The sequence below is a fragment of the Cryptomeria japonica genome, chromosome 3, assembly GCF_030272615.1.
Source record: "Cryptomeria japonica chromosome 3, Sugi_1.0, whole genome shotgun sequence".
NCBI classification, from domain to species: domain Eukaryota; kingdom Viridiplantae; phylum Streptophyta; class Pinopsida; order Cupressales; family Cupressaceae; genus Cryptomeria; species Cryptomeria japonica.
In genome coordinates this window covers 733,595,881-733,667,969 of record NC_081407.1, presented here as the reverse complement: position 1 = coordinate 733,667,969, position 72,089 = coordinate 733,595,881, and the positions used below count along the sequence as shown (strand labels likewise).

Below are 72,089 nucleotides of genomic sequence, written 5' to 3'. Positions count from 1 at the left end.
TTTTTGTATAAAGATTTGATAATGTTGAGAACAACTATTTGGTGATGACCTATATGAAGAATTCTAGGTCAAGCTACCTTGGCACATTTTTAACTAGTGGTTAGCATGCCACCACCAATGTCAAAGTGGTAATTAGAAGCTTGTTATTTGGATGCTTGAGTTTGTCACTAAACTAAAGTGTAAAGATCTAATATTGACTTGTTCCATAGATTTAATTGTGAAACAAACCATTGATTTATAAATTCTTCAATTTATGGTGTTAACCTACTCCTTTGTAAAGGAGTAAATATGGTTGATAGGTAAATATTGAAATTCGGATTGAGACAAGATGAAATAGTGGATATGATGGGTGGAGTATTGGCAAAATAAATAGGAATGGAGGCCTATAGTACATCATAAGGGAAGCAAGTACCTTGGGACATGGGATGAATTCAGGAGGTAGGGCATTAGGAGGGAAGGTAAAGTGATATCGATGAACATCTTATCAGTACCATTAGCTATTTGTGGAGGATCTTTTGCATCAACCATACTAGAAAGATCATGTGTAAAATATTCTTGTGAAACATGAATATCATGATCATTGCCTTGATTATCCTCTTTATTTTCACAATACCAACATAAGAATAAATCTTGGTCTCATTAGAATGGGCTACCATGGTAGCATTCAAATGAAGCTTCAACCCTAAAATTAAACATTCAAATTTTATGTAAGAGACTAAATTGAGTAAGTAAAACAAAAAGCAGAAAGAAATTTTGGTTATTTTTATAATAAATTAAATTTTTCATATATAGAAACCATAAAACCACATAAATTTAAGTTTAATTTTTTGTGAAGGGGGTCTAAACACAAATTATTTGACTCTCTTAGAAATTATTCCTCTTTGAAAAAAAGAATTTCACAAAAAGAATTTGAGAAATTGCAGAAGCTTTTTTTTCTTTTTATATTAATACATTTATTTTTCTTACTTGAAATGTGGGTCTGCTTGTCAATGGACCTTTGGCTTGCTGGTGAAGTTGAATGATTCTTAATGAGCCTATTAAGGATCAAGTCTTGCTGAGTGCAATGCTCAAGAATGAAACTGGGATCTACCCAGCCAAATTTAACAGAATAGATACCCCTATAAATGAAAAATCCTCCATTAAAAATATGGGGCTCTGCTTTCTATGAGTACGTGATGTCATTGGGTTTATGATTTACTACCTAGTTCTCTGATGTAAAATATATAGATGAACGTGACTATTTTACAGAACACTGTTATTTTACTCTAGCATTATAGGAATTAAGTTCGGAAGATTCACATGAACTAATACAATGCTTCCAAGGATTCAAACATATTCGCCCTATCAAATCTCTGATCAATCTGTCCTCAGCTTCCCAAGTCTGCACATGTAACTGAGGAATCCCATGGCAGGCTAAATTCGACTGCTATTTCCTCCATCAATTTCAACTTCAAATCAAGCGTTGCCAATTTATTAGACAATTTACCAATAATTTGCTGGCCTACAGAAGAATCAGAATTCCCATCCAGTGCAGCAGAGACAAATTCAACTCCATATCTCTGCGCAAAAAGATCTCGCAAGCCCTGCAACTCAGGCAAATCAGCACACCTGGCAGAAGCAAATATTAAGCTTGATACTGCTTCATTCAAAACGGGAGGAAGATCGTTGTTTCTTCGCACGTAAGAAATATGTTCCATAATGCATACACAAAAGTTTACAATCAGATTATATCCATCCAAGAGATTTTGTTCCTTGTATAGGAGTTTAGCACGTTTCAAGCAACTTTTGTGCCTTCCATTCTTGAGAAGCTCGACGATATCATTTCTAAGCTGTTTAATCTGTATTTTCCTTTTGTTTTGTAATACTTGCAGGCGTTTTATAAGTATTTCTAGGAGAAACTTGCACTTGGAGGCTTTGCTCCACCCAAACAATCTCTCCAACATTATTACCGCACTGCAGTGTGCAGAAGAAGAGATCCTGAATTTACATGGAAAAGGCTTATGGATTGGGTGATTTGTAAAATATTATATAGCTTTGTCCTCCAAACACAGGAAGACGTTGCGGCCTTTGGAGAGGGTAGCAAATAAGCATAACAAAACTACATTAGTTAGTTTAATAATAGAAAGATTAAAGGAGAATAACGTCATTGTTTTCTATTAAGGGTAAAAATTAGGTATTGATGAACTCTAAAATATATTATAGTGGAGCAACAAGAACAACATAATAAAATTAGGTTACTGTTGTTGCAGTCCCTTCCACCCCCTTGGTTCCTACACCTGTTGCTCATGCTTCTCACCTTCACTCTGCTTCTGGCGATTCTTCTCTTGCTGCTGCTCCGCTGCAACAGCTTGTTGCCACCATGCAACAACAGTCTGGTAGTGACTCTGCAGGGTCTTCCCCACTTGTTTCTTCTTTGAAAGTTCCTAATGATAGTGTTGTCTAGACGGTTGTTTGTCGTAGGCGGAAAGGAAAATCTAACCCCCTTTCCCAAGCCCTCCTTTGTCAAGATTTGGGGTTTTCTCCCCCCTCTTGATTTGGGTTGGGTTGTTGATGGTTTGACAAGTTGGTTTGGCTTGTCCGACTTTGTCCTTTTGGGGTTTGCACCCCTACTTGGTCTTTTAATTTTGATAGCCTTTGGCTTTGTAAAGGGTCAACTCCCTTCTTAACACTGCTTTTTTAATCAAAAACATAATAAAATCATATTGGTTCAAGGCATTCAAATTGAGTTCCAAAATAGATGAAACATACAAATCAGGTAAAGAGCAAACAAAAGAGAGAGCCTAGATATGCTAGGCACAATAAAAGACAACACACTCTTTCCTCTTGTGTGGATTGAGATACAAATTTGGGAAGATCATTCTTCTTCCTTTGAACAATAGTCTATGATTCAATATCAACTTAGTCTTTATATGCAAGAAAAGGGGGGAGGGAAGCTCCAAAACTAGCCCAACCATAGGTGTCAAGGAGGGAGAAGAACACTTAGCTAGAGAATTCAAGCATCAAGGAACCTTAGTAATACTGTGTAGTTGATATACCAACATGAAGGAATCTCAAGAGAAATAAAATTAGATAGTCAAGCAACCAAGTCACAAACAAAGGAAGCTCTGCCATTAGGAGTTGAGGGAGCCAAAGGAACTAAGATAGACTCAACAATAATAGTAGTACTGGTCAAAATTGCTAAAATATGCCTAGAATGAATTGAACCCTATGCATCAAAATTAAAACTCTTAGGAAAATACTATAATATGGTGAAAGAGAGAATTTCACCATCATGTAGGAGAGGTTGGTTTATGAATAATGCAAGTGCAATCAAAATTAAAATACCCCATGCTAAAGAAACATTTGCAACAAAAAAGGATACCATCGTAATTGATAGTGTAGGTCCAAGGTTGATCAACAACCTATAAAATAATTTCCCTAGGAAGAGCCTCTATAAGGTCAATATCCACTAAGATTTGGGTGAAGGAGGTGTGAGAAAATTTTGAATTGGAAGAGTCAACCTTTAAAAGTGACCAATAGCATTGTTAATATCCTCAAAATTTTATTTACGCCAAATCACAAAGAGGTAGATTAGGAAATCTAACCTAAATGGGTAAAATATAGATATAGAATCAGTCGTAAGGTTTACTAAAGTAATATAGGGCTTAACCAATATAGAATGGTAACCCCAAGTATAGACTATTTCCTCTAGAATAGTGCCCCTATCCTTTGAGGAATCGAAAGCTGCCACAAAATATCTCTTGGCACAAGGTCAAAACTCTATCATATCCTCTAAAATAGGGAGCTAATGCTTTGAAATTTAACCATTCAATTTAATGACTGAAGGCTAGAGGTAGAAAAAATTGCATTTTGGGCCTTTATTAGAGATAAATGATTCAATGTCAACCATAACCAATATGGGAGTGGATAGGGCATAGGGGAGCAACACAAGCTTGGATACACAAAGGTACTAAAGGAATTTTCAAATGTCAGGTCTATATGGTTGGTCAGATGGTCAACTCACTATACGCAAAGGTATTAAAGGCATTTTCAAATATTTCTTTTTAATAGAAAAAAATTATTTGCAATTCCTATTTTGTTTGCATCACTTTTGGCATGGTCATTGTTTGGTTAAGTAGGAAGCACAATGCTCACCTTTACTACCTCGGGCACATTCCTAACCAACAATTTATACACTTAAGTGGTGCGGCCTCTGACTTGGCACCCTCTTACCACCTATAGCTCTATCCACACCCCCATGCACTAGTCTATTGGTGGTGGGCTAGTGGGGTTCTTTTTTGCCCCATTGTAACATAGGGTTGTGTGGGTGCCCAGGGGCTAGCCCACTAGGACCTAAAAAAATTCATTTTGTGAAATAATTTGAAAATATTGGGAAAATGGTCATAACTTTCACATACGAAATCTATTTTTTTTAAATGAGATATCATTGAAAAGCTAGTTCAATGAAGTTTTGAGTGTTGTGGGTATTTTTTGTAGATTCTATTATTTGGTGCAATTTTTTCACTATCAAAGTCATATCTTCTATTTTGGTTGTTAAGCTCATAACTTTTTGCTATGATCTTTTATTTTCATGATTCTTTCGATGTTTGAAAGGTATTAATAAGCTCTACACAACCATCCATGCACTTTTTTAGTTTTAGCCTCAAGTTCATTTTATATCAATTATTGTCTAACGGGTACCCTAAAGTGTTACCTAGAAATCATGTCACTTGGGAAGGTGTCATTTTGATGTTTATTTTCATTTAAATTTCATATCATTTGTCAATCAATTGTTGCTTCAAATATTCTAGGGTTGTACCAGTTTGAGAGTTTTCTGATTGTTCCTGTAGTGTCCTAAAATTGCGACACTTGCAATTTCGACTGCATTTGGGTCTTCATGAAGGCGGCGCAACGTTGAGCCTGAATGGAGACCTCGAAACCTACTTGCAACATCAAAAACTGCATCTTTTTGCACCTTGGCTTGATCCTCCTTGCACCCTGCTATCCCGGGAGGTGGGACCATGGCACCCAGCGCCCTGGTCCTTCAGGACCATGGTGCCCAGCGCCCTGGTCCCTGGCCCTATTTTGGGCCCGGTCTCTTGTTGGGCATTGGGTCTTCAAGTTTGCAATTTGGAAAATAATGTTCCTGGGTCGGCCTAAGGCTGGAAAAATCAGTCTCCTAACCCTAATTAACAAGTATATAAACTACTTTTCCTCTCCTAGAAAGGGAGGAAGGAAGTAAGCAAGAGCAAGACGCGGAAGCGATATTCAAATATTCAAACATTCAAACATTCAAGCATTCAAGCATTCCTTCAAGCAATTGAGCATTCTAAGTCTCCATTCAAGGCTAGGTGTTGCATTCAAGACAAGGATTCAACCATTGAAGAGGAGATCACATACAACATACAACATCATTACACCTTCGCATGTAAGAATACAAACATTCTTACAACAAGGTATCAGTACTTGATTACATTACAAACACTTACATTTACAGTATTCTCATTTCTTGGTTAATTCCAAAACCGGGGTTTGACCTAAAGGCAAACCCCTAATCCTTAACCCCCCAATCGTCCTCTCTTTTCTGTGTGTAGGTTGCAAGTACACGGCTGTAATTGAAGATCTGGAATCCTTGTGCAAAGACGAACAGATCCCCCTTCGTTTCGCGGATTTTTCGGAGGACCGTGTGCACTTCGGGCGCCATCGTCCCGTCAACTTTCGCTCAAATTTGCAGGATAGCATCGTCTTGACATTTTACTGCTAATTTCAGGTCCGTAGCTTCATCCTGTGTCCCTATCTCTGTCTACAAGCGAATCTTTCTATCTACATTCTTTACAAAAGAGGGTATCCTTGATGTCTCAACCCTTGAAACTCATTTAGAATCCAGTCTTGCATTGTGTGGGATTGGATCTTGTGGGTTTCAACCCCTCTTTTGAATGTAAAGTCTCTCCTAAGTGAAAACCGTCAATCCTAGTGACCTCCTTTCTCTCTCCATGGAGTGGGGGAACGCCTATGGTTCGATTTTCTGCTTTACATTTTGGTGAACCCGACATGAACATCCTAATTCTGATTATTCATGGTTAGATCTGAAAATTTTTTGCTTCTTTAATTACATTTCCATGTTTGATCTTTTGCAAATTTTAGAGGTTAATTGCATAAAAACCCTAAATTTTCCTTTTGAGCTTATGAAATGTTTAATTGTTAATGCTTGTTTCAGATCTACCCTTCTATTGCAAATTGTCAACTCATATTTGTGCTCTAATTCTGAAAATTAAGTGGTTAAGCGTCAAAACCCTAATTTTTAGAACCCTCTTGATTCAACCTTTAACCAATGATTTCACTGATCAAAACACCTCCAAATCAGCTGTAACTTTGGATTCCGCAACAAAATCACAATATCTCTCATCCCTGAAAATTTTGAAAAAAGTTGCGAGGACCATGTGCACCCCGAGCGCCATCGTCCCCGACATTTTTTCTGAAATTTCGGGAGCTAGATCTCACTGTATTTTTCTGCTAAAATCCAGAATCTTGGCTGATTTCATCAATTCTAACACTTTCAAAATTAAAGTCAAAGTTGGTCTAGTGATTGCTTGGATAAAGGATTATAATCATTCAAAAATTGTTGAAATTGAAATTTGTGTTAAAATTGTGTTTCTTACTGTCCTAAATCTGAAAAGTGTGTTGGCATTCATTCAAAGTTTCAGTGCTTTATTCAAATTCTTGCAGTTTGTGACTTTTGAAATTAAGTGTTTAATTGCAGCAACTTTGATTTCCACTTTCAAAATTGAATTTTGCATGAAATTGAGTCAACTTTTAAATTTCAAAGTTTTCATTGCTTTTAGTATTCCCTCTAAAATCTTAAAATTCAAAATTTTAGTTTCCCTCTCCTTTTCAAAATTCAAATTTTGCATTTTTCAACAATCTTGGTAGGGTTCAATTTTGAGATTGCAACTTTAATTTAGCCTATCTACAGATCGTAAAATCACTCAATTTTTTCAGATTAGCTTTAAAATCATCATAACTTTCATCTCTGAAAATTTCGAAAAAAGTTGCGAGGACCGTGTGCACTACGTTCGCCACGGTCCCCGACATTTTTTCTGAAATTTCGGGAGATTGTCCTGATTGCATTTAACAGCTTAAATCTAGGAGATTGGCTGATTTTATTGAAATTTTCTACCTCTAAATTCGAAAATAAATTCAAAATCTTCTCTCTCTCTTTAGTGCATGAGTTTTACAACAATAAGCCCTACTTACACTATTCCCGTTAGACGAAGCCTTAGAATTAAGTCTTTCCAGGGTTTAATTACCGAGGAGATGGAACCTAATTTGAATGGCCTTTTTAACGAGGACATGGGTAATTCCTCTAATCCTCTTAATGATGAAGAAGCTCTCCATGAGGTTTCTGCAGAACAACTTTCAAAATTGGGTAATGAAGTTGATGATTTTCAACAATGGATGTCTCAAGAATACCCCGATAGTGAAGCTCTTTCATTGATTAAGGGTCTAAAACGTATGGTTCAAAGTGATAAGAATGGAATTGATATTTTGCGTAGTATTGCACACATTGTGGATTCGAATGTGATGCCTATGAAGAGTTGTGCCGAAACTTTAGGTTATACACAACCTCCTACTCAAGTCAATCATTCTACCCCTTTGACAACTTCTATTGCTAGTATACCTACTTTTACATCAAACATAATGACTACTTCAATACAAAACATTCCACCTATGATCACCAGTCATGGGGGCAATCCTTCTTCTTCAATCAACCCTCTTCCTTCATTCAATCCGACTTCCTCATTCATTCCTTCAATGAGTGTTCCTATTACATCTCCACAAATGAACATGACGCAAGGGGGGAATTCGTTCAACCATTCCATTCCTCCTTGTAGTGTTCCTTTTTTCGAATCATCTCCTATGACTAACTATCATAGTGTCCTGCCACCTTACTCTCAATCAATACCTTCTTTCAATAACATAATACCTCCATCACAATCTAACAAGTCTAATATGAACTCTTCGACTGAAGCGACCATTAACAATCTTGCACAAACTGTCTCTTCTTTACAACAGCAAATTGCCTCTATGAATCAATCTAAGTTTAGTGTGCCCACATTTGACGTTGCGAGCCCACTTTCTCTTGACATTTTTCGAGCTATTCCCCCTAAGCATGTTGAAATCCCACAGTTGGAGCTTTATAATGGTAAAGGGGATCCTCTAACACATGTTAAGACCTTTCAAACAATATGTACCGATTTTGCTCATGACCAAAGGTTGCTTGCAAAACTGTTTACTAGAACATTAAGAGATAAATCTCTACAATGGTATTGCTCGTTGCCTTCTTATTCTATTACTTCTTTCGAACAACTTGCAAATGCTTTTATTCAACAATTTCAAAACAATATAAGTCCTAAAGTTACTTTGATTGATTTAATGCATTGTAAACAAGGTGTTAAAGAAAAAGTGACTGATTTCATTAGTAGATATAAGCATTTGTATGCTCAAATTTCCTTTCCAGTACCTGACAATGATAGTCAAAGAATCTTTATTTCTAATTTACAAAAAGATATTAGAGAAAAACTTTTGTTTTCTGAGTTTACTTCTTTCCAACAGTTGTGCGCAACTCTTCACAATTATCAACTGACTGTGAGTCAAATGGAACAAGCAAATCCTATGGCTCCGAGTGATAAGGGTGATAGTAGTCAACAACCATTTGGGAAGTTCAAACCGAATAGAGAGGTCATTAAGTTCAATGAAAACATCATCAACAACAATGTGAATGCAGCATCAGGTGTGCCTCCTATTTCTATGTTTTTCAAGAAAGAGAGAAAGTTTACTCCTTTGAATGAATCAATGCATAGTATTATGAATAAGTTATTGGAACAAAATGTGCTTACTCTCCCTCCTATAAAGCAAATAGATCCTGCAAATATTAATTCACCCTATTTTGATAACAAATCTTTTTGTCAATTTCATCGTCAACCTAGGCATGATACCGAAAAATGTTTTGCTTTAAAGGGTAAAATTCAAGATTTGATTGATAATAATACTATCTCTGTTTCTGGTGTGAATGATAAAGGCAACACATCTGTAGCTCCTCCTAACCAAAATCTTAAGATTTTTACTGATCCATTACCTTCTCATACCTCTAATGTGATTGAGACTAATGATTCCTCTTTCTCACCTGATAGTCTTGTGTCTATGACTCCGAATGTGATTAACTTTGTGGAACAGCAGAAAATCCCTAAAGAACCTTCCATCACATTTGATTCCAGTGAAACTATCAGGGCACCTGATGGTCCTTTATATATAGTTGCAAAAGTCAAAAATACACCTTGTCGTGGAGTGCTTATTGATCCTTCTTGTATGGTTAATGTCATTACTGAAGAATTTATTTTTACTTTGCAATTGAATCAAGTGATATATGACAAAACAAATGTGGTTGTGAAATTGTTTGATACATTTTCTTCTCCTGCAATTGGTTATATTACATTACCTATTGAGGTTCATAACATACCCCTTGATGTGGACTTTGCTATTATTCCATCATCCGAACAATTTCATGTGAAGTTAGGCTATCCTTGGCTATCTTCCATGAAAGCTATTGCTTCTCCTATTCACAAGTGTTTGAAATTTCCCCATAATGGTGAAGTTGTTACTATCAATCATAGTCTCTTTAAACCAACTGAAAGAACTTCTAGCATTCCTATTGATTATTTTTGGCCTAAACAATTCCAATCTCTTCCACCGCGGAGTGATCATCTTTTCAAATCTTATCAAAAGTGGAAAAAAGATATGATCCTATCTCTAAGTGAACCTAGAACACCCAAACTTGATATTCCTATCATTCTTGAGAAGGAAGTTCTTCCTTTGAAAGATAAAACTAATGTCTTTCCTCAAGAAGATTCCCAACCCATCCCCATGGATGTGACTACGTCTATGTCTAATAAACTTTCTAAAGGTAGACCTATACCTCCTCGTCATGATGGACTTGGCCTCCTTCCTAAACCAAATATTCCTCCCTTATATGGAGCAGTTCCTCCTCCTTCCTCTTATAGAGAGAAGAGACCTTCCTCTTCTCCTATTATTCAACCTAAGAGACCACAACCTAAATACCCAAGTGATAAGGATGAGAACATTCCTCCTTCTCAATCTTCTCAACCTCCTACTAAGACTAGACGAATTCGTTCTGCACGTGAACGCCGACGAAAGCGTCGTCTTAGAGCTTAGGCAGCTGCTTCTCAAAATTTGCAATCCCCAAAAACACCTTCAGCTAGTATTATTCCATTTTCTCCTCAGCCAAAAATTGAGCCAAAATCTCCTAAACATAAGACGCATGATGGTTTTGATCCTGTGCAAGTTAAAGATCCTATTTTTATAAATCTTGATGATGATATAGATGAAAATGTTATTCATGATGAAAATGTTACTCCTCTTTCTTCTGATAGTGAATATGAATATGTTGATGTTGATAACCATTTATCTAACGAATTTTCTAAAGCACTTATCCTAGCTCCTAGACAAGAACAACGTGGCGTGGAACATGAACATAGCCCTTGTTTGGATCTTGTGATAGCTCCATCTGCTGTGTTGGATGTTCCTCCTCTAGCGTGTTTCCTGCCTTCCTGAGATATTGATCAGCAAGATCGAGGGTGGATGACGTGCTAGACTAGTTTCATTAGCATAGCAGACTCTCTCCTCCTCTCTTGATCTCTTTTGTTACTTCTTCTATGTGTTATTCTCATTCTTCTATTTGTTGTCCTTAGTGTTGTCTACTTGAGGATGATGCAAAGCATTGAGATCTCTTTTGGTCTCTCTCATGTTGACTCAAAAGACACGTGTTCCCTTCTTCTAGGTGACCTTCCTTGATGGGGAATGAAGAACAATTATGCATACATACATATGATATACATGAATTATCATATAGCATATTGACCCCGAGGAAAGTGAAGTCACCTCGTGCTTTGTGTTTTGTGTCTATTATCCTTGGGCTTATCTCACACTTGGGGGCTAAATCCTTGTGATAACATGCTCCTTTCCCTTCTTATTTCGTATATGTATCACTACCTTAAAGCAATCACCCCCGATGAGGCGTGTGCGATCACTTTAACGTAGGGGGGCATACACCCCGTTCATATCTCTTCAAGATACTTGAAAATCTCTTGGCAAACTTAGCTTTGCCTTGAAAATTTTTGGTATTTTTCTTGCATGACTCATAGTGAGGGAACCTTACTACTGACAGTCATGGTTCTCCCTCGTGATCTTCCCTTTTACTTTGTCAATCAAAGTCGTAAGATCCTTAGTCCACTGGGGGCTTGGTGTATCTTGCCTCCTTGACATGGTGAAAGTCTTTCAATGTTGTTTCCTTGTACTTTACCGGAAGTATGGGTGTATGCTTATACTCCCGCTAAAGTGGGGGCTAAATGTAGCGTCCTAAAATTGCGACACTTGCAATTTCGACTGCATTTGGGTCTTCATGATGGCGGCACAACGTTGAGCCTGAATGGAGACCTCGAAACCTGCTTGCGACATCAAAAACTGCATCTTTTTGCACCTTGGCCTGATCCTCCTTGCACCCTGTTGTCCCAGGAGGTGGGACCATGGCGCCCAGCGCCCTGGTCCTTGGCCCTGTTTTGGGCCCGGTCTCTTGTTGGGCATTGGGTCTTCAAGTTTGCAATTTGGAAAATAATGTTCCTGGGTTAGCCTAAGGTTGGAAAAATCAGTCTCCTAACCCTAATTGACAAGTATATAAACTACTTTTCCTCTCCTAGAAAGGGAGGAAGGAAGTAAGCAAGAGCAAGACGCGGAAGCGATATTCAAATATTCAAACATTCAAACATTCAAGCATTCAAGCATTCCTTCAAGCAATTGAGCATTCTAAGTCTCCATTCAAGGCTAGGTGTTGCATTCAAGACAAGGATTCAACCATTGAAGAGGAGATCACATACAACATACAACATCATTACACCTTCGCATGTAAGAATACAAACATTCTTGCAACAAGGTATCAGTACTTGATTACATTACAAACACTTGCATTTACAGTATTCTCATTTCTTGGTTAATTCCAAAACCGGGGTTTGACCTAAAGGCAAACCCCTAATCCTTAACCCCCCAATCGTCCTCTCTTTTCTATGTGTAGGTTGTAGGTACGCGGCTGTAATTGAAGATCTGGAATCCTTGTGCAGAGACGAACAGATCCCCCTTCGTTTCGCGGATTTTTCGGAGGACCGTGTGCACTTCGGGCACCATCGTCCCGTCAACTTTCGCTCAAATTTGCAGGACAGCATCATCTCAACATTTTACTACTAATTTCAGGTCCGTAGCTTCATCCCGTGTCCCTATCTCTATCTACAAGTGAATCTTTCTTACTTTACATACATTCCTAGTTCGATCTTTCTATCTACATTCTTTACAAAAGAGGGTATCCTTGATGTCTCAACCCTTGAAACTCATTTAGAATCCAGTCTTGCATTGTGTGGGATTGGATCTTGTGGGTTTCAACCCCTCTTTTGAATGTAAAGTCTCTCCTAAGTGAAAACCGTCAATCCTAGTGACCTCCTTTCTCTCTCCATGGAGTGGGGGAATGCCTAGGGTTCAATTTTCCGCTTTACAGTTCCTTCACAACAGAACTTAGTTTGTTTACTTACTTGCATAGATGTATCTTATCCTCTATTTTTTAGATTGAGGGTTCTAGAGTTTACTCCACAAAGTACTTCTAGTACTTCTTTGTAGCAAGCTATCTCATTATCTAGATAGGGACGTTGCACTTGTTTATGGTTAAGAATAAATTTATGATTATAATTTATAATATATAAATTATGTTTATAATATAATATTAATTTATTTTTATTTGAATATTAATAACATATTCAATAAAAATTCAAATAGTAATTAGTTATTATTATATTAATTAATAATAATAATAATTACTTCATTTAGGATATATATAACGATCAAGGAGGGGACATGACAGTCTGCCCTTCTCAGAATTGCTTGTCCTCGAGCAATTGACAATTTTCTCAAACTGAGTTATCTCCCAATATGAATCAAATACACGGAGCATACACATGAAAAACACGAAGCATACACATGGATAATTGCAAACACGAAGCATACACGCATTGTCAGATTTTTCTTATTGACTAGAATGAATCAATGATTCATCTTTACCCTACAGGATGGCAGGATCATGGCTCTAATACCACTGTAATGTCCCTACTAGTTAGAGATCATTAACCTGCAAAATATATTGTTAGAATACAACAAACATATATATATAAGTAATCTAAATTGCAATCTAACTTTAAAATACTTACTTAACATAATCACAAATTTTATTTAGTAAAAAGGATACGATTGCCATACGAAAGTATGTCCTTAGGCGGCCGTGAAGCTTGCCTTCTTGGAACCCCTTGGTCCCAAGCCCTCTAGGAAATCGAAGATGACTTTGAATCTTGTCTTGGGTGTAACCTCTTACACCCAAGCCATCCAAGGAAGACCCTTGTCTATTCCTTGCCTTGGGTGATGCCTTCATCATCCAAGTCCTCAGAGGGGACCGACCAGATCCGTCTCTTCTTGGTTGAGTTTAATCAACCAAGCCATACATATGCATATCAGTGTTCAGTATATATACTGCCCTAGGGATTATCATAATCCCTCCCTTAGATTGTGAGTTCCCTCCCTATAGCCTCCAACATGTAATCACATTTATAATACATTTTTGCATTTGATTACTATTTTCCATTCCATAATCCACATTTACAAATTCCTGATTTAACATGTATTCCCTAACATATATTTATAAAGTGTTCATTAATCAATATTCACATTGATCTGTTCAACATATATTTCTACTATTCATTGATATGTATTTATTACTTGTGTTCATACATATTCATTAACACCTAAGAACCATTCGTTAACATATATATTAAAATGTTCGTTACTTATATTCCTCAACATATGTATTAAAATGTTCATTATTAATATTCATTAATATATATATTAAAATATTCATTATTAATATTCATTAATATATATATATATATATTAAAATATTCATTAATATATATATTTAAACATTTATTAATAATGTTCATTAATATATATATTCTAATATTCATTAATATATATATTAATAATATCCATTAATATATATATTCTAATATTCATTATTGATATTCATTAATATGTATATTAGAATATTTATTGACTATATTCCCTTATATATACATTGTGACATCCTTACCTATCTGCACCTGCAGTAGTAAATTATGGTTTGCAGTTCCTTGTTGTTGTTCACGGTGTTCCTTACACCTTGCCCTGCCCCTTTTCCAAATGGATGGGATGTCTTTATATATGGTGGGATAGAATGTTCTAAGAGACACGTCTCTTGTCTCTTGGCAATTGTTGATTATTGCCCCCCCTTCAATGTTGCCTTATCTATCCTTAATTGCTCATTGGGAGAAAGATCAATCATCAAACGATTGTTGCCATAAGACATCAGAAAGAATACCAACAACCTTCCAATACCTCCAACAAGTATGGACTGAAGGGAGATATAACATCCACACCTCATTATCGCTATCAGAGAGAACAATAATTACCATCCTATAAGAGGGAGTTCGAATAAACAATACCGATGAAGGGAACTGAGCATTTCATTGGTTAATTATTTACAATATGATTTTATCAACTCTGATCGAACAATGACTAAATAATAACTGACAAATGATCATCGATTAGTAGCTTGTGGTAAGGGTGCAATGGATGTAAGAGCTATTATTATGATTACCTCATCATTGGCTATGTCTTTGCCTTAATAGATCGGCTAGTATTAAGTCTGTAATATAATCGCATCCTTTCATGTATTGATAAATCGTGGGTGTGTGTGTTAATCATTTTATCACACCATTCCATTATTAAACTTATCGAGCTTGCCCCTTGATGTTTGACTTGTCTAAATAATCGCTATAATATCTTTACTATAATAAGTTGTTGCCATGCCCTTTTAAACTGCTACATGCAAACACATGGATCATTGTTCTTAATCGGTGAGTTTTATCAATGTTTGATCTTAATCATTGGTACTTTATAAACTTAATGTTATACTTATAATATCTATTAGTTGAAAGAGATGAAAAATCAGTAGTTAAAACTATTTAATTTGTATTAGTTTTATCAACTTTTACATTACTGAATATCACTGTCTATTGTGAGGGAACAATCTCTGACAACAGCAGTTTATTTATATTTGATTTAATAATAATCTTTATTAACCATAGATTCATCTTTAATGAGACTATCGTAATTGTTTTCTTCTTCCTATGTCTTTGTATGAGTTCCTTGATGTCTTATATTATATATAAAGGAGTTTTCCTTTAGTTGTTCGGTTCTAGAGTTCTAGTATCTAGATAGGGACGTTTCACTTGTTTATGGTTAAGAATAAATTTATGATTATAATTTATAATATATAAATTATGTTTATAATATAATATTAATTTATTTTTATTTGTATATTAGTAACATATTCAATAAAAATTCAAATAGTAATTAGTTCTTATTATTATATTAATTAATAATAATAATTACTTCATTTAGGATATATATAACGATCAAGGAGGGGACATGACAGCTAGTGGGGTTCTTTTTTGCCCCATTGTAACATAGGGTTGTGTGGGTGCCCAGGGGCTAGCCCACTAGGACCTAAAAAAATTCATTTTGTGAAATAATTTGAAAATATTGGGAAAATGGTCATAACTTTCACATGTGAAATCTATTTTTTTTAAATGAGATATCATTGAAAAGCTAATTCAATGTAGTTTTGAGTGTTGTAGGTATTTTTTGGAGATTATATTATTTGGTGCAATTTTTTCACTATCAAAGTCATATCTTCTTTTTTGGTTGTTAAGCTCATAACTTTTTGCCATGATCTTTTATTTTCATGATTCTTTAGATGTTTGAAAGGTATTAATAAGCTCTACACAACCATCCATGCACTTTTTTTAGTTTTAGCCTCAAGTTCATTTTATATCAATTATTGTCTAACGGGTACCCTAAAGTGTTACCTAGAAATCATGTCACTTGGGAAGGTGTCATTTTGATGTTTAGTTTCATTCAAATTTTATATCATTTGTCAATCAATTGTTGCTTCAAATATTCTAGGGTTGTACCAGTTTGAGAGTTTTCTGATTGTTCCTTCACAACAGAACTTAGTTTGTTTGCTTATTTGCATAGATGTATCTTATCCTCTATTTTTTAGATTGAGGGTTCCAGAGTTTACTCCACAAAGTACTTCTAGTACTTCTTTGTAGCAAGCTATCTCATTATGTGGGAGTTTGCATGGTATCTCTTGGTATCCTTCATATGGCTCAAGGAGATTGAATGGATTTGTGTTGAGTATTTTCATGATGGATTTAGTTCTTGGGTGCATCATTGAGTCCTCCATGCCATCCTTGATTGTATATTTTTTTTGAGCGAGAAATTTTGTCCCAATGGATTTTCTCCTTTTTCTCTTTATGAGAGATTACTTTTGCACTGTACATGGGTACCTAACATGGTCGACCTAGTACCTAAGACCCATCTTGCATCTTGTATCTTACACCTTGAATCATCTGGATAATAATAATATACTCCCTAAGTAGCACTTAAGGAGGGTGTTGATGTGAATAAGGTTTTAGACCTCGTGCAGAGTCGTAAATTGTATCCCTATGCAATTTTGTATTTACCTAGGCCTCACCTTTCTATTTCAATCTTGTGTGCCCTGAATTTGTGCAGACAAACACAAAGGGTAAGTGCAAGGTAATGAGTCACAAATTCGCGGAAGTCCCCCATTTCTAAATCGCATTTTTCCTTTTTTTTCCACAAGCCGCCCTTGCTTGAAAACGGGGGCCCGTTTTGTGGAAGTTGATTCCACAACCCACCACTTGGCTCGGGATTACACTCAGGATAGGCCTGGGATGGCCACACCTGAGACATGGACCTGCAAATTCAAATCTCCATGAATGAAAGCACAAATATGAACTTCTAAAATAGTTTGCATGCCTCTAATCAGAGAATTTTTATACGAAATTAAAACCCATTTCAGATTATACTGTCTAGATTCTAAATATGTAAAATTATTTAAAAATTGATTATTTTAACTATTTTTCATTTAATTTATACTAAATCGGGTCCATAAATTTAAAATCTTAACTAATTTTGTTAATTTAATAACTTTTTTATTTTAAAGAATTTTGGAAAAAAAATTATATGTCATCAATCTACACAAAATTATTTTGTATTTAAAAAAAAAATCAAAAAATGTTAAGTTTACATCAAATTATGTGGGTCGTACACGTCAAATTTTTAAAAAGATAATTACGGCCATTAAAAAATTAATTAAAAAAAATATATTAGAAAAAAAAAATAAAGAAAAATATTCTCATCAATCTTCAGTGTGTTACAAACCATTTTCCAAAACGGTTTGAGAAAATAATTTTAATTGTGTCAAAAAGTGTGGGTCGTACACATGCATGGTATGGTCCTGAAACATGCATTTTTAAAACATGGTTTTTAGAACTCCATTCAAAAAGTTGTTTTTTATTATGTGGGTATTAAAATAAATTACATGTTTGGAAATTACACTTAGAGGCCTATCTTTTATATTCCTGAATTTTTCCAAGATTCAATCTCTAAGTGTTTCAAAATTTAAGCTCAAATGAGACAATCTGAAAATCAGGGAAAACACTTCCACTTTTTGGCCAAAAAGTGGACTCATCTTCTTGCACTGACCCCAAAAACAATATTTTCAACACCTTTGTGGGACCCTGATGGAATTTCAGTCCTAATTGGCAAGACCAAAATGCCCTGGGCACCATGGTCCTCCCAAAAGGGACCCAAATTTAGACAACGCAATGGTCATATCTTAGAGGCAGTAAAAATTTCTCCATGTTGACTTGCTTCGAAATTTCAAGCACATTTGGTATAGTTAGGTATAAAAGCAAGCCTAACCCCCTCATCCTAATTCTATCAATTACAATTTCGCAAGATCAATTCCAAATTCAAAGTGATATAAAGATCAAAGAGGGGAGGAAGAGAGGGATGGGCAGGGAGAGGAAGAGAAAGGATAATTAGACAAAGAGAGATGAAGGGAGAGAAAGTGGGAGGGAATGAAATACAGATGGAATGGATAGATAAATATAAAAAAAGATGGAGAGAGAAAATGAGAGGGAGAGATAAAAAAGATAGAGGGAGATACATATATAGTGAGAGAGAGATATATAAAGAGATAGAGGGAGAGGGAGAGATAAAAAAATATAAAGAGAGAGACTATGATAAGGATATATAAAGAGGGAGAGAGGAGAGGGGGTAGATAAATGAAGAGAAAGAGAGAGGGGGGGTGGGAATGTGTGAAATAGAGGGATGTAAAATATATAAATATTCAAACATATATGTAAAGAGTTAACTAGAGAGAGAAGCATATATATATATATATATATATAGAGAGAGAGAGAGAGAGAGGTATATATATAAAGAGAGAGAGAGAGAGATGGTGGAGAGAGAAAGATATAGGAGAGGGAGGTGGGTGAAAGAGAGAGGATTGATAAATATAAAGAGAGGGAGATATAGAGGAAGAATAAGAGGGAAAGAGGGAGAGGGGGCATGATATAGATATAAAGTGTGACAAAGAGATAAACACAAAAAAATGATGAAAGAGTTAAAAAGAGACTGAATAGAGGGAGATCATGAGGTGAGGGGGAAAGAAGATAGAGAGAAATAGAGGGATTAAAGGAGAGAGGGGAAGGGATATATGAAAAGAGATAGGGAGTATAGAGAGATAGAGGAAGAGAAAGTAGAGGAGAGGGAGAAAAACATAAATATATACTAGTGATATATATAAAGAGGTAGAGAGGGAGGGAGGGACACATTGATACAATGAGGAAAATATACATCCCTTGTCTCTCTCTTTTGTATTTCTACGGCTCCCTTTATCTCTCTATCTCTCCCTTTCTCTATCCCTCTTCCTCTATTTATATATCTCTCCCTTTGTCTCTCTCTATTTATAATCTTCCTCACAATTTATGTGTCTCTCCCTCTCCCCCTCTATCTCTTCCTTTCTCATCTCTTTATATACATGAATATATATTTGTCTCTCTCCCTCCCCTTCTCTACTCTCTCCATCATCCCTTTCTTTTTATTTTTGTATCCACCTCTCTCTCCCTCCCCTCTCACTCTCCTTTTTTTCTAATTCTTTTTATCTCACACACCATTTCTTTGTGTTTCTGAAAGGAAATATAAGAGGAAGAAATGAAATAAATACAAGTAGTTTGTTAATTGAAGAAATGTTACCAAAATGAAGAACAACTTGAGTTGAAATATCACCAAAATAATATAGGAGACACGAGAGCTTTTGAAGGGGAAAAACAAAAACAAAAAACTCGTATTGATTAGGAATGAATGGCAATGGCTTAAGAAGAGAGAGGGGGGGGGCTTATTACAATGACATAAGTGAAGAATGAGAGGAGAAGGATCTCTTAAATAGAGATGAGGAGAGGAGTTGTAAAGTAACTCCCATCTCTATGAATGCCACCATTCATGCTATGTGTGTGCAATGTGGCAAAATCCTCCTAATGAGGAGAAAACTAATATTCCTTAATAAAGGAATTTTAAAAAACGATTCATCCTCACACATGTGTGAGATGAAACAAAAGGAAAATAGCATGTGGGGATTCCAAAGGAATATCTTGGCAAACATAAAACAAATAAATACAAATAACCATTACCAAGTAAATATTAATATTCTAGCACCCCACTTTAAGCTTTACTTGGAGAGTTTTTATCAAGCCCTTCAATGGGTTGTAAACCAAGATTATTACAATGAAGTTGGAATTTTTCTTTACATATTAGCTTAGTGAGAATATCAACAACTTGATCTTGTCCTTTATAATAGAGAAGAGAAACTTTTTTTTCTTCAATTTGTTCCCTAATGAAGTGATGTTGAAGAGCAATATGATTGGTCCTTGCATGGAAAATTGGATTATTTGCCAATGTAATGGCACTTTGATTGTTGCAATACAAAGTCATTGTATCTTTTTGAGGTAGCCCCAAGTCTTCAAGTAATCTTCAAAACCAAAGAGATTCTTTAGATGCATTAGTACAAGCTTTATACTCAACGTATGTGAAACTGAGAGAAGTAGATTGTTGTTTTTTACTATTCCAAGAAATTTCACCTAAACCAACAAAGAAACAATATCCACAAGTAGATTTCCCATCATTGGGATCTCCCCCTAGATCTGACTCAGTTTATCCTTTTAAAAGAAAATAACAATTTGCATCATAAAATAAACCAACACTAATAGTGCCTTTAATATACCTCAAAAAAATTTGCAATTTTTAAATGAGTTTATTGAAGTTTAGACATAAATATAGAAACTAAAGCAACACTATAACAAATATTGGGCCTAATAAGAGAAATAATTTAAACTTCCAACTAGTTGTCTATATAAAGTAGCATCAACAAAAGGAGTTTGCATATAAAGTATAAGTTTAGTGCCTAATTCACAAGGAGTAGAAACAAGATTAGCATCATTCATTTTAAATTTATCTAAAAGATATTGAGCTTATTTACTTTGAAATTTAAAAAAAAGATACCTTTAGGTGTTTGCCAAATTTGCATACCCAAAAAATAATGTAAATCCTAGATCAGTCATTTGAAATTTCTAATTGAGTTGAGACTTAACTTCAAAAATCAAATTATTAGAACTTGAGGTTAGAATTAAATTGTCCACATATAGAATATTAATCACAATATCATCAAGGTTATCCTTAATATATAAGTTAGGATCGTTTTTGCTTCTAATAAATCCTTGAGAAAGAAAGAAATAATTGATTTTGGAATACCATTCTCTAGGAGGTTGTTTCAATCAATGGATAGATTTCTTTAACTTACAAACTAAATGTTCATTGCCTTGTTTAGCAAAACCAAGAGGTTGAAACATATAATTTTTTTCATGCAAATCACCATTTAGAAAAGCACTTTTAACATCCATTTGATGAATAGGCCAAAGCATATGAGAAACTAAAGCAAGAACAAGTTTAATAGTAGGCATTTTAGTGCCAAGAGCAAAAGTTTCATTATAATCAAGGCATTCTATTTGAGAAAAATCTCTAAGTAATCTAACTTTAAACTTACTAACTTCATTATTAGCATTGAACTTAGTTTTATATAACCATTTACAAGAAACAAGATTCTTACCTTAAGGTAAAGGAACTAAATCCCAAGTTTGATTTGCAATCAAAGTATCATATTCCCCTTGCATAGCCTTCTCCCAATGAGGTTGATTTTTAATTTACTCAAAGGATTTAGGATCATTTGTATTCATAATAGTAGACATAAAAACATAATTGCAATAATTGTCATTTAAATAGCCTTAAGTATATCCATTCTAGCTAAATAATCATCACTTTCTTGAAGCAAAGTTTTAAACCATTTAGGCTTTCTTTTACAAGTAATAAAATCATCACTAGAAGAAAAATCATTATAAGTAGAAGTATCATGATCATCATCACTATCACTATCAATTTGAGGAAGAGATGCATTAGAAAGGTTTAGAGAAGGAGGATTTTCCTCCACAACTACTACTTTAATTAGAGATAATTAATTATCATTCACTTTAAAGCAATCATGAATACCACTTTCAGCAATGTACACATCTCTAGCAGCTTTAACTTTGTTAGAAATAAGATTATAAACTCTATATGCTCTAGAAATCTCATCATAACCAACAAAAATATAAGTAGAATATTTAGAATCCATTTTTTTTTCTTTTTTGTTTAGGTTTATGAACATAAGAAATTGAACCAAAAATCCTTAAATTCTTAAGATTGGACTTTATGTCGAACCAAGCCTCTTCAGGAGTTATATCCTTTAAAGATTTGGTAGGATTCCTATTAGTGAGATAAGTATCACAAGCCATAGCTTCATCCCAAAATTTATAATGCATAATTTTAGCATGCAACAAACACCTAGCCATTTCAACAATGGTTTTATGCTTCTTTTCCACTACACCATTTTTTTGAGGTGTATAGGGAATAGTAAACTCATGTTTAATACCAAAAGATTTTAAATAACCAATAAATGCATTATTCACATATTCTTTACCGTTATCGGCTCCAAGAATTTTAAGCTTAAATCCAAATTGTCTTTCAACAAACTTATGGAATTCAGCAAAAATATCAAGAACTTGAACCTTACTTCAAATAAAATAGATCCAAGTTCTTCTTGAAAAGTCATCAACAAAAGTAAGTTCATGCCTTGATCCTTGGATGGAGGTATTTTCCATGGGTCCCAAAAGGTCACTATGAACGAGGTACAAATTATGATTTGTTCTCCATGCTTAACCTTGTGTAAAGGACTTCCTATGCATCTTACCATGCATGCATCCTATGCATACAATTTTAAAAGGAACAATACTAAGCAACCCTTCTACCAAACTTTTTGCATCAAAGAAATATTGTTATCATTGATATTAAAATCAATGGTAGTAAGTAAAGAATATTTTGAAGGAGAAAACTTATAGAATTTGAACAAATTTTCATTGTCCAACTTAGCATTAGCAATAACTTTGTTGTGCTTTGGATCAATAACATAACACATATCCTTATAATATTTCAATCTTGTAATCTTGGCAAAGCTTAACAATAGAAAGTAAATTTGTTTTCAATTCAGGAACATAGAGAACATCATGCAAATTACCATTAGGTACATTTACATCTCCAAGTGTCTCTACTTTTCAACTATGATTATTAGCAAGTTGAAGAGGAACATTAGAATTATCAAGTTGCATAGAATCAAAAATTTCATTATGTGAAGTAACATGTTGAGAAACACTTGAATCAATAACCCATTCAAGAGATTGAGAAACATTATAACTACAAGTAAACACATGATGAGATTGATTGTCATTGTTATTAAAAAAAATTGCACAGGAATAAGTGGAATGATTAGAGTTATTTGATTGATTATTTTGTGATTGGCTTTTTACCATTTTGCTTCTTAAAACAAGTATTAGACCAATGACCATCTTTACCACAGTAAGTTCAATCAAATCTCCTAGATGAATTATTCTTTTGATCACCATTAGTATTATTGTTATAAGATTTAGAATGATTGCTAAACTTATGATGAGAAGAATGATTATTATTATTATTATAATACTTGAAATGATGATTATTTTTAGAAATAAAAGCATGTTCACTACCTTTAAGAGTATCAAATTGAAGTAATTTAGCTTCTTCTTAACATAATAAAGTACAAAAAATATCATAAGTAAGTTGAGTAGATAAAGAAGGAATAGCTAGTTGAACATGAATATTAGTAATAAATTGTTGAAATTGACGAAAAAGACAATTTCTAAGAATAATATGAATTAAACGAGAAGCATCAAGCTTAAGTTCTAAACTAGCTAACTAACTATTAACAGAATCAAACTTTAATAAAAAATCATCCATAGTTTTTAAATCCGTATACCTGAGATCTTCGAGTTGATCCTAAATTTGGATCTTTCTTGGTTCATTCAAACTATCACAAGTAGATTTTAGAATTGTCCACGCTTCATAGGCTTTCATGCAATTGTCAATGAGAACATAAAGTTTGATAACCATTGAAATGCCAATGAGCCCAAACGCTTCCTCATTTTGATCCTTCCATCTATCTTGGTCGACTTGAGGTGCAATTGAAGCTGGCTCTGACTTCAAATCATCACAACATCCAAGAGGTGCTTAAAAAAAAAAAAAAAAAAAATGTGTGTTTTCCATGAAAAATAATTCGAATTATTTAATTTAATCTTAGGGATTAAAGTAGACATAATTGTAAAAAATGATAAGAGAAAAAAAGTTAGGTAGAAAAAAAATATACCCCCTTTGCTTAAACAAAACAAATTTAAAAAAAAATTGAAATACAAACTTCAATAATAATTCACTTTACTTGAGAATATATATTAAATTTGAAAAACTTGTAAATGAAATTTCAAAATAAAAAACTTTAGTAATAAATCTTTGTATATAAAAACTTTTATTAAAAAAACATTATTTTCAAAACCACTTTAAATTTAAAAATCTTTAATTAAAAGACTTTTATCATAATATTCAAAGGTGTAAGAATAACCTATCCTATCAAATGAACGTTAAAGATCATGAAGCCTCTATAATGCAAAATTGCATAAAGTTGTAGTTAGAACGCAACAAGCTTTTCCAATAAGCAAATTGATGGTCAGGAAATGCCAAATCCCTTCATCTATATGGTAACATGAGTCTTAAGAGCATATAATAACAACAAATTTTATATACACAAATACTAAGTTGTATCAAATGATAAATCTCTATCAAATGTATTGGATCTATACTTGAATATCTAGGTCAAGTTTATACTTGAGTTCATTTCTACATCTACTCTCGATATTTGTTATGTCATAGACTAATATTCAATATTATGTAATTTTCTCCTTGGTTCCTTGGTTCCTTGGTTTTCTTCTTTTTGATTTTTTTAATCTAGGGTAACATATTCGGATCACTTCCGAAAAATCATGAACTGAGAAATAGCATCCTCAATGTCTGGTTACAGTTCCAATTAAGCACATAACATCTTTCACACTTCTCCACACTTATTCTTTGCTTCCGAATAATTAATACATTATTTGCACATTCCACACACATCTGCAGCATTCAATTATAAATATTTTACATTAATTTATACATGACATCAACCTTGGACCAATATCATCAAGGTTGGCTCAACACATATCACCTAATTACAAAATATAACCATACACGCTACAACATCACATACAGACCAAAACAATGTCGGCTAAGACATAGCATGGACCTAAATCAACACCTTGAATATGAAACACCTCCAAGAATTAAGCATCAAACATCTGCAACACGCTACAATCACCATATCGGCCAAGAACGTGAAGAACACCACCGAATCAAAGAAAAATCATCAATAACATGCTCACCAATCAATGTGGACCACCAAGACAAATAGCACACAATCTAGAAACATCCACAAGTATCCTAAATTAATGCAGCAACATCCACACCAACTCAAATTACTAGAACCACATCATCATATTGAACTTCAAGAACATTCACTAACTGTCAACCTGGAAAAATCACTTGTGGAGCACCAAATCACAAGCCACTTGAATTGAGGACACACACCAACATCCCAAACATAATTCCAAATCTGTGAATCAAGATATTACAATGTGGAGCATTGCAGATCAAAATATTGAACACTCGCAATACTAAACAACAGCAAAAATGGTCATAATATAGATACTCATAACTCACTCAAAACTTCATGTGGGCCTCTTAAACTTGTACTGAATCAACTAGAGATATCACTCCACAAACCCTTTAATTTGCAAACACTAATCATCAATACACAACATAAACCAACTAATTGAACTTCACTGCACCAAACAAAGAAAACATGTTGATAGCAATGGCAACACATCCAACAAACCCCCACATTTCAAGGCTCGGGTGTCCCTAACCCTCCTTGATTGGGTTTGGATTGTTGATGATTTGTAAGGTTTTGTTGTTGTAATTGTGTCGTTGATAGTCTCTGACTATATTAAAGGGTCGGCGCCCTTGTCAATGTTGCTTTTTAATCAAAAACATTTTGATAGGTGCAGAGGAGACTCCATTGTAAGTATGATTAAGGACTAGGGGAGTTCTATCCAATAAGGTTTGATCTAAGGGGTTTTGATCTAACCCTCTTCAATTAAAATCCTTTAAATGGGACCTCTCAAAGCTTAAATCATTATATTTTCTAAAAAATATAATTTCAGACAAAACTTAGGATGTCTTGGAAGTGGGACACTGTTGTGAGATTACCCTAAACAAAGAGCTCAATCAAAGTCAATCTCTCAAAGCTTGAATCATTATATTTTCTAAAAATGTGATTTCAAACAAAACTTAGGATGTCTTGGAAGTGGGACACAGTATTGTGAGATTACCCTAAACAAAGAGCTCAACCAAAGTCAAGTGAATACAATTCATGTTTTTGGTCATGTGAAAACTCCAATTGTTGTCAATCTTCATTCTGATATTTTTGAACGTCAAGATAAATCTATTATTATGTTAGAGGAATCCCAGATCGCCAACCATAAACTAAACCAATGATTATTGTCAAAGGCATTCAAGACCTACCTAGACCTCCTAATTACTACTTAAACTTTGCAAAACAACTCACTCAAAGAAGTAGACTTAATCAACAATTGTCACAACAACCTCATTATCATGTAGTTGCTCACACAAATAACACTCATAAAAACAAAAAAGATTCAAATATCTTTCCTAGTTCTCAACCATTTCTTCCTCCAGCCCCTTATCTTTCACGACATGTTGGTAAGGAGTATGATCTTGTTGAGCAACTTCACGCTACTCTAGCTAAGATATCCCTTTGCGATTTGATTCAATCTCCACGTGCATACCATGGGATGCTATAAAAAGCCTTGCAAAGGTTAGTTGTCCCAATTTTTGTGAGACTATGAGGTAGCAACCTTGTTTGATTGTGTGCATGTAGAAAAGATGGATATTGTGTTCTTGCAACCTAATTTACCTTCTTTGGAAGTTCAAAATCAATATGATCCCCTCAAGATTATAGTTCACATTAATAAACATGGAGTTAGGCATACCCTAATTGATAATGGTCTAAGTTTTATTGTTTCTAGTATAGACGTGTTACATAAGATCAATGCAGATACCTCTCTTATTAAACCAAATTCTTTCACTATTTGTGGCTTTGATAATATTGGTAGACAAATGTTAGGTACAATCACATTACCTATCACTTTAGGACCTATGACTTACCCATACATATCCATGTCATGCCCGATACCCTAAGACACAAACTTATTTTAGGTAGAATGTGGATTCATGCTATGCATGCAATCCCATCCACTCTTCATCGCATGACAAAATTCATACATGGTCATAAAATATGGACAATGGAAGTTGATAGAGATCCATATAGTGTTTTCCAACCAAAAGTAGGATGTATTTATTCCCTTGACACTACACTCCTATCTATAGCATTGTCTCCTATTGAGAATGATTTCTTAAAAAAATGAGTTCCATTAGACTTTATACTCTCCTTTGTTGGAGAATACAAAATCCTTGAATTCAAATCTAAAGCCTCAAAGGAGCCTTGCATTTCATTTGTCCAAGCTACTTCTAAATCCCATCCAACTACTTCTTCTTCCAACACATATCCTGATGATGATTGGGATTTTTAGACTTCACCCTACATGGTCCAATTGAATCTAAGAGTATACTTTCCCATCATTACATCTCAACACCCAATAAGGATCTGCATTCTTGCAAAAGATTTAATTCTTATTCAACTAATGATCTTGCATTTTATTTGGAAAAAACATTATGGGGTTGGTTTTAAAAATATTTCTAAACATGGTTTAGGGTGTATGAAACAAAGTATTGAGGCTCTTGTGAAACCTACATCACACTTCTCTAAAGAGAGTTTAGAATTCCAACCTCCTTTGTTTGCATCCCCTCCTCCATTGTCTAATTCCTCCATGTATTCTTCTTATGAGTGATCGAACTTTCCTTGACAAGAGAGAGGATTGCTTCTCGCTCTCTACCATCTAATCCTAGTGCAGTTCGAGTAGCACCAAAAAGATGAGTTATGTCTTTCTATGTTGGTGTTAATTGCATTTCATGTATGCATGTCATATATTCTTCGTGTATGATGTGAGTGTATGCCCTTCTCCCCATGTGTTTTGTGTGTGTGTTTGGGTTGTGTAACTATCTCTGAGCATGGTGAGGTGAACCTTTGAGTTTCACATGATAGGGTAACATGGAAACCACCAATGGGGATTGAAGGACTATGGATCAAAGACAACATTGGTCTCTTCTATTATTTATTTTCCTTATGCACTTTAGATAGTTTATTTTAAAGCAAATTGTATATTTAAGGATGTTTGAATCCTAAGCAATGTAATTATAGTAATGATTCTTGAACCTCTCTTGAAGAGGAAAGTAATTGAAATATATGACATTGGACATTTAGAAGTAGTTATGTGACTCGATCTTGGTATGAAGTATAATGGTATCGTACCTTACTTCTATTAAATGTTGCAATTGTAAAATGAGTATAGAGACTTGTATTTTGTGCTTAAAATGAACATAATGAGTCTTGGAGTCATCCTGGGTGATGTTGTGTCTTGGTCCTAGATGCCCTTTCCTAAGGTGTTGTGAAGTTGTTGGGCCAAATCGAACCCTTTTATAGTGTCTTGTAAGACTTGTAAAAGTGTAAAAATTTAACTTAGAGTAGGAGTTGGGAACTTTTGTGAGGTCATTACACACCTCCCTATCCTCTCCTTTTGCATGTCAATTGTGTCTAGTGCCCAAGGAAATTATTTTCCTTGTTCTTCCCCAAGTTGAGTTTTGGTAGTTTTGAGTGTCTGGAGTCTTGTTTATCCCTCTAAGTAGGTCTATGTCAATCATGGTGTCTTGGAGGCCAACACAACTGGCTAAGACACTAGTGCTCAAATTGACTATAGTGCCCAAATTTGCCAATAGAGTTTAGTCAGGACTCCAATTCTAGAACTAGACACCAATGCCACGTTGGGACTCCAACATCTAGACACTAGCATCCAAATTGGGCACTATAGTCCTTCCATTCATTGGACAAGAAGCATTCTTGAGTCTTCGATGGAGAGATTTTGTATTAAAAAGTTGTTCCTCATGGCCTCAAGAGTCTAGGGAATTTTACAACTCATCCTAGGTGAAGTCATTAGAAAGTTATTGCAACTTTTGCACCAATTTGTGTGCCTTCACTCGAAGTTGGTCAATTGTTGCACCTTAAGTTGAGATGGTTTAGCACATCTTGTGAAGCTTTGTGAAGGTTGAGAACCTCCATTGGCCATCCCTAAGATGTTCCAAGCATTTCTCCATGGTTTGTACATGTTCCAAGCATTTTGTTTGTCTGTCATCATGTTGCAACAAGATGCCTTGAATTAGTCATTTGTGCATAGAGTTGCTAGTAAGTTATCGATGTTAAACTTAATTGTTTCAAATGATTTTTTCCTATGTTTCTTAGCTAATGTTGTGAGATGTTGCCAAGATCAAGGGCACAATGAAAAGTATAAAAGAGAGACAAAAGAATGACAAGAACAAATTGTATTCTCATCAATATACAAATGATCAACCGGATTAACCAATACAATGAATATGGGTCTGCTTATATAGGCAAGGTCATATGGATGTACGAGCACACAATCATGACATGTGGCTCAAAGAGAAACAAGGGTAGGTAAGAAATACTAGGGGTAGGTAGGAGAAATAATATAATATTCCACAAGAGGTGGATGACCCACCGAATGTGGAGTGTAACAGCAAAATAAGACCACAAAAGGTGGAATTTCTCCTACAAGCTATATCCCTATGTGCACACTTCCCTAAGTGTCTCAAATCCAAACTACGAAGAGATGCATTATCCTAAGTTAACTTAAGTAAAGTGTAATAATATCCATAATGAATATTTATTTACACCAACACCCCCCCTTAAGTGCAACTTAGGGGAATAAAGACTCAAGTCAACAATGCAAGATGGGTCCCGACTAGTAGGCCATGATAGGTACCCATGTACAAAATGAAAATGCAAGCAAAACTATGCAATGCAATCTCTCACAAACGGAGAAAGGGAGAAAACCCAGTGGGAAAAAACTCCCCCCCAAAAGAGAGATGAATGTACAAAAGACTCTCAAAGAAGGGCAAAATCTCAAAGAGGAAAAAGTCCCCCCCCCCATAAGAGATGAAGGAGAAGTCAGCTGATCCCCCCTAATGAGACATCCTGCACCCCTAAGAGAGCTCGCAACTGCTGGAACTTACTCTCGATGAAAGGTTTGGTGAAAATGTCTGCAACCTGCTCCGTTGTAGGACAATACTACAAATCAATGACCTGCTCCTGAATCAGCTCTTGAATGTAGTGCATATGGATCTCGATGTGTTTGGTTCGCTGGTGCTGGACCGGGTTCATCAAGATTGCAATAGCACTCTGATTGTCACAATGTAGAACTATCGGTCGTGGAGTGGTGAACCCAAACTTTGTGAGAATCTGCTGAAGCCAAATGGTCTTAGTTGCTGCATTAACAGCTCCTCGATACTCAGCCTCGGTCGAAGAGAGAGCAATAGCATGCTGCTTCTTGCTCTGCCAACAAATGGGGCCCGAACTAAGGTGAAAATTGTAACCTGAAGTAGACTTACGATCATCAAGATCGCCAGCCCAATCGGAGTCTATGTAACCAACCAAGCGAAATCTTGTGCCTACTACATAGTGGATCCCATAGTGATGTGTACCCTGGATGTAATGAAGGATGCGTTTGGCGGCTTTCCAATGAAGCTCATGTGGTTCCTGCATAAAGCAGGAAACCATGCCAACGGCAAATGAAATATCAGGGCATGTATGAGTCAAGTAAATGAGACTACCCACAAGTTGACGATACAATGTGGCATCAACTGGTGGAGAAGAACAGTGAGCCTCAAGCTTGACTCTTGAAAGAAAGGGAGTCAGTTCAAGCTTACAATCAGCCATAAGAAAGTGTGCAAGTAGATCAAGAGCATACTTGGGTTGTGATAGTGTAATCCCGGAAGGTGACTATGAAGTCTCTATCCCAAGAAAGTAGTGCAAAAGACCGAAGTCAGTCATAGCAAATATGTCATGCAAAACAGATTTGACCCTGCTAATGATGGATGTGGTGCTCCCTGTAATGATCAAATCATCAACATAGAGCACAAGTATCAAGTGAGAGTCATCCTGTCGCAAAATGTAGACATTCGGATCGGAATGACACCTGGTGAACCCTGTGAAGAGAAGAAAGGAATCCATCTTGGCTTACCAAGCCCTGGGGGCCTGCTTAAGGTCATAGAGAGATTTCCTTAGTCTGCAAACCAAGGAAGTATCATGGATGAAACCCTGTGGCTGCTCCATATATATCTCCTCATCAAGATCACCATGAAGAAAAACACTCTTCACATTCATCTGATGTACAACCCAACCATGAGCTGCAGCAATAGCAAGTGTCAAGCGAATGGAGTTCATCTTGGCTAGGGGTACAAAGGTCTCAGTATAGTCAACACCGGGAACCTAAGAGAAACCTTTCGCAACAAGTCGAGCCTTATACGTATCCACACTACCATCCGCTGCAAACTTGGTTTGATAGATCCACTTACATCAAACCACCTTTCTCCCCTTAGGGAGATGGACTAAATCCCATGTGTTGTTCCTCATCAAGGAACTATACTCTTCCTCCATATCTTGGTCTCACTCAAGAACCCCTGATGCCTCCCAAAATGTTTGTGGATCGAAAGCGGTAGCAATGAATGCATGTGGAAGATCTTGATGTTGTGATCAAGTCCTCTGTGTATCTTAAGGATCCCCAACAAGAGAACCCGCTGACTCAAATGTTTGTCGAGCCCAACGAGGTCTAGGTGGAGGTGGAGAACGAGGCTCCTCAACTGCAAGTGGAACCTGCGGAGGTGTAACCCTGCGAGTCGAAGTTGAAGGAGTCTCATCATCTGAATCACTAGCATCAATATCCACAATGGAGGAAGGTGGAGGAGGTAGAGAGGCTAAGCTAGGAGAGATTTCCTCAAAGTGAAGACTCCTCTCAATGAACACCTCATGTGTCTCAGGATCCATCAATCTATATGCCTTAACACCCTCAGGATATCCAACAAAAATACAAGGCCGACTCTGAGGTTCCAATGCCTTGCATTTCTGCGGAGGTATGCGAGCCCATGCTGGACACCCAAAGACTCTGAAATGTCTCACAATCGGTTTCCTACCAGCCCAAACCTCAAAAGGAGTAATACCTTGCAAAGCTTTGTGAGGAACCCGATTCTGGATGTGTGTGGCACAACTGATAGCCTCTGCCCAAAAGGTAGGATCAAGAGAATGTGCATGTATCATACAACTAGCCATTTCTTTGAGAGTTATATTCTTGTGTTCTGCAACTCCGTTATGTTGTAGAGTGTATGCAACATAATGTTGAAGATCAATCCCCTCAAATGTACAAAAATCCTCAAGTCTTTTGTTCACATATTCCCTTCCATTATCTGTATGAAGAACCTTGACCACTTTCCCGGATTGCTTCTCCACATGAGTCTTGAAGTCCTGAAATCTGTCAAATACTACACTCTTATGAATGAAAAAGTAGACCCAAGTGAAGCAGGAGTAGTCATCAATGAAGGTGAGGACATAGCAGGCCTTGCTAAATGAAGGTGTTGGAAATGGACCTGCTACATCACTGTGAACAAGTTGAAGAACTTCCAAAGCTCTCCAAGCTTTCCCTTTATCAAACTTCTCCTCGAGATGCTTGCCCATGGAACAACCTGAACATACACCCTCTGAAAAATTGATTCGAGGTAGACCTGTGACCATGTCTTTAGTGTTGAGTTGTTGAAGATAGCAATAGTTGAGGTGACCAAACCGCTCATGCCATAGCTTACTTTCTGAATTTGAATGAGTAAGCAAGGCCCTAGAAGGAGAACTTGGCACAAAGTGGGAGAATGAATAAAGCCTTGAGTTGCCATTGACTTGTCCCACTGCTAGCAAGGCATCATCATCAAGTTCCTTTACCACAATTGAATCTGGTGTAAACTCAACCTTTTTCCCATTCCCATAGTGAGTGATTTGGTAGATAAAGAGAAGGTTGGTAGACAAGTCAAGAACATAAAGAACATTCTCAAATGTTTCATCATCCATGTCAACTGAACCTTTCCCTTCAACCTCTACTTGTGTATCATCGCCTATGTAAATGTGAGGTACCTTAGATGGCTCCAATGAAGAAAACTACTCCTTTGTAGAAGCCATGTGATACGAGGCACCCGAGTCAAGTATCCACTTCTGTGAAGAACCTGTTGTAGACACAAAAGCTTGACCTTTTCCCTTAGAGTGTGAGGAAGAGGAAGGAGATGAATCCTTCTTTGTGTAGGCGGATGGCAAGTTGATGTTGTTTTTCTTAAGAAGATTTGTCAACTCATCAACTTGCTTGGTGTGGCATCGATGCTCATCATGACCATACTTCTTGCAATATGCACAAGTTGGTTTATCCTTCTTAGGTGGGGTCCCCTTCTTGAAAGAGGATGAAAAATCACCTTGTGATGGAGAGGATGATTGTCCTTTTTCCTGATGTGGCTTTGACTTAGATTGCTTCTTCTTGTTGTTGGAATTTTTCCCTTGACTCCCTTGATTAGCCACCAAAGCCTTGGACTTTGAAGACTTGAGAAGCCCCATGTTCAACAACTTAGATTGTTACAATATCAACATTTATGTGAAAGCATCAAATGAAGGCATAATGTAGGAACTCCCTACTGTCAAACGATGAGTTTGGAAGCTAGACACAAATACTGCATATTTTGGTGCAAGCTTGTCCAACAAGTTGAATATCAACTAAGCATCTTTTTTGTCAATTCCACAATCCTTAAGCTTTGCTCTTAGCTCATTTGCTTTGGTGACATAATCTTTGATTGTATCAAAACTCTTGGGATCCAAGTTGGTGAGCTCATTGTCAATCTTGTAACCTCTGATTTCATCAACTTGACCATACAATTTCTGATACATATCCCAAGCCTCTTTGATTGTAGTACACTTCTCAATGTGAAAAATGAGGTCATATGATATATACTTACGCAAAGTTCTAAGAGCCATGCAATTCTTAGTGAGTCATTCTAACTTAGCATTAGGATCAGCCTTAGGATCAAGTGGTGTTGTCATTGTTCCATCTATGTAATGCGTGAGACCTTTTTTCATTAATTTGCTCCATACATTAATTTTCCATGATGCATAATTATGTGGAGTTAAAGGTGGAAATTTATGAAGACTCATTACAACAAAAATGTAAAAACACAAGGAAAGAGAGGTACAATTACACAAGACACTCCCCAAATTCACTCATCAATCAAAGAACCCCCTCCCCACCAAAAAAAATGATGATTTGACACTTTATACTTAGTGCATGTACAATGGGCCACTTGCAAAAAATGGCAAAGTGGACTTCTGATTTCAACTTTACAACTACCTCAATAAGGCCAAAAGAGACTCAAACTAATAATGCAAGAGATCTTAACTAAGATCCAAGCAATTTACAAGTACCAATAGGCCAAATAAGACCAATATCTGAAAGTACGATTTCCACTCAAAATCTCTAAAATTTGATCATAGATTATGAAAGTAGACGAAAAAATATGCACTTTCAAAAAAAACGGCACCTGAAAAGGAGGTTGTATGAGCTCAAATGAAGTCTTTGAAGTTGCAAAATTGAGGATTAAGACAGGTACAGCTGAAAGAATCCGAAAATTCCGAAAAAATTGTGCACCAAAATCAGAAAATAACCACACCACTGTGAAGAGAACAAAAAATTAGCCCAAATCAAAAAAACAAATTGCACCCAAAAAGAAGCAAAATTGAGCAAGTTATGAGCCTCCAAAGTTGACTCAAAAATCCAAACTACTCAACGGAGAGGGGTCTAAAAAATTTTCAAAAAATGTTGATTGGGCGTTGACTGAGCGTTGACTGAGCTGCTGATTGGGCGTTGACTGAGCACTGCTGACTGGGCAGAAGGTATAGACCAGCAAAACAAATTATTGTCTTTTTTTTTTTTAAATCATTTTCAAAATTGGAAGAAAAAAAATTCAGAATTTTTTTTTTTTTTTTTTGAGATTTGAAAATTTCATATCGTACCGTCGGAATTGGGCAAAAAATTCCTCCAACACCCAAAATTCGATTTTCGATAAAATAGGTCGAGTTTATACTCGATTTTTTATGGAAACGGCCTCCCGAACGCAATGGTGAGGTCGAAAATACTCTAAGATGCCTCAAAAAAACGTTGTCCCTCAAATCCAAAAATAGAAGCATTCCAAGATGTCTCCAAAAACCAATCAATTGAAACTCCAATGGCTCTGATACCATGTGAGATTTTGTCAAGATCAAGGGCACAATGAAAAGTATAAAAGAGAGACAAAAGAATGAAAAGATCAAACTGTATTCTCATCAATATACAAATGATCAATTGGATTAACCAATACAATGAATATGGGTCTGCTTATATAGGCAAGGCCATATGGATGTACGAGCACACAATCATGACATGTGTCTCAAAGAGAAACAGAAACAAGGGTAGGTAAGAAATACTAGGGATAGGTAGGAAAAATAATATAATATTCCACAAGAAGTGTATGACCCACCGAATGTGAAATGTAACAGCAAAATAAGACCACAAAAAGTGAAATTTCTCTTATAAGTTATATCCCCATGTGCACACTTCCCTAAGTGTCTCAAATCCAAACTACGAAGAGATGCATTATCCTAAGTTAATTTAAATAAAGTGTAATAATATCCATAATGAATATTTATTTACACCAACAAATGTCTTGATTGTTTCAAATTAGTTTTTCCTATGTTTCTTAGCCTGTGGGTTTCATGGCAAGGCATTACAAGTGAGCCCATAAATGTCTCTCACCTCATTGATCAACTAGAGTGAAATATCTCATCAACATCCAAGTGGGTAATTGATATACTTCTTTCATATGTTTGGAATACATTTGAGTGTGTATTTAACTGAAATCAACTTGCATAATTAATATTTTTTATTTCTAATTATTTTTCATAATTATTATGTAATTTACATCTAAAAGTTTTTTCATTTGTTTTGTATTTAAATCTTTTAGAATATAAATGGACATCCTCAAAGATTTAGATATGATACAATAATTTTTAATATTTTTAATTTATAGTTATTCCGAAACAAAAAAACCAAAAACTATTTGTAAATATGCTCTAAAATATTTTTTATTAATTTTGCATTTAAACCTTTAATGCTTTTAGCATACATCAACGAGACCATATTTTTTTATTATTTTGCAGTTAAACCTTATGACGCTTTTAGTGTACATAAACGTTTTCACGTGGAGAAAAATGTGAACAATATGTTAATAGTGCACCAGACATTAGGAAGCTTCAGGAAAAAATGAAAAACAGTATTTGTTGCTCATATAGGCTGAAAGGTCCTACATTAGAGTAGAAGTAAATCTTCTTAATAAACGTAAATGTGATCCTCTAACGTCAGACTTTGGGAAAAATCTTCATTGACATTTAAAGGAAAATTTGAAGACCGGGACTTACCTCCTCCTGCTCTTGCTCTCGTTACTTGGCGATTGTTTGTAATTATGTTTTGTGTTCTGTTCTGGTTTTGCCCTGTTTGAACACTACGGGTGTGACTTCCTCTGTATACATTTATTTTGTGTAACACTTTTATAACCAATGTCTTCTTACAAAAATGTATTCATTGAATAATTTGGGTGTTTGTCCCACCTACACTATTTTCTAGTTATTCGTACACCAATCTCTTAAACTACGAGCATATTGCTGTGATGTCTAGTTCAGTTCAAATCTATATTTCTTTCCATTTGATTTTGGAGGTGTGTAACTTTCAATTAGTTTATACATCATATATCTCAATATTCACCACCATGCAAAGTTAAAATATCTTTAGAGCTCGTGCAACAATAAAGCTTATTGATTACAAATGGAAACATAGGCATAGAGGTGCAGTAATAATGGTTATTTACAGCTTGGATATTGTGTGATATTTACTGCAACGTAACTTTCTAATGATGAAGCATACATATTGTAAATACAAGGCAAATGTGGGATAAAATTGAAATTAAAAATTATTGCAAGCACAATATAATCATGTCAAGACAAACTTATTTTTGCCTCCTGCTCAATAAGAAGTTTCAATATCACCTTTCATTATTCATGTTTATTTCTCCTTTATGCAATACCTCAGATTGCAACTGGGGTTTTACGGAATATTTTGTTTGTATGCTAGAAAGATTAAATGCTTTTAACTGAGATGAATCGATCAGGAAAGGCTTTCTTCTAAGTGATGCCCATCCACCACACCAATTCTGAACTTTACACCTAACCGTCTCCTTTGCACAGTTAAACCAAGCCTGCGGAGAACGTGGACAGGATGGACTTTCCAACTTTTGCATCAATAAGTCTGTAGTTGTGTTAACCTGCAAACCACTAAGAAAGAAACTTAAGATTCATTGTTTCTATATTTTTTATCTCAACTAGTATCACACCATTTCAAACATCCCAGTCTCATCTCACGCATAAGCTGATTTGATTTATATGTCAATTCAATGTGCTTTCATGGCAAGTCTGTTCATTCAAGCTACTAGAAAGAATTTTCTGGCATAAAAAATGTGAGATTCTCTATCTCCAAAGAGCTCCAATCGCATAATGGCCAAGCTGTAATTCACTAACACTAACACCAGTAATAAAAATTCAAAATCAAATAGTCAAATCAACTATTACAATGAAATAAACCTAGAAACCATGATAACAGATAAACTGACAAATGTATGCATAAAATTAATGCAATCTCATATTTACGAGTGACAAACTCTACACGACCCCAAAGTTAAGCTTCAACTTGTATCCCATAAGATTTAAGTGTGACCTTGTTCATGATTCTCCCCTAATACATGACCCTTCTCGTATGTTAGCTACAACATAGTTGTCCGAATCCCTGAAAAATAGTTGTATGTTATTAGACGGGCAGAGCTTCTTGGAAAAAGATAACAAATTATACATTTTTGGCATCTCTAAAATACAGTTGGCATATGGACACTCCAATGAGACATTGTATGTGATTGAAGGTTTTGTCATTGATGGCAACCTTGCAATCCTATGGCACCGGCAAGACATCATACCGGCAAAGCATTACACAGGCAAGACAGTGCACCGGCATCAACAAGATCACTCTACACCGGCACCAGCACCAGCACAGAAGAAAAGATGCATACCGGCATAGAGGCCGAAAGGATTTTTGATATGTAATATTTTGTTTATTATTGTAAGCCGACTTGGCAAATTGTAAAATGACTCTTGTATATAAAGGAGATCATTGTAGACATTTAGAGAGAAAATGTAGCGAGCATAAAGAAAATTATTAGGCAGACCTAATGTGCGAATTATAGGTCAAGGGTATATGTAAAGAACAGAGTTAGAACCGGTACTAAATCTGGCATTGGAGATGCTATTGTAAAGCAGTACAAGTCATTGGATTAGTATAATCTTTATTGTAAGTCAGTGTGACTTCTCATTGAGCAGTGAGCTCTAGGCAGTTGGCCTTCCTGCATGTGCAGGCCCCTATTGTAAGTAATATTCTCTTATTGGCCAGTGAGTGAATATTGTGGGTCACAAATCCCACCGAGGTTTTTCCTACACGGGGTTTCCTCGTTAAACATCTTGTGTTATGGTGTTCTTTTCATGTGGATGTTTCTGATTTTGTTTATTGCATTAATTCTTGCATACCGGTATACTGCTATTTTATGTTCTGCATGTTTCAAATTAAGAAATTCTTATCACCGGTTAGATACTGAATCACCCCCCTATCTCAGTATCAGTGGGAATCCTAACAATTGGTATCAAAGTCTGGTCCTCTATTTTCAGAAGCCTAACAGCTTGAGGAAGATCTTGACACCGATAAAGATGGAAAATCTGATGAAGCAACTTGAAGGAGCTCTTACTGACTATGATGCAGAGAAGTTGAAAAATATCAAATTAGAAGATGATTTAAGAGCAGCTCAAGATACCATTCAGGCACTTCAAGAAAATCTTACTGTTGCAAGAAATAAGAGAAGAGAATTTTGTGAAAAATTGCAAAATGAGAATGATGAAAAGGAATCTCTTAATGATATGATAAGCAAGTTGAAACAAGAGATCATGACAACAAAAAATGAAATGCAGGATATGACTATGAGATTTTGCAAAGAGATTGAGGATAGAAAGAAGAATGAAGAAGAATTGACCAGAAGGCTAAGTGATGCAGCACATGAGAACACAAGACTTAGCTATGAAAATGACATGTTGAAGACAGATCTAATGCATACTCAGAATGACTCAAATGAACTAATGAGACAAAAAGAAATGTTGGAAAGGGAATTGGAAACTGCAAATCAACATAAAGAAAAATTCAAGAAAAGCTCAGAAGAACTTGGTACATTATTGAAGAATCAAAAACCTAAAGGTGACACTTCTGGAATTGGCTTTGAAGTTGGTGAAAGCTCCGGTACTGCAAATACTCAAGATCACAGCAACCGGTAAGACCACCTAATGCGTATAAATTCAATGGAAAATGTTTTTAACTGTAATAAGTATGGTCATAGGGCAAATGAATGTAAATCTAGGAATTATCAGAATATCAATACACCCACCTGTCAATGTTCCAAATGCAACAAAGTTGGTCATAACTCTGAAAACTACAGAATGAATGTGAGATGTTATGTTTGTGGAAGATTTGGACATTTATCTAATCAAAGCAGAACACAAACCGGCATAGGTTATGGGAAAGTTATTCAGAAAAATAATGTAACTTGTTATGCATGTAACAAGATTGGGCATATTGCTAAATTTTGTAGAAGTAAAGGTACACCGGTAGACAACAAAAGTGCTAGCTTGAAAGGAAAAGAAAAAGTTGAAGAGGTTAAGCAAGAATTCTCAAAACAATGGATTAGAAAAGCTGATCTAAATATTGGGAATACTCCTCCACCGGTAGAACCAACAAATGCTTCACCGGCAGGATAGAGCAGTGCTCCACCGACAAGAAGTTCTTCATCTAATTGAAGAAAATTTCCTTGAGGGTTTGGCAATCTAATGATACATATGCTATTATTCCCTCGGTTAGAGATAAGAAGTTGAAAATTACTCATTACCGGCAAACAATGTTAAGTGAATACTTAACCGGCATGCAATTAATGTGGTAGATGGCGAAAAGACATTATAAAAATAAGGTTTTGGCTCCATTTCATTTCACCGTGATTTCAAACTTTCAGAGAGCGCGAAGATTCCGAGCTAAAGGCATTTCGAGCAAGAAGCAAGCACACTCCAAGCAATCATCCATTCAAGACAGAAAAAGGTATTTAATCATGGCATCCACCTCTGCAATTGAATACATAGCGAACCCTACTGTTGTGGAAGTAATTAAAAGACCTAGGCCCATATTTCAGCTAGTCCCCGAAATAGCAAAGAAGGATGATACCTTAGGTGCATTTTCTCAAATCCCTAAAGGTGTTGTATATGCTGAAGACCCTAGAATGTACATCCACTGCAACATTGAAGAGTTAGGAGACGAGGAAATCAAAACCATGTATAAAACCGAGATATGTGATGATACCGGCAATGTTAAAGCTAAACACAAGATTATTGAAACCCTAGGATTCACAGAAATCCTTAGCATTCCTGAATTTCCTAAGGATGTGATTAGGATAGTGTTAAGCGGAGTTCATGGAGAATTTTTCTGGTTAGATGCAATTCATAAGATCACCAAGGAAGCCGTAAAGGCCGTCACAGGATTACCGGCCACCGGTAAAAGACCAGACAAAAACAAGAAAGTTTCAAATGATTTAGTCATAGACCTAACAGGTGCAACATTTGATAAGAGATCTCTAAGGGTTAACAATGTAAAGGATACAAATGTGAGATTCATAAGCATGATATTAGGTTACAAAGCCACTCATGCTAATATACTTAACTCAGTTTCAAGTTTATGCATTAAGAGTGCTTATGATATGATAACAGACAATACAAAAATTGACATCTGTGAATGGTTAAAGGATGAACTGATAGACAACCTTGGAAAGATAAAGAAGGATAAGAAAGGAACTTTCAGATTTGGAAATCTGTTAGTATGCCTAATGCTTCATATAACAAAACAGGTTACCGGTATAGGATATAAAGAACTAGGATATGACATACCGGTAGGAAAGCAATTGACAGAACTGTTTAATTCCATGGGTGAGAACAAGGAAAACAACATTCATGACTTTTTCCAAGCACTGAAGACAAAAATGAAGAAAAGGATAAGGTTATCTCAGAAAATTGTAGATAAATACAAAGATGATATATGCTTTGTTATTAAAAAGGATGAAATATGGATGGAAGCAGTCATCCCAAGGACAATCTGGGTAACCGAAATGGGCTATGAGACAAATGACCACATAGTTGAAACTTATGCCAAAGCACTTCTGGAAGCCCCCAAAAAACCTAAGGAAGAAGTATTTGGTAGTGCTGAAACCATAGAAAGTCAAATACAGTCCAAGAAAAGAGTGAAGAAGGTAGAGGCATTTGTGAGGAAAGGATCCAGACAAGCAAAGGCCATTAAGGAAGATGTATTAAAGAAAACCGGCATAACAGAAGATGAGTTGGCAGCCCCACAACCTGAAGTTCATCTATCACCGGTAGGTACTTCTTCGAAAGGTGACATGCCAGCAACCTTTAAAAGAGTTGTTAGGAAAAGAGATCCCTCACCAGCAACCACTCCTTCACCTAGAAGGACAAGGTAGAAGCAACAAGCTGTGAGATCTCCGGTCAAAAAGGTCACACCTAAAAGGAAGCTAACTCCTAAGAAAAAGAAAAAGACAAAAACTGACTTGGCACGTCTAGACATTGCTAAATGAGATCACAGAGGAAGGAAAACTGAAAAACATAGGGAAAATTTATAACACTCTATCTGTTGATGAGAAAGAGCAAGTTGAGGAAAGTGTAATACTGCATATGGACATGTACAAAAAGTTTTTGATGGAAGTAATCAATGAAATTCCTGATGATTTGTACAAAAGACTTGAGGCCAGAAGGCAAGGAGTGATTGAATTAGACAAGAAAATAAAAATAGAAAAACTACTTGCTGTATATCCGGTAAACTCTCAAAAGGAAATTGATGATCTGATTGGTCAGGCAAACCGGACAGTTTTCTCCACTGCACACTGGCATATTTCACTGATGGCAGGAAGAGTTACAGAAGTTACAGAAGAAACAGAAGATGGATGGGACATATTCCTGGTTGAAAAGGAAAACAAGAAGAATACAGGAATCCCAAGCCTATTAAGGTATATCAAAACGATAAGGACAAAGGGAAAGGCAAAGTTGGTGGACCTCCAGGCATAAAGGTTAAAGACAACCTACCTCCACCTGTGAAAATTACAACCATTGAAGACCAACCAGCAGCAGAAAGCATGGATGTAGAGGATAGCAATCCAAATCTTGAAGTCCTATACATTGTAAATGTTGATACCCAAAAGATCAACATAACAGTTGATAAAGATACAACTGAAAAGTCAGATATGGCTAAAGAGCCTCCGGTAACAGGAGATACAGAGCAACCGGCAGAGGATACAGGGAAAAAGATGGAATATGATGCACAAACAGAAAAACCAACTGAGCTAAAGGCTCCGAAACAGGCTCACAAGGAAACAATGCCACCGGTAAGCAATGAAGCAGGGAAACCAGTGCTAAAAGAAATACAAACACAAACTAACCTACCAGAGGTCAATACAAGCATGGTTATTTCCACCGGCACTCAGACTCTTGGATCATCATCAACATTCAAGTCAACTAATGTGACTGAGGTATTACTTGAATCCATTAAGAAAATAACTAACTGCAATTCACAGGCTTATAAAGCAATAGATGATTCAATACCAATTTTGAAGATAATTGCTCCTGATCGTAATATAGATAATAAAGATTCTTTAGGACAATTGGATGCATTATGTAAATACATTTCTGGAAATATTGAGAAAATAAAAGAAGAATCAGTAAAGGACATGGTAGAAAAGGAGAAACAGAAATTCTTTGATGAAGAAATAAAGAAGTGTAACAGAGACTTTGACACACTTCTACCGGAACTATGTAGTTTGTTGAAAGAGTATAAAAATCTGTATAAAGACACATGCAAAACAAACTTCTTGACTATAGATATTGACAAGAAAATAAGCAAGACACAGGATGAGATAAATAAGCTTGCAGACAATTTTGTCAACTCACCGGATTCACTATCCGTTTTTGAAGATAAGTTAGCAAATTTTGAGGAAGAATTGCTTAAACAAGAAAGAGAGAAAGAGAGAATAATAAACAAGGCAAAACACTTGAGATCTAAACTGAGTCCAAGATTGGACTATCTAGCATCTCTACGGAAGGAAATCTCAGAGGCATTAGCACAGGGAAGTAAAACACTGGCAGAACATTTGCAGCATCTCACCGGTACTGTGAAGAGGACTAAAACAGCAATAAAAGATAGCAAAAAGTTTATGGATAGTATAAACTTAATTTTGGGCGATCTTTTTCAGATAATAACTACCCAACTACAGGGTTGAGGATATAGACAGATGTAACTACAAACTCTACTAACATCTTGACAACCTTTGTCATTGATGCCAAAGGGGGAGTAGTAGGATGAGAAAGTTCAAAGACAGGTATCATATGCTCAGGGGGAGCCCTTCATATTTTTGGTAAACATTCTTTTGGGTAAATTTTTTTTGGACTATACATTTTGGACACTTTTTGAAATTTCTCATGAGTGTTGCCATCAATGCCAAAGGGGGAGATTATTGGCATATGGACACTCCAATGAGACATTGTATGTGATTGAAGGTTTTGTCATTGATGGCAACCTTGCAATCCTATGGCACCGGCAAGACATCATACTGGCGAAGCATTACACAGGCAACACAGTGCACCGGCATCAACAAGATCACTCTACACCGGCACCGGCACCGGCACAGAAGAAAAGATGTATACCGGCATAGAGGCCGACAGGATTTTTGATATGTAATATTTTGTTTATTATTGTAAGCTGACTTGGCAAATTGTAAAATGACTCTTGTATATAAAGGAGATCATTGTAGACATTTAGAGAGAAAATGTAGCGAGCATAAAGAAAATTATTAGGCAGACCTAATGTGCGAATTATAGGTCAAGGGTATATGTAAAGAACAGAGTTAGAACCAATACTGAATCTGGCATTGGAGATGCTATTGTAAAGCAGTACAAATCATTGGATTAGTATAATCCTTATTGTAAGTCAGTGTGACTTCTCATTGAGCAGTGAGCTCTAGGTAGTTGGCCTTCCTGCATGTGCAAGCCCCTATTGTAAGTAATATTCTCTTATTGGCCAGTGAGTGAATATTGTGGGTCACAAATCCCACCGAGGTTTTTCCCACACCGGGTTTCCTCGTTAAACATCTTGTGTTATGGTGTTCTTTTCATGTGGATGTTTCTGATTCTGTTTATTGCATTAATTCTTGCATACCGGTATACTGCTATTTTATGTTCTGCATGTTTCAAATTAAGAAATTCTTATCACCGGTTAGCTACTGATTCACCCCCCCCTCTAAGTATCTATGGGAATCCTAACAAATACTACCAAGTGACCTTCGCCAAGAGTATTCATTACGTTCATCATGAATTGCACATAAATGAAATGATATAAAATAGCTGGGCAGCCTAAATTGATACAATTTCCATCAATAAACATTTCATAAAGTTGTAGCATCGATTACCTAGTTGTATGTATTGGCCAAGGTTTGTGCAAGAAAACAAATATTGCTAATGCCCTCCCTCAACATGCCACCATTGCAGTCGAGATTAATGCAACTTCTACCCCAGAACTTCTCTAGTGCGCTATATAACAGAGCATTTCTAGCACTATGGAAGATTTTTTTTTGATATCAGATTCAATAATAATTTGATGGTCATGAATGTTTTAATTACGATATTGACCATTTGCAATATTACTTTACTCATCTTCCATATATGTATTAATTGGTATAAGGCTGCAGGCCTAGTCACCTATGTACAACATTCATCATGCAATATCTTTCTTTAAAGTACGATATGCCACTTTATCACTCATGAGCAGCAAAGCTTTACTTTCAACCGCTTAATATTTCTTGTTAGCTACTATCAATGGGAATTAACCAATGTACCATGAACCAAAATCTCGAAGATTTTAACACTAAAATGCAAGGTCTTGAGCAGGCCATTATGGTTTACAAATTCAGATATTCCCCTCTACTTAAACTAAGCCCAAAAATTGAAACAGACGAAAATTATTACCTGCACATTGTCTAATTTACTAGCATTCTTTCTTTGGCAGACTTTGCAATCAAGACATGATTAAATAAGATAGAATTCACAGCCACTGTAGGTGTTACATGCTATTGAGAAGAAATCTTTGTATACAATTTAGCAGTGCTAACCTTTCCAAAATGGAATTAAAGAAAATATGTCAAACCTTTTGTGGAACCCTTGCATTGGAAAGGGGAGTTAGTAGGAGATACCTGGATGATCATGGAACATGGGAAAGAAGCATTAAAATTGTGCATCATGTTGTAACTGCATTCCTAAAAGAATCAAGATGCAAATACACTTTACATGGAAGTTATGGTCCTTCGTATCTAGAGAGCTTAACTCTTTTATGGTGAACCAGGCAGAGCATGTTGTCCAGAATTCAGGATTTCAGAAAGGATGCAGCTCTTTCCAGTGGACTACAAGCAGAATTGCCAGCTCTCCTCACCTTTAAGAGGAGAGAATCTGTAACAGAAGACATCTATGTGTAATTTCTCTATTTATTAGCCGATAGGCTTTTCCATGTGGACTTTCAAGCCTAATAAATGCTGGAAAAATTGTCTCATACCAGAATATTATTCAATCGCCAAAATTATTTCATTTTATTGGATAACCTAATCTTCTCAGTACAGCAAAGCACATTCAAATGGCATGCATCCATATTCCCTATTGGCAAATCCACTGCACCTATTAACAGTGCAGGTGCTAGTGATAAAGTAATACAAGATACTTAATTTTACTAGGAAAATAAAATATTTTGCACTAGTACAATTTTGGTTTCTCAATGTTTATCTCAATCATAGATGTCAAGGTATAAAGAAAAAAGATAAGCATCCATTTTCCTTGGTTATTATTTCTAACTTTGATCATGTGAAATATGAATTTTAAGCTCAAGGTTCAAACACTTGCAACTGTTTATTAGACATACAGTTTCGAGCTCTGACAACCATGTAGGATTTCCAGGCTGCCAACACAGGTTACTACCCCTAGGATGTGCTACCACAGCAGCCACAACTAAGTGTCGTTCTATAATCCAAAGTGTGATTAATTTAAATTTTAAAATGGTTTAATCTTTAAAAAAGTTATGGGACTTTTTCCCAAACTAAGAAAAGAAAGTTATAGTCCCATGTAATTGATCATTTGGAATTAAAAGGGAGATAAAAAATAAAGGTTATTATGACCCTTTGGTTAAAAGGGAGATATAAATAAATTATTTGTAAAAAGCCATTTGACGAAAAGGCAGGAATAATTGTATGTATCAATAAATGGTAACCAACCATTATGAACAGGTGCATTGGTTGAAACCACCCCCAAGAAAATTACATAAACTAGATGAAAGCGCTTGAAAATAGCAGAGAGCAAAGGTCACCCATGAAAGATGGTGGATAGGCAGGCAGAGACCATTGGAGAAGAGGCACACAAAGTGTGTCCAACTTAGGGTGCACAGTACAGCTAGGATTGTCCTGACCAGGGCTCTTGTGCATGAGTAAATGCACTTATTGAAAACTTATTCCTCCTGGATTGTGGATATAGCTTAAGAGGCCTACTGCATAGATTTTTCTAGGGATGTGAGTAGCCATTCCAAAGAGTTGCATCAGATAAGTATTGTTTATCTGGATGATTTATTACTGGTAAAGATGAACTCATTATTAGATGTAAGAAAGAATTAGCTTCAGAATTTGAAATGAAAGATTTAGATCTAATGCATTATTTTCTAGGTCTAGAAGTATGGCAAAGACCTAAGGAAATTTTCTTAAGTCAAGGAAAGTATGGTATTGATATTCTAAAAAGATTTAGAATGATGGATTGTAAACCTATGTCTACTCCTATGGAATCTAATTTAAAGAAGATGAGTGTTTCTGCAGCTAACTTTGATTCTGCAGATCCTTCTGAGTACAGGCAATTGATTGGATCATTGATGTATCTAGTTAACACTAGACCAGATATATGTTATGCAGTGAATGCTCTCAACCAGTTCATGAGCATGCCTAAACATGTTCACCTTGTTGCAGCCAAACACATCCTGAGATACTTGCAAGGCACAGTTGGCTTTGGGCTGAAGTATCCAATGAAAACTTCAATAACCCTGGAAGGTTACTCAGATGCAGATTGGGCAGGAAGTGTAAAAGATAGGAAAAGTACTTCAAGCATCTACTTCAACTTAGGATCTGCAGTGATTTCTTGGGCTTGTAGAAAACAGTCCTCAGTGGCACTAAGTACAACTGAAGCTGAGTATATTGCTGCAAGTGTTGCTTCTAGGGAAGCAGTATGGCTTCATAAACTTCTTGCTGGGTTGTTTGGACAACCTTGGAAACCCACAGTCATTCATTGTGATAATCAGAGTTGCATAAAGATGTCAGTCAATCCAGTGTTCCATGACAGGTCAAAACATGTGGAAACTCATTATCACTTCATTCGGGATATGGTGCAAAGAGGTGCTATTCAGCTGAAGTATGTCAGCACTGATGATTAGATTGCAGATATCCTTACCAAGCCTCTATCCAAGGTGAAGTTTGTGTACTTCAGAGACAGGCTTGGGATTTCAAAAAATGAAACCTTGGTTGAGAGGGAGTCTCAACCTCAGTAATGCATTGTGTTGCATCAACCACCCTCTGCGGAATCAACCACCCTCTGCGGGCAATGTAAGGTGGTAGTCTTCTCAGGGAGAAGAGTAATTGTTACCATCCTCTGCGGGCAATGTAAAATGGTAGAAAAGATCCTCGCCACCCTCTGCAAGCAATGTAAGGTGGCTCCAGTCTTTGCTTGTGTGCAAGATGGAAGATTTTTGTTATGTAATTCCATTCTATGCTTGTGTGCAAGATGGAAGTCCGAAGTCTACTATGTTCTGATTATGTAATCCATTCTTTGCTTGTGTGCAAGATGGATGATAGTGACATTCTGATTATATTCTCTTCTCCCTAATTAAGAGGGAGTGTTAGTTTAATTAGGGTGAAGAGCGAATTCCAATTGCCTAAGGCAACATTGGAATCCACCCTTTAGGGCTGGGCCCTTCTCACACGCCACTCTCCAATAGGGCCGACCCTATAACTCACGCCTCATGACATGCCTCTCACCCAAAGGAAACGTGTTGGAAAAGTAATTAATAAATAAAATATTTATTGCAAGCCAACCTAGAGGTCTACCACCAAGAGAAAGATATATATATATGTGTACTTCAAGATGAAGTAAGTCATTTTTTTTAGAACACACATCAAAAGCGAATTCTGTCTGCAAATAAGAGGTGCGAAATACATCAGTATTAAGGCAAATATCTTCAGCAAAGTGCAAACTCCATCAGCTCCTCTCCATTGTTATCTCTGCTGTTAGGAGAGTGCAAATTCCACAAAAGTGATGTTCATTCATGCAAACATTAAGGCGAATTTACATCCATTAGTCTGCTCCTCACCATGCGAACTGACAGTTGAAGGACCTGCTGTTCTGAAGTTGGTCAGAGTCATCAGCTGAAGACATATATATCATCCATCTGCTATTCAAGGACAAATCTTTGGTTGCTATGTATACCTACTGGTTGGTGCAATAAAAGGCAGATCTGAAACTTGTTAAGAGGCAGATCTGAGACCACTGGAAAGTTGAAGATGCTATCAGCCCTAAGGGTGAACTAAGATAAGTATTGTAATCAGAATATTATTCATAATCCATAATCAGATCTGAGGATCTTTTCTGGCTGGGTTTTTCCTCCTAGGAGGTTTTCCCAGGGTAACAAGTGTCTTATTCAATTTTGGTTATGTTTCTGTTTGTTTCTAAATCTGAAACTTACTAGATCTAACAGCAAACTATCTAAGTTAAAGGTTAATTCTGTTTTCTGAAGTTTTCTATTAATCTGAAAGTGTAAAATTTAACAGTCTTGATGGCTGCAGCTGGATGGCTTCTTAAAAGCCATATTGTAAACATGATGATAGTACTTTGGGGCATTGAGATTCAATCTAATGTTTGTGTGACATCTCTGATTCTATTTCAGACCTATCCCAACAGTGCTATCAAAGCCAAGGGCAATATATAAGGGGGCTGGATTTTCTCAGTGTATTTACACCAACACAGAAATTGCCAACATTTGCTTTTACAGAAAAACCATCCAACCATTTTTATCATTATTCTATAACCATTCTATGTATGGCACTACAAATAGAATCTTCTTTTTTTTTTTTACCGTACCGGTAAGGGTTTGACATTGAATGATTTTTTCCTGTGGCCCATACACCTAATAGTACAAATGTCTAAGAGAACAGTACAGCAACAAGGGTTTCTAAGGAGTTTTTATTAAACATGATTTTTGTTTTGCCTGAGTAACATATATCCGGTGCACAACATACAGACTATTGGAGGCATCTTGTTTCTTTCTTAGTATGGTTCTTCTGTAATCGTTAAACAGAAGCATATGTTTTCCCAGCATGACATGACACCCTTTTCTAGTGCATAGCTGTTACTTTTTTTACCATAGGGTAGTCTTATTTCTGGAGAGTGATTCCATGAATCTGGTTCCTACAGTGCTTGAAGCATTTTATGGAATGACCCATGATCAATGTGATATATGTGGAAATTTTAAAAGAGTGCTGCAAATTTTTCCTGGTTTGAAGCAGTAAGACCCAATCTTGTTTTGCTTGCAACTGAATCCTTGGTTTAGTATAGCACTTTAAGAAGCAGCAGTTCTGGCATTTTTCAGGTAAAAGATTTTCAGCAAAGGTTTGATATTTTTTAATTTCTTTTGAACCATTTGAAAAGATAACCTTAAAAAGCAGTTAGCCTAGTCTTATTTTTATAACTTTCAAAGTGGGTTCTAGCAGGTCAAGGGTTCAAATCAGACTGAATCCCTGATAACCTGATCAAAGTTATCATGTTTTCTTACTTGAAAATAGGTAAATTGAGTTTTAAAGTGTTTGTTAATGCTTTTTCAATCAAACACATTTGTAGCATTGAGTTAGCATTAGCTCATACCTTTCAGTGCGACACAAAACAGAATGGCATGTACGGTAAAACCTTTCTTTGGAATTCCCTATAGCAACAGTAACCCAGTTTGAACAATATATGCTCGCTATTCACAATCTATACAGTGTTTTCTGGGGTATTTTCATGCATAGAAAACAAAACTAATGGTGGTGCTTTTGAATTCCCCCTAAGGCAAAAAGCTGATATGCACTTCTCGTTAAGGCAAAAGGTTTTTAATATTTATGCTTTTTGACCGAAAGCAAAACCTGTGATAAGTTGATAACTAAATGCTTATGTTGTTCAACTAGAGGCATAGACTGAGTAGTACAAGTACACATGAAGCTAGGATTTGATTTTAACAACACAAACAACTCGATAAATTAAAAGTGGGGAATTAGTAATTACATACAAAGCTACAATACCCACTTCACTACAACCTGCAATTCAAAGCCTGTAGTTAACAATAAAAACACTTCAATTCATTTCATCCATCACCTACAAAGGATATTATAAGCCAAACACAATAATTGCATTCTAAGCTACAACTACCAACTTAATAACTATTGTAATACAAAGCTTTCAAAAATTGTTACGAAATATTTAACTCATAAAAGCACAAATACACAGAACATCTCAAGAACAATTTAGAAGACTGACATTACTAAATTCTATTGAATGAATGATAGTGGGTGATGAACCAACAATATTGAATCCCCTAAACTAGGTGCCAAAAGCACTTATATAATGCTTACAGAACTCTAGCATGAATAATAATTAAAAAGCTAACAGAAAATCCTACCCTAAGAATGTACCACTTGCATGCCATGAAAGCTTTATTATAAAATTTAATCCACTAACACTGAATCTAAACTCCAGAAATTTTCAGTTCAACTCTTGGTAAAGATTACTACATACTATGAATAAACCTTGTAGAAGGTCGTCTAAATATAGTTGGTCTATATATAGCTGATAAAAATAGATTAATCAAAATACACCCATCTCTTCAAAAATGGTGATAAATGAAACTAGCCCAAGCTATTTTTAGTGCAGGCTCTCAAAATAGTAAATCTTGATACACAGCTCTAGAGATGATTCTGACAAAGTCCCCTATCTTGAGCATGGCAAATCCCCTGAAGATGTAATCCAAAATCTCTAACAATCTTGAGAACTTGAATCTAAATGTCCACTCTAGTGACCTCTCTACATCAAGCCCTAGCCAAAAATTGCAACTCTAAATGCTTTAAAAGCCCTTCTATGATTTGTGACTCATCTCTTTTGACAATCATTCCTTTGTCAAATAAGCTATGGATCTAAAAGCACTTTGAATTAAGAATGGAAGGAATAACAACCTCTCACTATTTGATGATTGAAAACTCACTCTTGTAAAACCAATACAACTACTGTTATAAAACTAATACATGCTTATAATTTTTGCTAGTAATATGACTGAAAGTTTGAAGAGGAGGTGTGGGTAAGTATTTAAATAAAGACAAGAACAAAAAAACTTAGGTGCTGATTGAAATCTGACTTAAAAACCTAACTGGAAGGTAATGGCATTCATCATTGAACCTAGAAATGTCAATGGAAAACACTAAAAGACCTAAAAAAAGACTGATTTTTATCATAAAACATAATGGAAACTCGCCTACTATCAAAAAGCTGTTGAAAAGATGACAAAACTTGTAGACGGCTATGATGCCTGCTGCTCAACACAACTCACATAGGAGGCTATACATTGTGCACTGCTCACCCTGAATTACTGTTCCTAGAGAACAAACTATCAAAAACTAGACTATTCTCCACCCACCTGGTTTGGTTAGATGCACATTCCTAGAGTTCTTTTCATTCCACATCAGTGAACTTTCTAAAAATGCCCTCACTCAGACATTTGCAACTAATAATTACCCTTTCCACTCACATACAAAAGGGAATACACATGAAACACACCTTCGTGAGGACAAAGTTTAGCATTGCTGCAATAATCGTTTAGGGTTTCCTGGTTAAAAACTAAAAAAATGCATTGAAACCTTCACCAACTACTCCAAATCAAAACCCATTTGAAACCAAAGTCAATTCCACTCTCTACCCAATTTGGGTACGATTCATGCCTGGAAATGGTCAATTATCAGCCCAATTTGATAGCATACATATACCGTAATTGGCAGCTCAGATGAGGATTGAAGACTGCTGAAATCAGAAATAATCTACAGCTAATCCTAACAGAAGTATAGCAGCCCAAAGATGCAACAATTTTCCCAAGGAATGAAGCAGATGAGTCTAGGAATGATGGCACCATTCTCCAAACCCTCAACAACCAGATTGGAAGTTCAAATCCTACAAATATGCAGTGGATTTCCCTTAAATTGGTGCAGCTCTATTCAGAGAATCACAATGCTGACTTTCACCCTAAAATAGCCCTAAAAGAGCAAATTTTTTCATGGCCAGCAATGAAAATGATGCAGTGCCCCTCAGCACAAGTGTAATCTTGATGTCAATAAAATTTTCAACGGTTCAGCCCAATAGTTACTCCTGTATGAAATTACTACAAGGAATTGTGAGTTTTTATCCTCCAACTCCAAATCTAGAGGATTTTCATCCTTAGGTTAATTGAATCAAATTCCAATCCTCCAACAGGGAGTAGAAAACAGAAAATAGAATGGTTGATCAATATGCCCCCTCCTTCCTTGGCCTTCTTAAATAGAGTTTTCCTCCAAAAGATACAACTCTTCAAATTTCTGTCATGACCCTTCATTGATATTTGAGAGGAATTTTTAAAATAAACTTTAATTATAAGAGTCCTTGTTTTATAGTTTCACTTTTAGTTGATGCCCTCTTTGTTATATCACTTTTAATTGAGGCCCTCTTTATTATAATTACATTTTACAATAACACTTTAGTGGCCCCTTTTATGATATTGCGATCCTCTTCACTCATTATTATATTCCCATTTCCCTACTGCAAAATTCCCAAGGCCCACAGGGAATGAATGATGGAAATTAGGGTTTCAACTTAGCTTCGTTTCAAAAAGGGGACATTACAGCCTATGTGTCCTCTTATATGTTGAAGAAACTCAACATGAACATCTGGAAATCATCGTCTACCACATATCCATCAAGAGTTAGGTTGATAGCTCATGTTTTACACTATGAGTTGATGTCACTTTGTATAGACAACTAGTTGAAGTCCACTGTTCAACTCATGCTCAGCAATAAATTTTCCACGTAGTTGCTCTTGTATGCAGATTCATACACAAGATTAAAGTGTCACTGGAAAGTAGCCTAGAGGATATTAGAATACATTCAAGGTACTACAACAACGTTGATTGGACAGGAGATGTGGATGATAATAAGTCTGCTTCTTGATTTGTATGTCATCTTGGCTCCAATCATATTACTTGGTATTGAAAGAAGCAAAAGGCAGTCACATTGTCAACCACAGAGGCATAGGTGAACAAAACAAGAGACAGCATGGTCTGAGAGTCATTACGAGAGCTTGGCCTTCCATAGTATCAGCAAAGTACTCTTCATAGTTAGAGTGCTATTCAATTTCTCATAATCTTGTTAAGCGTGTTAGAACAAAGCATCAGCCTTGCATTCAAGAAAGGATACTAGATTTCATATTTGAGCTCCTTGATGGCCAGTTAGCTAATGTCTTCATGAAGCCCTTGGCTTCTAGCCTGTAATTGGGGTGTATGGTGAGTAAATGTTACCTTCTTTTGGCCCTCTACATTGTGCTTCAGGGGAGATGGAAAAGAGTACAACCCATCATGTTGGGCCCTCTAAGACACTACTGTTGTGGTGTACCTTTGGGTAACTTGCATTTGGATGTGTCTTAATGGATGGGTTAGAAACTCTTGGATGCTATTGTTGTGGTGTAAATTTGGCTGATTTGCATTTGGATGTGTCTCAATGGTTTGGCCTATCCATTGTAATGTGTTGATAGGTGTATAAAAAGAGACTATGCCTAACACCTAATCAATATTCCATCATCATCCATTTTTGTCACTCATTAATTGATTACTCTATTTATGAATCTATTAATTATATTTCGTAAAGTGTTTCTTGACACTCTGCAATGTCTTTTTTGGTTTTGGAGTTTATTGGTTTGTTGTTATGGACCCGTGTGGTCATCCTCATACTTCCAAATCTAGGCACCAAGGATATTCTGGGTTAACTTAGATTTGATATGGATGTCACTTAAGATATTCGATATTGAGAGAGAGAATCCTTTACTTCATCACTAATTATTGAGTAGGCTATCAACCCTTGTAGCAAATCAAACTCGAGTAATTCCACTAGATTCATAGGTTGTTCTAAGTTGTGAGAAGCACTTTTCCAATCATTTTGAGACTTATACCTTGCTAAATTACCCTCTAAAGTCTTAAGAGATCAAAATTGTATTTATCTTAAGGCAGCTTACCTTGCACATTATAATGCTACATTCTCGTATCTTGTAAACAGAGGAAGTCAAAGAGTTGGTGCAGCACTGTGAAAAACTTACCATTAGTGAAGATAGCGAAGAGCATTTTAGCTTTGCAAGACCGCCTCTCAGAAAAAGGAGATTATACCTAATAAACATACTAAAGCTAACTACCATACATGTTACAAAAAATTTGTTTTGTGCCGCCGTAACAAAGCTGAGTGTGACCTTCAAAACAATAAAAAAGAATATAAGGCACATTAGAAAGTTATTTTTTCGTTCACAATTTTTTACCAAGTCCCCATCTCTGCTTGGCAGGCTGCACCCCCGCCCCTCAGTCCATCGTCCCAGTCCCCATACAAATTTCCTATTCTAAATTTCTCTATTAGGATTTTGTGGAAACTTTTAGGCATACCTTATTCACATTATGTGTTTTCCCATCCCACCCAAAAGAGGACCACGTAGAACAGACATAGCTTTTCACAAATTAAAATAGTATGTATTCCTGGATCAACATGACAGAATTCAGTTGAAATCGACTTCCACACTTGCCAATTTTCCCTTGATTGAAAACACCACAGAGTCACAGACTACAAAGTCATTCCCTACTTCTTGTGTATCAGAATTACTTTATTCCAAAAAATACTAATTTGAAGTGAGCATGAGAAGCAGAATCTCAGTAGTGTGGTAGCGAAATGGAATAATAAAAGTACCCATTGAAAGACAACTTTCACTGCAGCTTTGGTGAGTGGCACAATACAAAACCTGCAAGCAAAAATAATCGAAAAACCATCAAACAAGCAACGAAGTTTAAGAAAAAAATTACAGAAACCTAGGGTTTCAAATAATAATTACAATATTGGGACGCATTTCAAATATCCACAGTTACAAAACGATATGTTTTTCATTTAAAAGGGTCAAAAAAACTTACATTCCTCGGCCTCCAGTGAGAGCTACTTCAGCGGGGCTCCTCCATTCCTCGTATCTGAATGGAGATAATAAATAGTGAGAGCAAAGAAATGATTGGTACTGTTAGTAAAATGGAAGAAGTCATAAAACTTACATCCAACCGTAGCGCCTGTGAAATATAAGCTGCTTCCGCCTGCGTTTAGAGAACGTGATGGAACTTCCATTGTTGTTGGATTGTGTTTGATCTCCATGCATTATAGAGTTGCAGGCTCAACCTGACAATGGAGATAAACTCTTATTCCACACCAATGATGATTGAAAATCTCAATTATATTCGTAAAGATTTATTCGATTAATATGAGGTTCCAAGCCCTTTCCAGCGTTCTCTTGCCATCGAGTAATTTTAAAGAGAGATATTTTAGAGCAATTGATTTTTGAATTGCCTTATTTAAACAATGCATGGTGTTTTAAATAATTTTATAACTAGCAATTGTACTTTTGTGTGTAATGGGTACGCCGAAAAGGTGTGGAAGGTCAATCACAAAAAAATTTGTTCTATGTTTTGTATACTAAGAAGGGGTTAGAGGAGAGAGAGAGAGAGAGAGAGATGGAAGAGACAAATATATAGATAGGGGGGAGAGAAGGAAAAATAGAAAGATAGAGATAGAACTAGGAAGCAATATATAGCAAGAGGTAGAGAGAGATGGAAATATAACAAGATAAAGATGGTGGAGATGGAGAGATGGAGATAGAGGGGTGAAGAGTTATAGATGTAGAGATTTAGGAACAAGAGAGAAGGAAAGAGATGGACGGATAGATAAAGGGAGACGTGTCTAGAGATAGAGGGGGAGAGAGGAAGGTAGAGGTAAAGATGAAGATAGAGGGAGAGAGGGAGAGAGGAAGAGGGAGAAAAATAGATAAAGAGATAAAGAGGGTTAGAGGGAGAGATAAACATAAAGATAGGTAGATAGAGAGATATAGAGGATGGAGAGGGAGAGATAAAGGCAAATATTGATGATGAGATAGAGTGATGGAGATATCAAGATATAAGGAGATTTAGAGGAGGGGAAGAGAGATAAAGGGATGGATAAACATACAAACAAATAGAGAGAAGTGGAGAGAGATATCTAGGGAGAGGGAGAGATATATCAACAGATAGAGGGGGAGAGAGTGATATAAATAGAAAAGATATTGAGAGATATAGGGGGAGATATATATAGAGAGAGTGGGGGAGATGGAGAGATAAATATGGAGATAGGAAGTGATAAAGGGATACATAAATAATGAATGAGAGAGAGAGAGAGAGAGAGAGAGAGAGAGAGAGAGAGAGAGAGAGAGAGAGAGAGAGAGAGAGATGGGAAGATATAGATAGAGGAGGCAAGAGTGGGAGATAAAGGAGATGATATAGATAACTAATAGAGATAGTGAGTGATAGATATAGGGGGGAAAGGAGAAACAAGGAGTGAGTGTGTATGTGTGAGAGTGATATAGAGATAGAAACAATGAGGGAGAAATAGGGAGTGTGTGTGTGTGAGAGAGTGAGAGAGATGTGGATATAGATCTAGGGATCCAACATGATTAAAACAAAATTTCTAAATTAGGAAAGGTTGAGAGAGATGAAGATATACAAATACAATGAGAGATGAAACAAGAATATAGAGATAGAGAGATAGAGAGATAGAGAGAAAAGAGATATAGATATAGAGGTCTAGGAAGAGGAGAGAGAGAGAGAGGGAGAGATGGATGGATATGGAGAGACATTTCTAGAGATAGAGAGGGAGAGAGGAAGAGAGCGAAATACATAAAGAGATAGAGAGATAGAGGGAGAGATATGGAGATAGAGAGGGAGAGGTAGAGGGAGAGATAGGGAGGAAGAGATAGGAGAGATATAGAGGAGAGGAATAAATAGAGAAAGATATATAGATAATGAGAGGTAGATCAAGAGATAGAAAACGATAAACATATAAAAAGGAGTAGAGGTAAATAAATAGAGATGGAGAGAGGGGGAGATAGAGAGAGGGAAAGATAAATAGAAGGAGAGAGATAGACATATGTGAGAAGAGAAAGGGAGAGAGATATAAAGATGGAGAGATAGATAGGGGGATAGGAAGGGAGTGAGGGATGAAGATATAGGGAGAGAGAAAGGGATAGAGATAGGTAGAAGAAGGAGAGAGAGAGAGAGAGAGAGAGGGGGGGGGAGAGGGAGATAGATAATTAGAGAGAGAGAGAGAGGGGAAGAGATAGGTAGAGAGGGAGAGAGAAGAAGAAGGGGAGAGAGCTCAATATATAGGGAGGAGGAGGGGGAGAGGGAGAGATATAGATAGAGGGAAATATATAGAGATGGGTAGGGAGAGAGATAGAGAGAGAGGGAGATAGAGGTAGAGAAATATAAGGAGAGAGAGATGGAGAGGAGTGGGGGGAGATAGAGAGAGAAGTAGAGATATAGACATATAGAGTAGAGAGATGGAGGGAGAGATGAATTGAATGAGAGAGGGAGAGAGGGGAGAGAGGGAGAGAGGGAGAGATGGCTCAATAGATAGATAAGTATAAATGATCCATAAAATGCCTATAAATGTGTTTGTAATCACTAAATTTAAAGTTTAGAACTTAGGATTTGAATTTATAATGAAGAGGACATTAATTGGACTATAATCCAAGATATCAAATGATATAGATGTGTGGATCATTTTAGAACAAAATAGACTATAATAAAATTTGGTTAACAAACTCTAAATACAAATTAATTTAAATACCAAAAAATGAATAAAACACAACTTTATATTTACAAATCATATATAAATTTAAAAATTAAACATTTAAAAATATGTATTTTTATCCCTTACATTTTGGAACACTAAAAAGTAAATGTCACCTTTTTGTTTCAAGATTAATTTGACTTATTTATTTATTTATTTTTATTGGAAAAAGAAAATAAGAATTACAAATAGATGCTGGGAAAATGAAATACTGTTGTAATAGCAACATCAACCAAAAGCACTGTTGAAATAGCAACTACAACATAAAATCAATGAGTTGTAAGAATAGCAACATTAGTCAAGAACATGAACAATTCAAGTTATCATTACATTTCATCTTAGAAGTTGAAATAAAGTCATTGTGGCCTTTAGAAAACTGTATGAGTGCCTCTTCATCATCACTTGTCTCCTATATTTCCCTTGTCATAAGATAGAAAAGCTTGTTGATGTTAGTTAGATGAGGGGGGGGGTGAATCAGATAAACACACAATGCAATTTTCTAATCAAATTCAACCTCGGTAGAAATTACTTGATATGCAACTATGACTATAAATCATTCAAACTCATAAACAGATAAACTTGAAACATTAAATCACATTTGACACCAGATTTAATGTGGAAACCCTAATAGGGAAAAACCACTGTGGGATTTTGGACCCACAAGAAAATATACTCTTCTAGAGTATGGTCGGTTAAAAGCCAATCCTGTTAAAGATTACATACACATTGCTAGATGTGACCCGGTCAAGGGTTTTCCCTCAGATCTATCAGAATCTTCACTTTGTTAGAAGTGACCTTGTCAAAGGATTTCAAACACTCAACTAGAATGTTACCTTCCTAGAGGATTTACAAATAAGACTGTTAAGTCCACTCGGTTAAGAGATTTCCTATCACTTACAAAAATAAATAACAATAATAAAATATATCTGCAACTTCACGTCTAAAATGTTATAGCAAATTTTATGTGCTCAATGTGTTCAAGATAATCTTGTCATAAGACTTATCTTTCTCCTTGCTGGGCTTCTCAATCTGATCTTCAATCTTCTGTATTCGGTTATCACTTCTGTAGCATCATTGTGCTTCCATTTGTCTGCATCTTTTGTTCATAAACATTTATTTATTTATAAGCAATTCATTACCGCTTAATCTCCTTAATCACATTTCCCATAATTAATCTTAGCCATCAGATCTTCAAACTTAACTAGGTTCATTGAATCCTTCGATCTGAAAAACATTTTATCTTGCCCTTGAAACTTGTATTCCTTTCTTGGTACTTGTGCTTGGTTATGACCGTTCAATCTGTGTTGTAGATCTAACTCTTGAATTTTCATTATCGTTGATCTTTAACAAACTTCTTGCACGACATTTCAATCTTCAATAAATCTCCAACTCATTGGCATCCTTCACTTAATAGTGTATTCACTCATTCAATGCATTTTGTTACTACTCAGTTGATACTCAATTAATACTGAACTTTACTCGGTAGATATTCTCTTCGCGATGACTTCTTCCTGGCGATGCTCAGTGATTGATAACCTTGGAGTTTATTGACTAGCGCCTTGCTCAGTAAAATAGAATAGTATCAAACCTTTACTCATTCTATTGCATGAAATCTTTTCTCCTTGTTCAATCTTCGAATACACATATATAGGATATCAAAACAATCAAAACATCATAATCTCATCACTGTCTAACTCGATAATAGTTGCCCATTGAATAACTTATTACTCCCCTTTATTTTCACATTCTTTCAGTGTCACTTACCGACATCTTTATACTCATCAAAACATACTTTTTAAGATATGGCAACATCATACTGAATCAGAAAATCAATTGCTTGACATCAATGACAAAATAATAATATTAAGACAATAATCATCATTTATCAATTACAACCTTCTCAATATCATCAACCAACAAACTTATTGTAGTGCCAACAATCTCCCAACTTATTGCAATGCCAACAATCTCCCAACTTATTGTAATGCCAACAGTTGAATGATACATGTTTAATCTACTTTGTAGAAATTAGAAAAATTGTTCCATTCTCATTGTCTTTCAAGAAGGTCTTGAAGTTGCAGAAGAAGATCTTGCCTTTTCCCTTGCAATGAGATGTTGCATTGGTTGGTTGGTAGATTGGCAATCTGAAGAGAGAGAATGGCACAAAGCTTTTGGAGTTCAATCTGAAGAGGGAGGATAGAGTTAGAGAAGACAAAAAGACAATGTAATTTACAGATAAAATTAATAATCAAATGCCTGCAAGTGTGAGAGATAATATCAAAGGATGAAGAAGCACCAAGAAGAGCTACTTTCCAAGACCAAACAGGAGGGAAAAGAGAGGGAAGGGAAGTAAAAAGTGAAAGCCACAACTTTTGAGCATGGGAACATGTCCAAAAAGCATGTTTTATAGACTCCATTTTGGCACAAAAGGGGCAAGCAGGAAAAGGTTTAATAAATTTTAGGCAGTTACCAATGGGTAGTGTTGTGACCTAATCACACATCACCCCATCTCAGATAGGGACCCCCTACCTTTTAGGCCCTTTTGGTTGTTTGGTCTTGGTTTTTTGTGGGTTTTGGTGGCAGTCTCGTTAGTCTCTCAGTTTTGTGAGTGTCTTGGGGGTCATTTTGATTAAGTTTTCTTTTCGTTTGAGCAAATTTGGTGAAGTCTAGGGCATGTTTGGTCAATTTTAGGGTTTCTGCCTTTAGTCCTAGATTTTAGAGGTTTATGATAGGGATTTGAAGAAACTAAACATACAACTAGAATCAGGACCCTTCAAGGAACCTCCCAGTAAAATTTGAGCCAAAACAGAGCAACTTTCTATTTTTAGAAAGTTCCTATTTTTTAGGGATTATACTGAGTCCCGACATGTCGTCATTTTGCCAAAAATCAAATTGACTATTTTTAGTAAGTTTCTATTTATAGTAATTCATTCATGTGTCCTGTCTAGGGATCTAACACTGACATTTTAAAGGTTTCTATTTTTGGAAAGTTTGTACTGATAGGACCATTCGGGCAAGGTGACAAAGATCAGGCATTTGCGACTACTTCTAATTTTGAAAAGTTAGAAAGCAGACAGGGAGAGTCAGAAAATGGTTAAGTGCTGGAAGCCCATTCATGAAATGGAAAGCTCGGGAAATTTGTCTAAGTCTAGGAAATCGCCCCAATTTCTTATATGGTGGCCCGATCCGGAAGAAGCTCAAAATTCATCCAAGTCTAGAAGAAGCATGAAATGTTGGATTCCTCCTTCACAGTAAAAATCTGCCCAAAGCCAGGGATAGGCACCAAAATGAAGCTTGCAGGGAAAGATTGAAAATTGCAAGAATCCATGGAAGTGAAGAAATAGCACCATGAAATGGAATTAGGCGCTAAAGTTGATATGCCTTGGAGGATTCAGCATTCAATTAAATTCCTCCTCTAAGGCAAAATTCCACCCAAACACTCAGTAGGGCGCCAAAATGGAAGTGTCATGGAGGGAGGATAAAATGTTGAATTCCTCCTCCATGGTGGAAATCTGCCCAAGCACTGAGGAAGGCACCAAAACAAGGAAGTGATGGAAGATCCCAAACAAAGTGTGAATTCCTCTGCACATGGAAATAGCGCCCTAGACTAATGAAAAGCACCAAATTGAGGGGTGCTTGGAGGAAAGAAAAAATGTTGAATTTCATGACTTAGGTGAGATTGCACCCTAGGAGAAAGGAGGGTGCTAAAGGGAGGAGAGATTATTATCTGAGATTGTTGCATCAGGATTGTTGAAGTAGCCAACTTAATACATTGTTCAATTTTGATGGTGTATTCTTGTTCTATTTTAGCAATCTGCATGGTCTTACTTTCTTTAGTTAGATTAGATTTGCTTACATGTTGTTAGGAAAGTCCGATTTGATAGGATTAGTTGTTGTAGAATCTGAGCTCATACTTTTGGTGTGCAATTGATTGTTGCATATCGTGAAAAGTTAGCCTCATCCTTTTTGTTATGTGTGTACGCTTAACTTTGATCATTAGTATAGATTGTTTGATTTGATGGTCCACATTGGTGATCTGAAAAACCTGTACAAACCCTTTGAAGATTGTTCGATTCGATGGTCCTCGTCTTATAGTACTCTGATTTTTACTCATTCAGGAAATCTGTCATTAAGACCTATAAATGTACAAGCTCCATTCCAGCAATGGGGTACAGATTTCATTGGAGAGATAACATACAAATCTAGTAGTGGTCATTCTTGGATTTCAGTGGCCACTGATTATTTCACTAAGTGGGTTGAAGCCATACCCACTAGAAAAGCAACAAGTAAGGTGGTAATTGATATTCTCACAGATAATATATTGACTAGATTTGGATGTCCAGAGAGGATAGTCTCTGATAATGCCATGAGTTTTAGGTCAGAGGAATATGAAAACTTATGCAACAAATATGGTATCCAATTCTCATATGCATCACCTTACCACCCACAAGGAAATGGGCAAGTTGAAACAAGAAATAAAAGTTTGATGAAGATCATTAAAATAATCCTAGAGAAAAAACAAGAAGGCTTGGGATTCAAAGTTGAGATTAGTAGTTTGGGTAGATAGGGTAACAATTAAGAAAGCAATTGGATGTGCACCTTTTGATTTGGTATATGGTATGCATGCAAGGTTACCCCAAAAGAACCTGATGGAGATGTATAATTTTGTCCAGACTTACGACAATGACATAGATGATGATATGCAGTTGAGGATCGAGGCTTTAATGGAACTAGATGAAGCTAGAAGAGAAGCTAGTACCAGAAATACAAAGTTACATATGTAGGTTAAAAACTTGTATGACAAAAGAGTAACTGCAAGGATTTTTCAAGTTAATGATTTGGTTCTGATGTGGAATGCCATAATAGAAGACAAGGGAAGACATGGCAAGTTTGATGCCATTTGGCTGGGCCCATATCTGATCCAAAGTGAATGGGGAGAAGATTCATATATTCTCCAAGATATAAATGATGACACTCTTGAATATCTAGTTCATGGACAATTCTTGAAGCTCTACTTTTCTTGAAAGTAGTTATTATCCATGAGCATTAGTTAGGTTTTGTACATATTAGTGTACTTTCCTTTTCTGTTGAAGTTACCTTGTCTAGGTAATTTCTTTTTGGTCTTCTTCACCAAAAATTCTGGTTTCTCGTCTCATTTATGTGAAATAAGTGTCCCCAACTAGAGCCACTGATAGGACCTAAAATTATGTCTTGCAAAATTCTAGTCATTCTAGTTTTATTATGCCCTCTGTCAAGGCTTCAAGGTTTAGGTTTTTCGGGGTTATGATTTTTGGTTAAGTCTTGGTATAAAAGAAAAATCTTTGGGCCTTTTATGTTTTGTCGTTACCTTTTTCTCACTTAAGGCCAAGGGTTGTATTTCCTAAGCGCTAAGTTGCGTTAGATGGGTCTATGAAATGATTTTCCTTAGTCGCATAAAAAATTTTCCCTGTAGTCGATCTCCTTTTAATATTTGTGATCGCGCCCATAATTTTCCTAAGTCCAAAATTCCTAAATATTTTGGCCAGTTGATAAAGATAGGATAGATCTGACGGTTCACGCTTCCCCATGGTCAAAAGTGCAAGGACGATAAAGACCACAGCATCACGAGATGATGCCACGTATGCTCGACGGAGAAAGGTGAGCTGACAGTTTGACTTTTCAAATGTTTGATATTACCGGTTTCCAACGGTTAAAACCTGAGTTACTAGAAATGAATATTTCTGCATGTTCTTATATCAAATGGTAATGTTTTAATTACGGTCTGAGAAATGCTCAGGAGTTAGTGACCTTTGTTAAGTGACCGGTGTAGATAGAAGGTAAACAAAGAGCAGATCCAATGGCTTTCATGACCCCGCAATCAAAAGATGCTAGGAAATTATGGATCGTGGCATCACGAGATGATGCCATGTGTCCAAGGTGGGCCAAGGAAAGTCAATGGTGGGGTCACTAAAGGTGGTGAAACAAGCGATGAGTTAGATGTGCCACATCATGCCAAGAATGGACCTGCTTTCCACATTGGTGAGTAACTGTCAGATTGAATGGTTTGGTCCATAAGATTTGCTAGCTTGAAAGATGATCAATGGTCAGGTTTTAAACTTTTCAAATACAAGTTAAGAGCCATTGTTTCGCTCACGCGAGTAGTAATGGTGGATGAGACATTGACGTTTCATTCTAGGCAGTAATAAAAGTACTTTTAAAAGTTGTTCTTCATTCGTAAAGGATTTCATAGTGATCCAAAAGATATTCTTGCTGATGAAGAAGGTTGAAACGATTCCTTGCAACACATAATTGCTATCCCTCTGGTGTAATCAAAACAGTTAGTTTGTCTGAGCTCCTTCATCTGTTCTTGAAACAAATTGATGTTATAAATTATGCATGAAATTATAAGAAAAGAATTTCAATTATTTTAGGGTTAAAAGATAAACATAGAAAAATGAAATTTGTTTAAATTGTTGTTGTAATTTAAATCTCGTGTTAGCCCTAGTATTTTCTTCTTCAATTTGAAGTTGTAGTAGAAAACCCTAGTTCAAAAGATGGCTCCCTCACGAAAACATTCAGGACAAATGGATTACATGAAAAGGAATATTTATGATGATTTCTTGGACCAATTGAAGCCCTCAACAAATGATAGATAGCAAGGGCAAAGATTTGTGAGTGGAAAAACCCTAGGGGAAGGGTTAACCGATAAAGCATTTTGCTTGGTGGATGTTAGTATACCAATGACTGGAATAGAAATGTTCAAACTGTGTATGGATAGAGGAACTTGCATTCCCCATTATCCAGTCCCCGACAATATGATTTGGGTAAGTTAGTAGTGTCGGGGTTGACCTAGACTCAAAGTTGTTGCAAACAGATATGACCCTATCTCAAGGGTTATTAGGGGAAATGAAGGAGAAATTTTGCTGACTATCAGAAGGGAAGAATTGCATGAGGTTTTTGACCTGTATGAACCATCTGCAAGCCTGGTGCAGGTAGACATGAATGAGCAAAAAACAAAGTACTATAAGATGAGGGAATTCATTAGAAATAATTTCCTTCCAATGCATTTGGCTAGAGCAGGGACCACAACATACCATATCGGCCCTAGCTCATAGGAGCCATTCCCTATTGGTGCTTTTGCTCCCTACTTTCAGGCTACCTTTTTCTCTTTGTGTCAGATATTGGGTTTTCATCCAATTACAGTGATGCCACCTAATTTTATGTACATGGCCATGCAAATTCAACATCTAGATTATTCAATGGTTTTCGACTTTGCCCCTTACCTTGAAGAAAAGATTCATGAGGGGTTACAAGATATTAAAAAATGAAGTGGCTAGTGCTAAATTCTTCTGGTATTCCTTACTCATGCATATGTTCTTGTTTGGAATGCAGATTACTTTGAGGGTACCATGAACCTCAAAAGGACAATTGATAAGAAGGAGGTTCCTGTGCATCTTTGGAGCACAAATATGTCTTGGGATAGATAGGAGGCCAACTTTGTAAGATTTGATAACAATTTGCTTCTAAGTTGAAGAAAAGGTTGACAGTAAACCCACTAAAAATTCCCAAATAATTACATGATTTTGTAACACCCAAAGAGAGGTTGCCACTTGTCAAGATTGAGCACAATTGGGGGGATTTTATCCCTTATCCTATAAGTATTGTTATTAGAATCTACGGTTTCTCCGGACAACCACATGTACTACCTTTCAATGTTCCTTTGAGAATGAGTTTTGTTGAGGTAATGTGGCAAATGGGATGCATTCATGACAAACAATTAAAGGGAAGGGGTAAAGGAACAATTTTCCCAGATTACACTATCATCCCTTATTTTCTAATTTTGAAGGGAGGATATGAACATTTTGATAAATTCTTTGCTCCATATCATTTGGGGGTGAGTATAGCTAGACATAGTGATCCTGAGGGGTTCTACAATATCTCCAAAACAAGAATAAAAGGAAGCCTATTGCCTCATGAGCATAAATTTCCTGAGGACATAATTAGAAATGAATTTGATTTCATGACTCGGGAGTGGAGGAAATAAAAGTGGATAATCTTCAGAAAGTTATGGGCTGCAATCCAAAAGATGGATCCAAAATATGACTCAGTGAAGGATTTTACCCCATTTTGTGCCAAGGTCGACTTTTTTATGAACAATTTCGATGAATCAAAGCTGATTTTAAAGGAGAAGATAGCCAAACTTAAAGAAGCTCATGGCCGACAACAGTCAAGATCACAACCTGCTTTGTCTCAAAGAGTAGGTGGCATGGTAGGAAGCAGACCTACTCATGAATCTTCTTATAAAAGAGAAAGAGAAGAAACAAGTGATGAAGAGGAGACCAACAATGATAGTGGAAGGTTAGTAAGGAGAAAGGGTAAAAATATAATGAGTACAAAGCCTTCCCCTAAAATACAAGTCAATCATTTTCAAGGAATCAAGATCATTGATCTTGAAGGCTCGGACAGAAGTCCTTTGCCATCACCTATATCCTTTTCACCTGTAAGGTAGGATGAAGAACAAGTGGAGTAAGATATGTTCATAGCAAAAAATGCAAAAAATGCAACTCGGTGTTCCTCCTTTGCCCCCTAATCTGGAGCTAGACCTCACTCCTTTAGATCTTCAAGGTAAAGCTTTTAGGGATGCAAGAAAAGAAGCATGTGATAAGTTCCTTGAAGATAACACTTTTGTGAGGAACCTAGCCTTTCTAAAACTAGTATGGAAGTTGAAGATTGAAGAATAAAAAAGAAGAATTACTGAGAAAAAGGCTTAAAGGCCAGATAGATCTAATCAAGAAAACCTAGAAGAAGTCAAGAATGAGATGATGGAAGAATTTAAGGAAATCACTGCTTATGAGGGTAGGAAGATTATAAGTCAGGCTAGAGTCCTGATTTTACCAGAATGGGACATAGTAGATGCAGTGGCTTTTGATACAATTAGTAAGTCAAAAGGTCAACATTTCAATTGAGAAGAAGAAGCAAGGTTGGCATTAAAAGAATTGGATTTTGTGGATGATTATGCAACCTTGGCAATATGGGCGCTAGAGGAAGGACCTAGAAATCCTAACATCGGTGACTTAAACCCCAATTTGAGGGGAAGCCTTATTATAAAAAGAGCATCAGACACATCAAGTGTAGAGGATACAAAGTTGAATGTTGATGTTGCTAAGTTGGCACATGAGACTACAAAAAGAGAGGCCTTGGAAAAGGCAGAGCTATAAAATTTTCAATAATTACAATGCATCTTAGCAAAGGTGTGTGGAGTTGTAAATGAGAGTGCAACTCTTTGAGCAGGGACAAATAAAGGTTTCCTTTCCTGCACTTATAAGGCAATCCGAGTCATCAACATCTAGGTCATCACCTATGGTCTAGGGAGGAGAAGTGGTTCAACCTGATACAAGTGTTGGTATCCCTGGTATGCCACTAGTCCCATATGATGATGATGATGATGATGATGATGATGATGATGATGATGATGATGATGATGATGATGACGACGACGATGATGATCTTGAAGCTACAAGATCAACTGAACCAACTCAGTCTCAACTTTTAGAAAAGATTGTTGAATTAGAAAATAAGCTGAAAGAATCAAAAGATCAATCATCCAGGCAGCAAAAGGATATAGTTAGCTCAATGCTAACTCATTTGAAAGAGAAAGTTGATAGTAGGCTCAATAGTGTTCATGCCTTATATTCTTTGTTATTTAATGCTATTCTAAAATTTGATGATGATAAATAAGTGGCAATTCCTCTATTTACAAAATGGTTGCAAAGAGGAAATGAGCTCACAATAATGTCCATGGCCTCTAAGTATCATTTTGAGAGACCACATGCACTCCAACCAACATATTTGTTGGTAAAATCAATGCAGGAAGCCCAAATTTTGTCGAAGAATATAGAAAGAAAGGTAAGGGAATTGATGAAAAGTTTCAGTGATATCTAAGCAACTGTCTTGGTGTTGACTGTCTACTCGAAATCACCACTTATTTGCTATAACTTGTTGAATATCAGAATATTTTCATTTACATGTATGTTCTTATGTGCTTTTAGGCATCTCATGCTCCAAACTGGTTGAGGATCATTGAATAATTTGCCATTCCTGAGCATTCTCCCTTTTTGTCGAGCCTTTGTAAGAGATTATCTGCTTTGTTTCATGTATAATTTGTGAGTGTGGCACAGAAATCACAAATTGGCATGGGGATCACCCTCCTGGGTTTTGCAGAGCCCAAAGTGCAGAAGGATCTTGTATCCTTGTTATTGTTGGTCCAAGTCTGAAGAATATTAACAGTTGGAAGTGGCTTTCCATAGATATTTAGAAGAAACAACTTGGTCTCTGCCTTGTGTCAGTGTAAAACCGTTTATTTTGGGAACCAACAGATTGTTTGATTCAATTGTCCACATTGGTGATCTGAAAAACCTCTACACATCCTTTGAACATTGCACCACCTTCATGTAGTTATGCTCTGCTGGCGAAGCCAAGCGTGGTTTGATTCTACACGAGTGATCTCATCTCTTTTTCTTAGGATTAGATTAGCTTTAGCATAGTTCTCTCTACCCTACTCTCATTTTCTTTCTACATATTTCAAAAATCCAAAAAATCCAAAATTAGGGATTCCATTGCAAATTATTCATATAGAGATCCTTGAGCTTGCATGAGTTTATTATCCTCTTCAATTGAACATACATAAGGCCCCTTGGGTTAACATCAAACCCATCAATCAACTGAGTCACGTCCACACACTGGAGGAACCTTGGAATTAGTTGTTTGAACTTTTGTGTAATCTTAGCATACAAACTAATTTTGATTAAGAGAGGGTAAGGTGACCATTGGTAACTTTATTTTGTGTTCAACATAGTCATAAAACACACGTCAACAGAATTGGCGCTAGAGGGCAAAATATCATTGAAGGAGAAATCCTTTGCTCAAGAAAGAGTTATGACTCAAGATGGTGTTACCCGACACTAGAAGTTCAACTCCTGTTTTGCAGCCTTGTTTGGGATTCCGCGATCATCAGGAAGATATTATTGCTGACATAGTTGATTTTGCTCAAAGAATAAGCACAAGAGAAGAACAGTACAATGAAATTTGACTGGTGTTATGTGTTGGCATTATGTGAACCGATATGAGGACATCATGATATTGTATGTTGTCATTGATGTCAATATGTTGCAAAAAAGAGAACTGGTATGTTACCAAGAACCGGTATATGTAAGATTCGGTATAACATTGTGAACCGGTATATGTTCCAAAGTGAAGCTTTGTGTTTGTTCAAGGTGAACCGGCATGTGGTTATGGGAACCGGTACATGGAAGCTTTGTATGACTACCGGTTGGTAGTCTCAACTTTAGGGTTTCAGGTTGAAGTGCTTCAAGCCTATGTGACTCAACTGGTGACTTTGTGTGATGAGTTAGCATTGTAACGAAGAATAGATCATGTTGCCATGTCAGTCTTGTGCGCGTGAAGGATCTTGCATGAAGGAGAATGATCTTATCTACCTCGAGAATGTGCGAAGTCTGTAAACGGTGAAAAATGTGTGATGGGTTATTAGCCACCATGAAAGCGGTGGAGAATGAACAATGGAGAATGTCTTGAGATCAGTTCAAGACTGTTGCATTTAATGCAATGTGCTCAACGGTCAGGATTGAACCATTTTAATTGCTTAACCTAACAGGTTTAGGGTTTAGGGTTTATGCTACTAACCTATCTGTTTCCTATAAGGTCAATGTTGTGTTTTATGCTAAAGTTGTTGGCAAATGTTATGTGTGTATCTAAGTGCAAAGATATGTGATTCTTGCCAGACCAAATAAGAGGATTGATGCCTAAATAGTGTGTGTGCAGAAGGAAGGAACTAAAGCGGATCTGCATTGGCATTGAGTGCTACTACTAGATCATTGTATTACTTGTTGATCTTTAACCACTTCAACAGTTGGAAAATCCCTTAACCGGGTAGCTTTAACCAGCTTGCTATGAATCCTTTAACAGGGTGACTGAAAGCCATTGAGTTCATGAAATCCTCTAACAAGGTAACCTTTAACAGGGTTTAACCCTTAATCGGGTATTCTAGCCATCCCTTAACTAGGTGATCACTAACAGGATCGGTTCCTAACAGAACCTATTGTATCAGTCTTTAACCGGACAAGGCTCCTAACAGAGCGAACTTCTAAAGAGTTCAAAACAACTTGTGGGTATTCATCCCCACCGTGGTTTTTCCCAGTTGGGTTTCCACGTGAAAAATCTGTGTGTCATGTGTGGTGTTTTTCATGTGATGTTTTAATTGATTTGTGTCTGAAGGTAAATCATGTTGGTCTAGCTGTTTATATATTTCTAATGATAGATTACCTGTTCATGTACTAGGGTGAAATGGAAATGAAGTATTAGATTGTATGAAAAGATAAGTGTCAATCGGTTTATGCTTGTCCCAGTTATTCTGGGTTTTGCCGATTGCACTTTGTTTCAAACCGGTGTTAGTGTTCATTCGCAGTGTTTACTGTCTAACCGATTTGAGGAAAATGTTTTTGTCTATACTAATTCACACCCCCCCCCCCTCTTAGTACCGGTTTGGTACTAACTTTTCATCATTAAGTTATCAATTGGTATCAGAGCATCCTCCAGGTCCTCTGTGTTGTAAGCTTAACCACTTGAGGGAAAGATCCTATTGTAATGATGAAGAGGGAAGGTCCAAAGTTCAACAAAGATAATTTCAATATATGGAAAGACAGAATGAAGATATACATCAGAAGCATGGGTGCTCAACACTAGAGCTATGTTGAGAATGCTTATGTTGCTCCTACTGGTACTCTCATCGATGATCAAAAGAGAGAAGTATAGGATAATGGGCAAGTCATGGAAGCCCTAATTATTAGTTTATCTGACATTGAGTTTATTGATGTCCAAGATAAAGTAAATCCCAAAGAAGTATGGGATACTCTTGAAAATATCTATGGCAATGATGAGCATGTAAAACAAGCTAAGGAAGAAAGCCGTAGAGGAAAGTTTGAAGACATGCGGATGGTTGAAGGTGAGACCATTCAACAGTATGGAATAAGAATCAAAACTATTGTCGAAGATATCAAGAGTGCAGGTGGTAAAATGGAAGATTCCACTGTAGTAAGCAAAGTTCTGAGATCCTTATTACTGATCTATGCAGTAAGGGTTGCTGCTATTCAAGAGTTGAGATCAATAGACAAGACTAAGGTATCCATAGACTCCATCATTGCAAAGTTGACAGCCTATGAGCTAAATAGTTTTGATGACGGTATTCAAAAGACTGAATCGGCTTTTAAAGCTTCTGATGTACCATCCAGAAAAGGAAAAGAAGCAAGCACCAATGGTGAACCAAGATAGAGTAGAGAAATGGATGATGAGGAGATTCTGATGGAATTTGAAGCTCTTCTTGCCAGGAAACTTCCTAAAGAAACTGGTAAATAAAGAGGTAAGCTCCCTTTGAAATGCTTTTCTTGTAACCAGATAGGACATATTGCTATAAACTGTCCTGATGGTGACAACAAGGATAAATCGGAAAGGTTCAAGAAATTCAAAGGAGGAAACCAGAGAAATTGTTTTATGGCAGTTGATGAAGGTGTCACCGATGAGGAATTAGAAGATGAAGAGAATGAAGACATTGTGTTTGTTGCAGTGAAGGAAGATGTGTCAGACAAGAAGGTTCTTGTCTCCTGCTTTGATAATTCCAATGAGTGGATTATTGATAGTGGTTGTTCTCACCATATGACTGGTGACTGGAGCAAGTTTCTATCTTTGGAAGAATATGATGGTGGTGTGGTTCGCTTTGGTAATGATGCACCATGTATGGTCAAAGGTAGAGGGTCCATCTCTCTGAATGGAAAGAGTAGTGCTGACAATGTGTATTGGGTTGATGGTCTCAGACACAACCTTCTGAGTGTTTCCCAGCTGAATGATAGTGGTCTCACTCTAGAATTCAAGAATGGAGTGTGCAGAATCAAAGGAAAGAATGGTGAATTGATGGCCATCGGTATGCAGACCAAAGGTAAATTATTTCAGCTGAATATAAATGTAAGTACATGTCTTATGGCTAAATTTGATGATAGCTGGATATGGCATAGGAGACTCTGCCATGTAAACTTTGATAACAT

The 72,089-nt window shown here is 36.3% G+C and overlaps 2 protein-coding genes across 2 annotated transcripts; both read right to left on the bottom strand.

The window, feature by feature from the left end:
• Nucleotides 1-1,367: 1,367 nt before the first annotated feature.
• LOC131074895 (vacuolar protein sorting-associated protein IST1-like) lies at nt 1,368-1,943 on the bottom strand. Its single transcript, XM_058011627.2, has one exon. It carries the CDS (start codon nt 1,941-1,943, stop codon nt 1,368-1,370), a length of 576 nt encoding a protein of 191 aa, XP_057867610.1.
• A 34,757-nt stretch (nt 1,944-36,700) lies between these two features.
• LOC131074918 (uncharacterized) lies at nt 36,701-55,632 on the bottom strand. Its single transcript, XM_058011658.2, has 4 exons — nt 55,398-55,632; nt 55,266-55,319; nt 55,048-55,099; nt 36,701-37,074 (listed from the first exon to the last, which is right to left on the bottom strand). Exons 1-4 carry the CDS (start codon nt 55,496-55,498, stop codon nt 36,796-36,798), a joined length of 486 nt encoding a protein of 161 aa, XP_057867641.2. The 5' UTR covers nt 55,499-55,632; the 3' UTR covers nt 36,701-36,795.
• Nucleotides 55,633-72,089: the final 16,457 nt, after the last annotated feature.

Excerpts from the sequence above, each read along its gene's own strand:
- LOC131074895 (XM_058011627.2), bottom strand. The coding sequence starts at position 1,943 with ATGTTGGAGAGATTGTTTGGGTGGAGCAAAGCCTCCAAGTGCAAGTTT.
- LOC131074918 (XM_058011658.2), bottom strand. The coding sequence starts at position 55,498 with ATGCATGGAGATCAAACACAATCCAACAACAATGGAAGTTCCATCACG. Across the intron at positions 55,320-55,397 it reads CACAGGCGCTACGGTTGGAT|ATACGAGGAATGGAGGAGCC; the intron begins GTAAGTTTTATG and ends ATCTCCATTCAG. Across the intron at positions 55,100-55,265 it reads CTCACTGGAGGCCGAGGAAT|GTTTTGTATTGTGCCACTCA; the intron begins GTAAGTTTTTTT and ends TTTTGCTTGCAG.